At 39.0% G+C, this 72,089-nt stretch overlaps 1 long non-coding RNA gene across 1 annotated transcript; it reads right to left on the bottom strand.

Annotated features, from left to right (window-relative positions):
* Positions 1 to 26,905: 26,905 nt before the first annotated feature.
* On the bottom strand, positions 26,906 to 27,718 carry LOC137074089 (uncharacterized). Its single transcript, XR_010904900.1, has 3 exons — positions 27,575 to 27,718; positions 27,295 to 27,346; positions 26,906 to 27,064 (listed from the first exon to the last, which is right to left on the bottom strand). It is a non-coding gene; the product is annotated as an uncharacterized lncRNA (long non-coding RNA).
* Positions 27,719 to 72,089: the final 44,371 nt, after the last annotated feature.

Raw genomic sequence — 72,089 nt, 5'->3', positions numbered from 1 at the left:
GAAGAAAAAAAACAATGCACAGGACTGAAAGAATGTACAACATCTGATTGAGAAAGAGGTTAAAAAATACAGTGTTTCCAAGTAGTTGCCTGTCAGCTTTGGAGCTGAAGGATAGAACATCAAAGACAGAAAAAGAGAACTGACAAGAACAAGAACAAAGCTGGAATAGTTTAATTCCAGGGCTGCTAATATATCCAACTTTACATGATTCAACTCAGCCCTCATGAGCATAAATACAATAAAGAATGTGCCAAAATGAACTTTTAATCAATTTTACACGATATGCTGATGAATTATTCAAATCCATTTAGATTTATTACATATCAATATTTGTTCAGAATAGCCTCCAAATCAAGATGCAGGTGAATATATATATATATATATATATATATATATATATATATATATATATATATATATATATATATATATATATATATATATATATATATATATATATATATATATATATTCTCTAACTTTGTTTAATATAATTGTTATTTGTATAATGTTTTGGAAATATACTCAAATATGCATATGCATACATCTGAATTTGTCAAATAAATATAGCATAACAATCTGCTACTCATCTGATCTTATAATAGAAGACAAGTTTGTTGTTGTGCAAGATAATGAAATTTAATCAGACTGAACATTGGCCTAAATTGTTTATAAATCCATTACACAAATTATGGCATGGAATTAATTGCTCTAATTTACCTAATTTGCCTTATCATTCTGCTTGTTTTTGTAAAAGAAGCCCTGTCAATGTACAGGCAATTTTGTTGTAGACTTACCCTGAAATGAATGCTTTTTTTGTTTTCAAGTCAACAGGGATGAAACTTTAAATAACGACCTCCTTCTCAAGTGATTCACTTAATCTGCATCCCTTAAATCAACACCCTTCCTTAAATCGCTTCATTATCAACTCCAGATTTTAATTAGGGCCTTTAACTCTGCACACAGCGGTTACTTGTGGGAGTCAAATGGACAATTAATTAGTCAAATAAATCTCAGAGCATTGTGAATAATTTTCAATTGTTGGTTGCAGCAGACTTTGCCGTTATTTAGTTTTGACTTTTTTTAATTAAGATCCACATAAAACTACAGTAAATAACTGAAATTGTATTATGATTTTAAGATAAAGGGACAATTTTCCTAAAAACTAAATACAATCAGCATTATCCAGTACCCACTCTAAAGACAAAACATGTAATAAAAAAAGGGTTTACAATTATTTTTATCCCCAGAAGTTGTTGGGGAAGCTACTTTAAAACATTGAATCATATATTTTTTACTTGAATTCTTTTAACTGTTCTCCTGACCATGTACGTGTTTATATTGTGGTTTAAATAAGAATTAAAAGTGATTTATGGAAATAATAATAAAAGAAAATAATTGGGGGGGGGGGGGGGGGGGGGTTGGTCTTATTGTAACGGCGTGGCGAGGAATGCTGTATTTTAATAATAATAATAATTATATAAACAAACAAAACTACCCACAAGGGGGAAAACCAAAATAAAACTTACAAAACACAAAGAGGAGAGAAACATGAAGCATACGAGAAGCACATGATGGGTAACAGAAACAACGATACACCAAACACAATTAGACTACATAGGGCCCAAGCAAGGTAGGCAATGAGGGAGAATGGGGGGGGGGGGGATATAATCAATTGATCAAGTAACAAGGGGAGGGGTCAGACACTACTAGACATGAGAGCACATGGCACAAGGAACACGTGACAAGCCATGTGCTCACATCAAACATGACAAACACAAGCACATGGCCAGCAATGACAAATACGTGCCATGTGCTCAACACAAACACAAGACAGACATGTGACATTACTCCCCCCTTCTGATAGGCACAACATTGTGCCATAGAAAGACCAACTGGGAAGAGGGGATAGACAAAGACAAAGACAGACATGTGACAGGGGGACAATTTGGCCTTAATGTCTATGGTGGTTACTGCCTGGTTTTTGCCCTCTATCAGTACCATCGCATTAATATGGTTATTCTACTGATCATAAAGCTAAAAGATTTACGTAGATGAAAGTTTAGACAATTTAGATGGAAAGGATCTAAAGCTGAGGATGTTATTTTACTCTCTTGTTGAATTATAAAAAAATACACCTCTCTGTTGCTTTTACAACATTTTAAATCCCTCAGTTCTCACCATCCCTGAAAAGCCAAACTCATTAAGAGCTAGGACGTATTTTATTTTGTCAGCAGACTCTCATCTATTCAGCATTTTTTTTAACGAGTGTTTCCTTGGAGGTTCAAGATGTAGCATGCTGCAAGTAAACCTTTTTTGCTTGTTGTGACAGCTAACCCATGCCACTCCCACATGCATCAAAGTAAAGCTGGAGCAACTTTTCTCTATTTATGAATATGATGAGACACAAGCGGGTGAGTGACGTATATGTGCAATTTCCCATGAAAAACATCCAGTTAGGTCTGAAATATTAACACTTATATTAGGCTTACCAAAGTGAATCAGATTAAGACTGCATTAAGACTGCAAGAAATAATGCATTGTGAAGAATGATTGATCTGCCTTGTTTAATTACATGATCATGTTTGGAAAACAAATGTAAGATAATGTTGTTGCATTTTTAACCACTATTAAAAAATATACAAATGAATGTCAGAAAATAAAATGAAATAGCAATCATCAATTGTCTGATGGAAGACACACGTTGAGCATCTTACACATACTGTCAATGAATGAAAGCTCAAAACACAGGAATGTAAGTATTAAAAGCCCCCTGAAATCAAAATTTAAGTTTTTTAGCTTTAAGTATGACTATGTTAGCAAATTAAGTCACACACACACACACCAATGTCTATGGTCTAAAGATATACAAGAGCCCAGACCAAACATGTGGGACCCATTTAAATTCTGCACAGAATGCTGTATTTTTAAGTGGAATGGAGGAGATCATGATGATAAATGTAAATAAAAAGTGGCAGGAAAACAGAACAAAGGAAAACATGAACTAAAGAATGCAAATTAAAAGTCCATAAAAATGAAACTAAATGATACACATAACTGATAATCGGTTACAGGTGGAATATCATGAGTTCTTATCTGAAGCATCATGCAGTCTGCAAATAGCTGTGGAGGTCACCTCGATGAACATGTGACTCATGATTGCCGAGGGAAACACCCACATGATGCATTCAAATGTGCAAGTGTGAATTGAAGCAAAACTGCTGCAGAGATGTAAGAATGCCATTCAGTAATTCTTTTCAGTTAAGATCTCCATAAAAAGTTTGTGCTTGAGGATGTATCCAGTGTATAAGAACGCCAAATGTGTACTGTACACATAAAATGCACACATTGACAATTTAATTTACTGCTTCTTTACAGAATGTATCCGTTATGAAACATTAACATTTACTTATTTACTTTTGGTTTAAGTGTATTCAATTTGATTATGTTTTAAAAGCAAAGACTGCTTTAAAAGTAGACTTTTTAAGCTAAAAATCATCTCTTTCAGATGATTGAGCAGATCACAGAAAATGCTTCATTGTACTTCATCGGAGAGGTCAATCTATAACGCTTGAAGGATAAAAACTTTGTTCTCATTTTGATGCTGCTAGGGGTGTACAAGTGTCTGCTTTTGTATGTTGTTGGGTTTGTAATGTACAGTGACATTGTGCATCTCCTCCAGAGTTTTTCAAGTGTTTCAAAGCTGATATTTCTTATTTTTCATCGTTACTGCTGGCCTTCTTTGTTATTTCAACAAAAGCCCAATTTCGTGTTGTGTGGAGGCTTGCTATGCTCATATACTGCATTTATTACATCTTGAGAATTCATCATTTCAATTCTTTCATGTTTGGTCTCATTTTAAATGTCTCAATGTGATTGGTAAAATTGTCTAAATTTTTCAGCATTCACTTATATTATAAGAAAGATTGAAACTTCAGAAGAATTCTGTTCTCCTGTTGTGGGTGGTGTCCCTTCAGGATATCTGAATCATTGCTCCACTCCCCCAAAGGGAAGAGAACTGGCATCCCCACAGTGCTGTGTCAGTGTCTTGAGTCCTGTTCCCAGAACAGGACATGTTGTGTGTCTCTCTGCTGTCAGGTATGCATCTCTAACTCTTAGATTTATCTTTGAGCAATTGATGTTATGCATTTATCATTTCTTGATTGTCTTTTAATTGTTTAATTATGTAAATAGAATGATATTTTTTTTAAAATCTGATTAATAAAGAGTTATATCTTTATATGTTATATCTATTATATCTATATGTTTTGAGTTGCTATATGTGTTTGTATACTGCTGTCTAAATAAAGAATTGCCTTCAAGTCAGTAAATGTTATATTTGATTAATTTTGTATTCTTTTAAAATCAATATGACAAATCAGTGTGGAGTCTGGTGTTTCTGCAAATCTGTGTCAAACTGAAGGATCATGAATTAATAGTGCAGGAACATCACCTGAGACCTTTTGATTTCTGTCTATCACTGTCTTTGACTGACACCAGCAAGTTGTATGGAATTGACTAAACAAACTACACTTTTTGTAAAAGCAAGCAGTAGTCAGCCAAGTTAAGTAATAAAAGTAATAGTTAACCCTGTACCCTCTGGCTAAGATCCGGCTGGCGAGTTTGTAACCATCAGATTCACGTACCCGGCCATATAGTGTCCCAAATGAATTGAAAGTATGGGATGTCTAGAAATATCAAATATCTAAATTAAACCACAACTAATGTTATTACCAGTTTTTGCCCGTTTCTGGAACACATTTTGCAAAAAATTTCTCGTTGTGCCAAAACTCTACACACAAGTAAACATGACACAACACTGGGAAATATACCATTCACATCCGTGTCAAATTAAAACTCTACTATCAAAATCTAAACTCTGCTACCAAAACCTAACATTTCTTTGTCAAAATGTAACTCTGATGAAAAAATTATACATACTTGCATCATATGAATACACTTTCAGATCAGGGGGAACACACTGCAGTCTTTAATTTTCACTGTTTTTATTCAGGTATATCAGTTAGCATTCTGTGAAGCAATGCAGCACTTATAGTTTCTTTTTTTCCAACAAAGGTTTTCACAACAACCAAAAATGAAAGTACTGAAATGTTACAAATGACATAATACTGTACATCACAGAACTACTTCACACTACAGTACAATCTCAATGGTACAATGCTATGTACTGTACTGTATGTAACACAAAACTAAAAAAAAAATGTTACTAAAGGAGCACTAGTCAAATTGCAATACAGTAAAGTGATACAGTACAGTATGTCGATAGATACAGTCTGGAATGGAGAGTTGTTGTTGTCCAATTTGAATGTCCTTATGATGGATGCAACTGTGAACTGGCTTAGATGTGGGTGGACTCTCTGCCCAGCTTCCCCCACAGGCAGGCCATGACTTACCACATTAACCACCAAAGTTGCTCTAATATAATCTGAAATATTGTTCTGTGTATAGCTCTTTGACCATCTCTCTCTCTCTCTCTCTCTCTCTCTCTCTCTCTCTCTCTCTCTCTCTCTCTCTCTCTCTCTCTCTCTCTCTCTCTCTCTCTCTATGCTTGCAAACTTCTCAAAATGGCTCACTGAGGCCTATTTGTGGTTGGCTGATTGGTGTTCAGTTTTGCAAGTAAGTGTCTTCAGGTCTGTATTTGGGTTGAAATCACCCGATGTGTGTTGTATTTTGGATACATGTGTTTTCCAAATGGCACCCTGAAATTAAATTTTTGAATGAAGTGTCGTATGTATGAAATAGAGTGTAATATGCAGGACCAAGTATGTTGCATAAAGGCAGTAAGTGTGTTGCAGAATTGCAATTAGAGTGCAAAGCAGTGCTTTTGTTTAAAGGTCCCGTTCTTCGCGATTCCATCTTTCAAACTTTAGTTAGTGTGTAATGTTACTGTTAGAGCATAAATGATACCTGTAAAATTATAAAGCTCAAAGTTCAATGCCAAGCGAGATATTTTATTTTACAGAAGTTCCCTTTCAAAGCCTACAGCGAACGGCCGTTTTGGACTACACCCCTGCACTTCCTGCTGTATTTACATGACGTCACTAGAACCGTTTGTTGACGAACCCTCCGCCCACAAGAACACGCAAAATAGGGGGCGTGGCCTTGTTGCTCTCCCACGTGGAGAAGAGTGCGCATTCAGCGCTTGCATCTCTTCGTTATGGTGAGAGGCGGGACCTTTCCGGGCAAAGTGCGCTAAGCTACTGTCCAATCACAACATGGGAAGCGCTGGCCCAATCAGAACTCGTTACGTGTTTCTGAAGGAGGGACTTCACAGAACAAGGAAATCATCAGGCCATCTTTAGGCCAGAGGAAACAGCGCTGTACAGATAAGTAAATTGTGTGAAAAATACTGTTTTTTTACACGCGAAACATGAACTCATGTTATATTGCACACTGTTAACATAATCAAAGCTTCGAAAACACACGAAGAATGGGACCTTTAAAGGTATGGGTACAAGTGTTTGAGGTACAGTAACAAAAGCTTCAAGTTGTGTTACTTTAGACTAAGCATGGGTCTATAGTGTTCAAGCAATGGGCAAAAACTGTAATAAGAAACAGTCTAAATTTAATAATCATTTTAAACTAGAGTCAGATTAAGCACGGAGCTTGAATAAAATTGAAACTAAATTCGAATAAATTAAATGAACTTTACAGAAGTGCACATAAAAGACCTACATGCATTATGCCTTCACACACGCTTTTGGATTTAGCTGTTTGGCCAATAGATGGTCCTTACAAAACTACTGAAAAGCCTTGTTTTGTCTGTAATTCACATTTACACAGATTTTCTTTCCCTGTACATATTTTTAACAACTACTTATACTGGACTAGAGTACGACTGGCAGTGTGGAAGCAAAATGCAAGCCTGTTAAATTATGCTGCATCATCACTTACTTTCTGCTAACGTGAATTTCTTTCTTTAGTCACCATTGTTTTCCATCATTTGCATGGTTATTAGAGACATGTGATATGAAATGGAACTCGTAATGTTTTCAGATCAATAACACAGAGAAAAATATTCAAGCTTGCGGCTCTCTACAGATCGTATAAATAGGAAAAGGACATGACTAATTGTTTAGGGAGTAAAATCCATTACCTAGCCAGCAGAGAACAAAGCAATGCAGAGGAATGCAACTCATAAACAAATGACACATCATTAACTACAAGTTGAGAACTTGCTATTTTTTTGTTTTACACCGATCAGGCATATCATTATGTGACCCCTGGCTGGTGGAGTGAATAACACAGATTATCTCTTCATCACAGCACCTTTTAATGGGTGGGATATATTAGGTAGCAAGTGAAAAAAATTCAGTAGAACATTTTGTGGGCCAAATTGTGATGACTAGACAACTGTGTCAGAGCATCTCCAAAACTGCAGATCTTGTGGGGTGTTTCTGGTCTGCAGTGGTCAGTATTTATCAAAAGTGGTCCAAGGAAGGAACAGTGGTGAACCGGAAACATGGTGATGGGCTACATAGCCGCAGACCAGGGTGCCATACTGGCCCCTGTCCAGCACCAACAGTGGGCATGAACTGGACCACAGAGGAATGTAAGAAGGTGGTCTGGCCTGGTCTTACCTGAGGAACACATGGCACCAGGATGGACTATGGGACGAAGGCAAGGCGGCAGAGGCAGTGATGCTTTGGGCAATGTTTTGCTGGGAAACTTTGGGTCCTGCCGTCCATGTGAATGTGGCTTTGACACGCACCACCTAAGTATCATAGCAATAAATAACCCTTTCATGCATGAATTATGGCAGTTAGGATCCCCCCTTTTTAGGGCATGGAAAACAAGATTTGACAATATTTGTTTACACATATTTTTCAGATGTCCAGTTAAATTGATACTGTATGACACATAATAGTGTAATAATGAAGTAATGCAGTAAATGCAGAAGTATTGTGTATTTAACAAACCAATGAATACAATTGGAAATGGGAAAGAACTTAATAACATTAATAGATTTATTCAGCAAGGATGCATTAAATTGATAGACATTTATAATGTTGCAAAAGTTGTATATTTAAGATAAATTCTGTTCTTTTGAACTTTCTAATTATTAAATAATCCTGAATTTTGTTTTTACACAACTGTTTTCAACACTGATAATAATACATGTTTCTTGAGCAGCAAATCAGATTTGCAGATCATATTAGAATGGTTTCTTAAGGATCATGTAACTAAAGATAATATTTCACAATAACTGTTTTTGCTGAATTTCTGATCAAAATAAATGCAGCCATAGTTAGCAGAAGAGACTTCTTTCAAAACCATTAAAAATATTAATGATTCTCTCTCTCTCTCTCTCTCTCTCTCTCTCTCTCTCTCTCTCTCTCTCTCTCTCTCTCTCTCTCTCTCTCTCTCTCTCTATATATATATTGCTTTTTGCTGAAAAATAGTAAAGCATTACAAGTGAAACCAGATTTTTTTTTTCATTTTAATGCATATTACATTCTAATAACTTGAAATTATTCACATTTACAGAATTACTGCAGATTAAGTTTTTACAGTCACAGTAATCTTATTGTCACGTCACCTGTATCCTCAAGCACTACAACTCCCAGAATCCTCCCCTCTCACCACCTGTCCACCATCACTCGTACCTGCCAGCAACCACCCTCATTATCTCACCCTTTATTAAGCAGTCACTTTCCACCTCACATTGTCTGGTCTCTGTGTTGATTTCTGAAACGCTTGCTGAATACTTACCTGAACAATCTTTAAACATGTCTTGAGTCATCAATCTTTAGTCATCTTCACCGATCCAGTCATCCATCATCTCCATCTGAAATAGATGAGAACTTTATCCACTGCTACCATTCAGACACAGGATTCAGTTTATCCTTGCTGACCTGCTCACATTGTTTCACTGTTGAATACTGTCTAATGAACCTTGATGACAAGTATAAATTGTAGCTGAAATATAGCTAGTGATTCTTGATGTTTACTCGACAGATGATTAACCCTTAAATGCATACATACGGTCTTTGGGCCACGTCCACATGAATGCATTTTTGTTTGAAAACTCTTTTTCTCTCTGTTTTGGCCATCAGTCCACACTGAGACAGCATTTTAAGGCAACGGAAAGAAGGTAAAGACAGAGGTATTTGAAAATGATGACGCATGCAATAGATATGTATGTTTATATTGCTTTTGTGCCTGTTATGTGCTATTCACTTTAACACAGTTGTTGAAATGTGTTACTTTAATGCACACTTGAAAATGTACTTGCATTGTCTGTCCCGTGGCAAAACATGAGTGGAGTTGCGTTTTAGGACAAATAAAGTGGTGAGTAAATGCAACCTGGATGCATCAGTGAATGGTGAGATATTTTGCTAAATAAAACAATCCTGCCAGAATAATTGTGTTATAACTTTATGTTGTCTATATAATCTCAGTGAGCTTTTTTGAGGTTTACGCATGCGCAGCAATTTGAATTTAGCGTTTACTGACGTTTCAGTGTGGATGAGAAACCTTTTGAAAACGTTAGTGTGGACAGTGAGCGTTTTGAAATGAACTTAATTTTAAAATCTATCCGGATTAATATTAACACAGCCTTAGTGACCTGTGACATTTTTGTTTTTGATATTGATATTGTTGCAAGCAGAAAACAAAATAACAGGATGTATAATCAGCAAACCTTGAAATGGCTGAATGCAATCAAATATTAATGTCACTGTCACTTGATTGGTCAGGGATCAAAAGATTGCTTTTGTAGATGTTGAAAATTATATTTTTGAGAATATGTTTAAGATTGTGAATATGAGCCAGATGCTGAATGCACTGGGAAATGAGCATTGCCGAGGACAGTGATGATGGTATAAAACATCTGCTCAAACAGAATTCTTCCAAGCTCCGAATGTTGCAAAATATGCTTTATTTTGTTCTTCTGTAATTGTTACTATAATATCAGGAGAGTTTTACATTATCGCAACAGGTAGAGATCCATCCGTATTAGCTATAGATCCAGGTCGCTAAAGACCTGAATATGCAGCGATTGGTGAAACATTCATGCATGTAAGGGTTAATCACAATTGGGTTAATCGACATACAAGGGTTTGCCACTTGGTGGCAATGATGCATAGGGTCCACTGTACCTGTACAGTGGACCCTATGCATCATCATTGCCACCAAGTAATGTGCTTTTTGAATAGCTGTCCACGTAGCAACCTATGCGTGAAAGGGTTAAAAAATTGTCTCCAGACCTCCTGAATTTATTCAGTAATAAAGATGTTTATGTGTATTTTAAACCTATTTGCTATGTGTTTGTACTGTATTGTGTGTACTGAGCATTTTCTCCCAGGCCCCCAGTCTGTCATGTCATTATTGCCGTTACACACAACACTGTACTTGTTCTCTGTTAGTGCCTGAACTTTGGCTTGAGGGTGATTTATAGCCCTGTCATTTGCTGTTCTAGTAATTGCTCTAGAGTGTGACAGACAGACTGAAATTATATTATACAAACTGAAGCCACATAACAGCATCTTCACATTCCTTTATGGCAGATGAATGATGCACAAACAAAAGATCCAGATTTCCCCCAAGGGAATGTTTATAGCGCACAATCCTGGAAAATATGGTGAAGCTATGAAGGTACTGTTGTGGACTTCGTTAATCCCAAAGGGCTGGGATAAGTGTCTCAGGTGCTTGCTGGTGTGTGGCGAGGTGCAGGTATGTTGTAGAAGTGTCAGGCAAACAGGGTGGTCATGGAACCTGCCAAGTCTAGTCACTTCTTGAGAAAACGTATTCTCCTGTGGGAAGTAGCTGTTCACATGACTGGGGCAACTTCAGCCTTTTTGTCTTCCATCATCTTGAGGCTTCAGTGGCAACAGGTATAACAAATTATTTCATGTGAGATTGCAGAAAAAGGCTAAAGCACCATTAAAAGTATAAGCCTGCCTCACTGAAGGTACACATGGCATCATAGGATATCCAGATGCATCCAAACAATTATAATCTATAATTATTAAAAAAATAAATCTGGCCATATAAGCAAAATAATACACTACAAGTACTATGCTGGTGTGTGGCATCTCTTGTTCACTCCCAGAATTCTTTTTTTTTTAAATACACTACCACTTTAATTTATACCACAAAGTTTTTGAGTAACCCCCTTATACTCTGCATTTATTTGATGACAAATAGAGTAAAAGTAGCCTGACAAGCCAGACCCAAATCAAGATGTTTAGTCTGGAAACTCATCATTGACAGGGCTCAATCCGAGGGGCGGGATAAACAGTTGTCTTTCAAACTCCCTCTGCACGCGATAGGATAGCGCTACCATCAACCAGAGCAACGAAGGTGAAGCAGAGCTAGTTGATAGACTAAACGTTCGCCTTATTCGGTTGCTAAAACTAAGAACACATCTTCCCTTCTTAAGAATGATTTCTTAAAGAAAAGCTTAACAAGTCTTCTAGAGTCACAGCCAAAGCCAATCCGAAAGACCGCTGTTCTCCAATTTCTTTGTTTACAAGTAGCACGTGGAACCTCCACAACTCTGCCGTCATTATGTTAAGCCCGCCCACCGACTCTATACACAATGTGATTGGCCTCACCAGAGTTTAGTTTTTACAGCTCAGAAGTGTATTGAGAGATGCTAGCTAGACTACACTTGGGTCTGATTAGATTTGCTGCCGCTAGGGTGGGTCTAGATTTTTGGGCCAGAGTAAAAGCATTTTTTTTTAAATAACTGTTCTATTCTATTCTGTTTTGAAATGTAATTTATCCCTGTTAGAATTTTCAGCAGTCATTACTCCAGTCTTCAGTTTCATGTGATTCTTCAGAAATCATTCTAATTTGTTGATTTTGTGCTCAAAAAACATTAATTATTATTTCCAGTGGTGAAAACAGCTTCTGCTGTGAAAGCCATGCTAATTTTTTTCCAGCATTCTTTGATAAATAGAACGTACAAGAGAACATAAAATTAGATAAAGACCATGGAAAAAATCTCTTTCTCTCTAGGTTATTTTCTTGGGTGACATTCCCAAGGTAGCTATATTTTTAATAAATCTAACTACAACTTTAACCTCTATCCTCTCACATATGATCAACGGCCAGATGATGGCTCAACATTTTAGACCAATGGAGAGGGAGACGAGAACTAAAGACTTCCACTATATCAGTGCTTTGACCTCTCCTTTAAAAATATGAATTATTGTCAACTTAAGACAAACTAATGAGTCTCTAAGGACGATGGTGCCAGACATACAGTCTACCACATGTTTAAGTGGAGTTCAATGTGCTGGTGACCAGAGATGCCCGTCCGTTCATGAGGTGGCTGGACACCATTTATCAGTGCCAGGTCCAGTCTTCAGAGGGACTGAGATCATAGGTTTGTGACAGGGGCAGTAAAATTACAGGACACCTCCTACTATATCTGTGAATAGCGATGACTAGACTCTAAAGATCAAGGAATTGGCTGTGATAGTTATTCAGCAGGGAATAATTCAGTAATCCAGACCATTAAAATACCTTTCTGAGAAGACATCATGTCAATCTAGAAGATTTAGCTCAGGTTTTATCTGAAATGTATTTCATTAAAGGTCAATTTGCCCACAGAATATTTTTAGCCAGTCTTGAGCCAGCCATTTGGGACTGTAGATCAGTTAAGTAATGCCTACATCGTAAAACGCACCACTGTTAAATTAACTCACTATATGTTAAAGCTGATGGCAAAATAAAAGCAGACCTCAGGTGGCACACAAGTCATCCACCATTGCTCACTCATTCATTACACAACTACTCAGCCAAAACCCAACCTCAAATCTCAACTAAGGCATAAGCGCTTAAAATTAAATCCATGTTGCATGATACATTGCATGGTGTCAAGCATCATCGATCATGAAGATGAAAAGCAATAGAACATTTCTACTATATGCTTGCTGGAGAGCAGGAGATATATCTTTCCATGGCATGGTAATTGGCCGGCTGAGATAGGCAAAGCACAACGGGATATAAATGGCTTCTCTGGTGGCTCCTCAAATGGTAATCCAGCATCTTACTTCCTTCACCACTTGAGTTAATACTCCCCATCATTCACTTCTCAAAACACCCTGATGTATAGAATATGTTTTCCCACTGTGACGTAAATGATTCCAAACAATGCATCTGAGAACTGTTACTGAACAGACTACAACTCTACTACACATTTGTAGGAACATGAAAGTGAAACTTCAAGTTCTGCAATGGCAATGGCAATGGCAAAAGTCAATCAATGGTTCAACTGCAATGTAGACAAATGTTTAACACTTCACTTCATACTTCTTAGGAGCTATTTAGAAAATAAAACCTTATGGATCAATGACAATACTTTTTTTTCTGGGTCTATAAATAAGGAATTTGTACAGCTAATTGATGCAATGGCTAATTCATGTAAATTTGTATGACCTTAGTCCTATGAATTCATATGATTTGTCTATACTGATGGGTAGGTTTTAGGGACATGGTTAGGGATAGGTAATTCATACAAAAACAAATTGACCAACTCGTCAAATACATACGATTTAACAAATATCGTTAGAATTCCAACGAGTGAGGTTTTGTACAAATTTGTATTAATTTGCCTTCTCTTTAAATATGAACTTAAAATACATACAAATTGCCATGAGACTAAGTTGGGTAAAACAACTTTTGTTATATTATAATATATATTTTTTAATTATTATTTATATTTACACATAAAATATAAAAGATTACTTTACAATCAAAGATAAAAAAATACTGCAATTAGGCTTTTAAAACTCAGAACCAACTCCCCCGTTTAAAATATGAATTATTCTTTTCTACCCCTTCAAAAATGTCCGGATTTAAAATTTTGAGAATCGTGATGTCACAATTCCCCTAAAATGCTTCATCATCATTTGTTATCAAGTAGGTTAGTTGTAAGCAACATAAGCTTATGTCTGTCCATCAATCATAAGGCTATACTGCTGTTGGATAAAGAGGTCGAGTAAGACTGTCAAACTCTAATTTAGTGAACGTAAAGAACTTTGTAGAGCACAACAAATGCATTTTTTATGATGTGCCTGAGCAACTAATTTTTTTTTTGTTCTTTACAATTCACAATGGACTGTTTTTTATTTATTTATTTTTTTATTATTCTCAAAGAAAAATCTTTAGAGTCTTCACTCTAATTGCTAGCCTGACAAGCCAGACCCACATCAAGATGTTTGGTCTGGAAACTCACCATAGACAGGGCTCAATCCGAGGGGCGGGATAAACGGTTGTCTTTCAAACTCCCTCTGCACGCGATAGGATAGCGCAACAACCAACCAGAGCAACGAATGTGAAGCAGAGCTTGTTGATAGATTAAAAATTCGCCGTATCCGGTCAGCAAAACTCCAAACACATCTTCCCTTTTTAAGAATGACTTCAGTGCCGTTCTTTGTTCTTTTCTCAGAGAAAAGCTTAACTCCAAGTCTTCCAGAATCGCAGTCAAAGCTGATTCGAAAGACCGCCGTTCGCCACTTTCTGTGTTTACTAGAAGCACGCAAATGCAACTCGGCCGTCGTCATTATGGCCCCGTCCACCGACTCTATACACGATGTGATTGGCCCGGCAAGAGTTAGGGGAATACAGCTCAGAGAGTTGAGTTGCTAGACGACACTCGCGGGCTGATTAAATTTGCTGCCGCTAGGGTGCGTCTAGATTTCTAGGCTATATAGTTGCTAGTCCAGGTTTGGTTGAAGGCTCCAGTTTGTCCAGTCAGAACAATGATCTCTCACTTTTTTGGATTATATGGTTATAATCCAAATCGTTGTCTTTATTAAATGTGTATAGATGTGTGGTTATGTGAATACAGAATTCAAAATTCAAATATAAATATAAAAAAATACAAACACTCAACTTTTATTTAAATATATGGCAGTGCCAATAATTTTGTCCCCATAGTCCCCATGTTAGCAATAAACATCAAACCAGCACTTAACGCTATATGGCTCGTTTCCACTGAGCGGTGCGGGACAGTTCAATTAAAAGCCCAGTATGATTCAGAACTGGACGACATACAGCAGTTCTTGTTCTTGCTTCTCGGTCTGTGGCTGTTTTCACAAGAAGAAGACACAGCGGAAAAAGCAAGTGCAAATGACGATTCTCTATCAACCAATCAATGTTCTTTAGTGAGTCTAGCTCCACCCTTTAGTGCTGGACTACTGTGCTAGGTACCCCAACGGAAGGGTGCCAAAAAAGTGTTACGGTACGGTTCGGAATTAGGCTACCATTCACAACTTCTGGAAATCAATGGAAATAGCAAAAATTGTGTAACGTACTGAACTGTGCCGCTCGGTGGAAAAGTTGCTTTAATAAACATGTCTTAGAAAAAACAAAAAACATAATGATGTGCATTTTGACACAAACCAATGGAACAGACATATTTTAAGATACATCAATGCAGGTTGCTTTCAGGTTAAACCAGCTCAAACATGCATTTTATTATGGGACTAGTCCTTTTCTGTAAAACCGGGGGCAAGTGTATCATTGTTTGAGTGTTGCTAATAAAATCAGTACATTCCTGGTTGTTTCAGTTTCTTCTGTCTTGGGACCTGATTTGGGCTCAAACATCCAGCTCTATCACAGCACTTGCCATTTTGAGTATAAAAATCACACAACATGCTGTAAAGATGGGCGTGGATACAGTGCAAGGAACTTGGCTAATCACAGCAGGGGGATGTTAACTCCAGTTTCTGAAAAAAAGGTAACGCTCCATTGCATGTTATGTGAAAAGAGGATGGAAAATTATAATGTTTTCATATATTGGTCCTTTTTTTGGCACAACAAATCTTGACAAACTAACCTCAAGAACATAAAATTAAAATCTGAAACTGCATTTCATGACCACTTTAAATATTTTGTTATTGGTCCATAAACCCTGACTATCGACAGCCTTACTGTATATACCACACACACACATCTATTGAGAACCAATCGCTCATAGAAAGGTAGACTCTCTATTATATAGTCTACAGACTACTACTACAATTTCTATAGGAATTCATACCCATGTACACGCACGCACGCACGCACGCACGCATGCACACACGCCTTAATGATGCTAGTCGCTTTTTTCCTCAAGGAAACTTGTCACACTGTGCAATGCTTGAAGTTCCCATAAGGACAGTGGAGTAAATCTTGCCGATGCTATCACACGCCTCTATCATCATCCTTTAGCTCAGGGCCAGTGCTGTGTCCCCTGAGACTGTGTCACTGGAGCATATCAGTTATAATGAGGGGCCCCTGAACCCATCAAAACTCATTTAGTGAGCAGACTGACACATACTTGCACAATCTTATATTTTGACACAAGCTGTTGCAGTCGCCTGAATATCCTTAAGGTCCTGTATCCCAATTTAAGGGCCATTTTAGTGACCCCTGTGTCTGTGTGAATAAGCTTAAGTCTATAGCAATAAGTCTAATGCAGTTTCCAGTGCTCCTGGACCATTACAAAGCACCACACAATTTGTATATGTCCTGTTTTATCACACACAAAAATGTAGATTGGGATTTTGTTGTATCTACAGTTGACTGGATAATGAAAATACCAACCTTATCGGACAGGAAAACATAACCAAGTTACGAGGACATAGCGATTTCTTATGAATTTGTACAATGTGAATCATACAAAAACGTTGGTTATTAGTGATGTCCGGTTCGCGAGCGCATCGTTCTTTTTAACCGGATTCTTGGTGAGTGTGCCTTGAGGGTACGTTTACATGACAGAGGTGTACTAAATTTTGCATACAGATGACCCTTATCCTAGTTGTGTGCAATACAGGCAACAGATTGGTGGCGATGTCACTATACACGCATGCTACCAGCACGTTTCTTGCTAACCAGGCTGAGAACGGAATGTAGTCGCACTGTGCCATACCACGCTCAAGTGGTAACAGAACTGAAACCATTCCTTACCATCTAAGAACCAAACTTTTGCCTCCGTAAAACTGTATGTTCTGCACTGTCTGATGCCGATGCTGTAGCAGCCTACCTGTTGGTTTCATAAAGCTAGCTTGCAGCTGAACTATGAATACAGGGAATAAGGTTGCTTTGCTGTTTATAGTTACATATTTTCTTCGTAATAGTTTTGTGGATGTGGTGGCAGAGGGTATCTTTCCACCATCTCTGGTAGTGCTGCTTCTAAGCACTGCCCTTACGAAACAAAAATATATTGCAATATACTAGAATTTATATTGCAATACATTAGAAAATATATTTCAATGTATCAGAAACTTCCTCATATATTTGAAAATATATAGCAATATATGGATGGACAACCTATTGCTATATATTGATTCATATATTAAAATACATTGATATACAAACAAAACTGAATTATTTCATGTATGTTTATTGAAACAAAGTATTTTTTGTGAGTTAAGCAAGCTCCTGCATATGTTTACAGAGGTTGATTAACAATAGCCCAAATCAGATGGTGCATGACATTCAATATATTTTCTATATTTAGAAAATATGATGGTGCATGACATTCAATATATTTTCTATATTTAGAAAATATTTATATTAGGGCCGGGACTTTAACGTTAATTACGTGACTTTAACGCGTTAATTAATTACGCAAAAAAAAAAAAAATTTTGCACCGCGGAACGTTTTTCAATGAATGAGTTTCGACGGACCAATTATACTGGAACACCAACTAGCGCTCCGGAGTCACGACAACAACGAACCATGTGAACATCAACGAAGCTATGGAACGAAGAAGCTGATGAGACTGCTTTGCTTGCCTCCGTGGATGGGAAATTTTGTTTTTAAAAACGAAAGAATGGAAGCGTCGTCAAGAGCATGGTTGTGTGCAAGCTATACAACAAGGAATGCGCGTATCACCGCAGCACATTGAGCCTCAAATATCACAAAAATGCTTTTGCTAAACTGGCAAACATGCACTGGTCTGCTGGACTGAAATAAATAAACAATATTTTGTTGATTAAGCTTATGTATTCAGTCATTATTCAATGGTATACTAAAAATACATGTGAAAAATTACGTCTCATTGTTCTCAGGTCAAATATTTATATGCAATTAAAATGCGATTAATTAATTACAAAGCCTCTAATTAATTAGATTATTTTTTTTTAATCGAGTCGCGGCCCTACCCAGATAGCACACATACGTCGGGCCGATGTCGGCGCGATGCACAAAGTTCCATCGGAAAGACATCGATCAGAGAGCGTTTGCTAATTGGGACAAAGTCGCCGAGACATCGGCATTTGATCGCGAATGCTGTCCGGCCGACGTGTGGACGATGCAATACAGCAAATCCTGGCCACTATTCATGGGCTTTCTAGGACCTTTATTTATTTAGGTCGAACCTTTCGGGTTACACCCAGATATCACACTGGCATAGAATCAACGTTACACTCACGGCATTAAAGACCAACGTCACACACTCCATTCAAAACATCAATCTACGCAGATGATTTACTTACCTTATGCTGAATGACGTTGATGTCAGTTGAGTGAAGCATGATGTTGATTTCAGTTTGGTACAGTTAACGTTAACACATTTTTCTGTTTTAAAAATAGCAAATACTTAATACTAATAAGATACATTAGCCTGTTTATGTAATAATCACACATAACATTCAGTTAACATTGTTTTAATATTTACAGAGCAGTTACAGATAGCCTACATGTTTAGAGCAAACAATCTATATAAATATTCAATGACAATATAATAGAAAAATATATAATAGAAAAGGCATTTACATTCAAATACACAAAGAGGTAGGCTATACAGGTACATAAATTAAAAGCAATATTTACTCAAGAACAACTGATCATGTACCAGACACATTATTTTTATTGGAGCACAAAAGGATATGTCAGTCAGAACATAATGAGACTCAAATCACAGGTTCTTTTCTAATGGTGACTGAGACTATGTGACTCTTTTTGTGTTACACAAAATAAATGCATATGGGTGAGTAGATGGTTTATAAAGAAAGCTTACCCATGAAAATGTAGGGCAGAAGAATATTGCAGATGAATTGGTTCTTTTGCAACTATTGCAGCCTACTATCAGCAAGTAAACTCCTTGGTGAAAAAGGTGACAAAGATGTAACCCACATTTTCAATAGCATAGAGAAAATATTTTTAATTACTTTAAAAAATAAAATGCATATTATGAGCCAAAAAAGAGGTTTAAACCTCACTGAAAAGTCATTATTAAATACCGATGAGAAGGATGCAATACTAGAGAAACTGGAAAATTAAAGTTTGACCATTGGACGAGAAATACTGATCGAGTCTGCAAAGTCCAGCCAATCTCTTGAATAAAATATCAATTGTTTATATATTGACTACAAACAGAATTAATAGTTGTTAATGAAATAGGTTTGGCATTGGTAAATTGAGACTGGAAAAAATATAACCAGAACATCGACTCAAACTATGCATGTGCAGTATAATATCGAGTATTATTTTAGCAAAACTAAGCACTGCTGACAGTGCAGAAAATTTCAGTAAAGTCAATGAGAAAATGTATTAGGATTTGTAAACTTGTAGTTTTCTTTTCTCTCACAAACACAACAGTTATATTTGTACTAATCCTATTCTACAAATCACAAATTAATAAAATCGTGGGCTCATTTTTTCCATCAAGGGGGAAAAAAATCATACTCACGATCTCACATCATCTAACAAGTAAAATTTGTCCATGGCTTCACACTTTTGATACATGGGTGCACCAAACGCAGAATAAAGGTACGGTCACACTACACTTTACATTACATTGACGAGAAACCTTTGTATTAAAGTCAAGTAGATTTTTTTTTATATTTTGAATATACTGTTTTTAAATGTTGAATTCATGTTTATATAAAGACTCTGCAGAGCATGAAGTCATATCATGTTTTTTCATGTTTTTATCATTTGTTAATTTGTAGAATAGGTATTGTGCACCACCAGAAAATAATTTGAAAAGGTTTAACTGTTGTGTTCTTTGTAAGAGAAAGAAAAGTTTGCAACTTATTTCGTTTGCAACTTATAAGTTTGCAACTTATTTCGTAAGTTATGAAGATAATGTTGGAGTAATGACACAGCGTATATTGCCCCAGGCAGTTTTTACTTTAAATGATGTTTCTTAAAAAACTAAGTTCGGGAGAAGCACGTTCAAATGATCTACCTAATCATGATGTCATTCCAACCAGCTGTCAACAATCAGTAATCAACATGTCTACCAATCAGCTCAAGTGGAGGATCACATAAATACCCAGTCAACTCACCAACGTTCCTTGACAAAGTTTGCAGCATCCCTCCACCACCCCTTCTACCTCACACGCACCTGGTTAACTTTCCTAACCAGAAATACGGGGGGAGTACTCTGGGTTCGGGCCAAATACCGAGCTCGGAGCCCTCTCCTCGGACAGCACGCCAAATACGCATACCATTTATTCTATCTGAATTATTTGTAAGTGTGAACTCGTGAACTGCGCCTGACAGAAGATTTTTTTTTTCTGAGATGAGTATTACACTTTACGACAAATAAATAGCTATAAATAATACTGTATTAGTCCTGGTGGCCGTTAAGAGTTGCTATGGCTTCAGTTAACACACTCCAGCTGCTGGAGAAAACAGCGTTGACATTTTTGATGTGGCAGACAAACTGCATGTGACAAAATGATTGCGATTGAAAGTCATCACATGTAAACACCAGATCGGTTTAGATAACGTTCAGTAAACAGTCCACTAAATCTTTCAATCGGTACACACAAAAATTATTTCTATCCGACACTGATGGAGGAGCAGTCACGCAGTAGGTTACATCACCAGACTAATTTGCCTAATCTTCTCGGAACTTTAGATCGCGGTCGAAACGCAGACAGCTGCAGGTTTGGGGGGGAGAAAAGTTCCTGTAAAAAAGTACCTGGTACAAATTGTTCCGGGTAATTTTGGTGGAAACGGGGCTTAAGAGTGTGTCATCTTTCTCGACTGTATGGAGTTCACTTAAGGCATATACAGACTATCTGCTTGGATACTCATCAAGATGGACATGTTGACATACTTCTTGTGCGAGTTTGTCCGTTTAAACGCAAGACTTGTAAGAGAACTCAATATTTGAGACGTGCTGTGAGACGTGCGCGCTCTCGGATGATGCACAGAGACAGATCTTCTCAAAGCGCGCGTGAGTTCTCATTCGTGTCTTCTGGCTCTACACGCGGGTGATGAAGGTGAAAATGACTTTTTTCTTTTATTATCACTGTTGTTGTAGTGTATAACTGAGGATCCAGTACGTGTATCCATCGACAGCATAATTTAATAAACAAAGCATAATTTTCGAGTTATAACCCATATTATATAGTTCGGCCATATTGTTTTGGTGATGAAAGTCTTTTGGCAGAAAGCTGAAAATTTGGTGCATCCCTACTAAATAATGACTTCTATAGTGATGGGCGATTTTAAAGCACTTCTTCCTGAAGCATCCGAGCATATCGATTCATGATTCGGATTGCGTGTCAAACCGCCAAACTGCTGAAATCACGTGACTTTGATGATCCGAATCATGATTCGATAGTGATTCATAACGGTTCGAAGCTTAAGGAAGCAGTGTTTTGAAATCAGCCATCACTATACAAGTCGTTATTTTGCTTTTTTTTTGCGGACAAAAACTATTCTCATCGCTTCATAAAATTAGTGTAGAACCACTGTAGTGAGATTTTTCATTTTTGGGTGAACTAACCCATTAAATTCATATAACAAGATTATAACAGATAATTCCATTAGATTTTGAAAAATGTAATTCAATTTTGTGGAAAAGTTTTCCTTAATTTAAGTTCGTTCAATAGCTTTGTTTTTGAGTGTATTTTCCAGACTAACAATGTAACATTAAACCTATCAAAATAAATTAAAGGGATAGTTCTCCCAAAAATGAAAATGTGATGTTTATCTGCTGACCCGCAGGGCATCTGAGATGTAGGTGTGTTTGTTTTTTCAGTAGAACTCAAATGAAGATTTTTAACTCAAATGAAGATTTTTAACTCAACCGTTGCTCGTATAATGCATGTCAATAGGGTGTATTGACATGCATTATATGAGCGATATTAATCCATATTAAACCGAGATGAAAAAAAAAGATGGGGCACGGTTGGTTGGGCTCCGTGCTCCCCTTGCTTTTAACTCATAAAACTGGCAATTTTATGCATTGTGATAGACTTTCTTTTGACATTAAGAATAATAAGCAGCGAATGTGTGAAAATGTCAATAAACCAGAAGCTGTAAGTAAGAAGGATAAACAACAACAACAAATGAAACGATGCGGTGGAGCAAACAAACAGTGTCAGCGTTCAGATCTGCTGTTTACCTGTTTGGTGTGGCTTCTTCTGCTGCTAATATTTGGATCACTGGTCCTAATAATTCCACAAAACGAGCCTGACAGTCAACTGTGCCACATGCCTTATCTAAACAACGTTGGATATGGCCGATTTACCATCTACTATTCCCTCCTGAAGTTTGGAAATGCACGCGTAACAGCTTTGCGCACCAAAATGGAGTTGGGTGGCAGGAAGAAAGATAGCGGGCGCGCTATAATATATCTCTCTTTTCTGGTCCTGCTGGCTGGAGATGTCCAGCTTAATCCTGGCCCAGACGCTGAATGTGCGCCTTGGGCCCATGCTGCCGACGTGGGGCTGGGTCCCGGGGCGGATGCAGGGCGGGGAGTGGCAGGCTGGATTGGCGAGCGGGCAGAAGCCTTCGTGGCAGAGCTAGAGTGTCATCTGCGGCGGCCAGCAGACCCGGAGGTGGATGGCGGTTTTCCGGCTGGAGCCGGCTGTGGGTGCTCTGTGCGGACGAGTGTTCGGGTTCTGGATGGTGAGGAGGTGGTGGCTCCGTGTGACGGCATCAACCGGGCTGCGGCGGGGGTTGCGCCCGCGGAGGTCTCGGCGGACTACTGGAGCGACCAGGCCCCTCTTTTTGTGGATTCTTTTGTGGACGAGGCAAAGAAGGCCATAGTGGAGACGGATTTAAAATCACTATGTGAGCAAGGATCCAGAGGTGCTCCTAACCGTAAGATTGACTATATTAAGAGTAACATCAACACAACTCATAAAGTCAAGTATAAGCGAACAAACAGGGACACTAATGACAGTATAAAAACTTTGCAGTCACAAGCAATAATAAAGCAGAGACAATATTTATTCTTCCAGACAGTAAATCATGCGAAAATAATCTGGGATAATACAGTAAAACCTAAGGGTATTTTGGGAGGGCATTTAAACATTAGAAGCCTGTATCCAAAATGTGAAGAAATCAGAATTTTGCTAATTGGTTCGAATCTTGATTATTTGTGTCTAGGTGAAACATGGTTGCATCATACAATTCCTACCTCAATGATAGATGTGCCTGGATATAAGTGCTATAGAAAGGACAGGGTAACTGGTAGAGGAGGAGGAGTACTGGTTTACATTAGAGACTCCTTTAATACCAAGGAAGTACAATTAGATGAATCTATATCAACTGAAAGTCTATGTGTTAATGTGGTTTTATCTTCACGCATGATGTTTAACATTCTTGTGGTGTATAATCCACCATCTAGTTGCCTAGAAACCTTTTATCAAAATTTGGAAAAAATTCTTAAAACTTTTAAACCAAAGAGTGAGATGCTTATTTATGGCGATACTAATGTTAATTGGTTAAATAAATCCACTAGAAAACGACTTAAAGAACTTACATCAAAATATGACTTTCATCAATTTGTAAATGGACCCACTCGCTTGACAAAAACATCGCAGACAGCAATAGATTTAGCTTTCTCAAATAAGCCGGAAAGAGTATTAAAAACATATAATTTGGTGTGTGGCCTATCAGACCATAACATGATATTAATTTCTAGAAAACTCTCAAAAAAACGTTTAAATGAATATAAATATGACCGGAAAGCCACCAAGTTAATAATCCCTCGCAAGGATCTTATTAAATTTGAGAAAGAGTTAGCAAACATTAATTGGGATGAAGTCTCCAAACATAGTCAAGTAAACGAGTGTTGTGATATATTTACTTCTACATTGAGTAATACTTTGAATAAGTTCTTAAAACAATGTAAAAGGCCACAGAGAAAAGTACAGCTTCCATGGGTTAGTGATACAGTTCGACAGCTGATTAAAAAAAGAGATTTTTCTTTAAAAACCTATCTTAAAACCAGATATGACACAGATCTGATGTTATTTAAAGGCTTACGAAATCAAGTAGTAAAAGAATTGCGTAACTTAAAAGCAAATTATTATATGAATATTTTAACTGAAGCTAAAGGAAATTGTAAAGCAATGTGGAAACAAATTAACAGTCTAATTAAACCTAATGTAAATACAAATCATTTGACTGAACTAAATTGTGAAGGAAAAAACATAGCAGAACCTGTCCAAATTGCAAATGCTTTTAATAATTTTTTTATTGAATCAGTACAAGATCTTGCTTCTAATTTTTTAGACGAAGAGCTTAATTTAAACACATTGTCATCAGCAAATGAGAATACCTTTAAAATTAGAGAAGTGGATCAAGCAGTGGTACTGAAAGCTATTTCAGACCTGAATATTAATTTATCCAAAGACAATTACAACATAGATGCAACTTTTCTTAAAAAATATTCTCAAAATGTAATTTTACCTTTGACCCACATTATAAATGTCTCTATTAGAACTGGAGTATTTCCAGATGCTTGGAAAAAAGCACTGGTTAAACCCATCCTGAAGTCCGGGGATACCACAGATGTTAGTAACTATAGACCTATAAGTCTGGTTCCGGTAATGTCAAAAATAATAGAAAAAATAGTTTCAGGACAGCTAACCCAATATTTAGAAACACATCAGTATATCCACCCTCAACAGTATGGTTTCAGACAGAACCATTCCACTGAATCAGCCATCTGCGCATTGTTGGAAAATGTTGTGCGGCCGCTTGATCGAGGAAACATCGTGGGTGTAGTATTCCTGGACTTAAAGAGGGCATTCGACACCGTAAACCACAGCCATCTTATCTCAAGACTGTCCTCGTATAATATGTCACGCCAGACATTATTATGGTTTGCGTCATATTTACAGGGTCGCGAACAATGTGTGGTGATTGATCATGTAAAATCTGCCCCTTGTAAAATTAAGACCGGAATCCCTCAGGGAACCATACTGGGGCCTATCCTCTTCAGCCTGTATGTGAACGAGCTGCCAGAAGTGTGTCCTGAAGTTGGCCTTCAGATGTATGCCGACGACACAGTGGTTTATGTGTCCGGTAAAAGCCCTGTTGTTATTGGCAATACACTGACTAAAAGTCTTGAGAAAGTATCTAATTGGCTTAATAAATCATGTTTAACACTTAATCTGAGGAAAACGAAATCTATGTGTTTTTCTATAAAAAGAAAACGGATAACAAATGATCTTAACATAAAAATAAATGGTGAACTTATTGATCAGGTAGAACAAGAAAAATATTTAGGAGTAATTTTAGATTCTCAGCTAAATTTTAAAAGTCATATTAAGAAGATTTCAAGAAAAATGAAAACAAGCATGAACTGTTTCAGAATGATCAGGAGCCATTTGACATTTGAATGTGCACATGTGTTTCTGAACGCTATGATCCTGTCTCACCTGTCATACTGTACCACTGTTTGGTCCCTGACTAGCCAAACTACTCTAAAGCCTATTGAGAGGCTTTATAACCGTGCCCTAAAAATTTTAGATAACAAGCCTATTCGATTTCACCATTGTTATATTTTAAGTAAACATAAACTCTTAAATTTTGTTAATTTTGTCAATCTTAGACACATAACGTTGTTTTTTAAATGTTTGACTGGACTAGCACCTGAGCCATTGTGTAAATTTGTCAACAGATTAGAATTTTCTCGATCAACAAGAGCGGCTACATGTGGAGACTGTAAAGTTCCCTTTTGTAAAACATCTTTTGTCCAAAATGTTTTTTCTGTGAAAGGAGCTAACCTGTGGAATCGGCTTCCAACACATATAAAATTTTTAACTAAACTGTCCGTCTTTAAAAAAGTTACAAGAACTTGGTTTTTACAGCAGCAGAAGTGTAATCATGCCATATGAGGGGAATATATGAAATGTGACTTGTGTAAGTTTAAAGACATGTGCTTATCGGATACATTTATCTTTCTTGGAGCTAACTGGTTTCTGGACATTTTTTATTTATTTATTTATGTTTTTTTTTTTTGTTTTTTTTGTGTGTGTGTGGTTATTTCTTCATTGTCTTAATCTGTTAAAAAGCCTTTCTAGGGACAGGTGTTGCGAATTAGCCCTGGCTAAAAACACTGTGATACACGCAACGGATTATTCTTTATGTAATAATCTTTGTCGACTTTGTATCTGTCCCTATTCAAATAAACAATAAATAAATAAATAAACCATGTGGTTTGTGGCTACACATCGAAACGATCGGTTTCTGTGATAAACACAACTGTATTTGTTATTTTTTTTACCTCATATAAGACGAATCTCATTTAGGATGAGTAGGTCAAAATCCCAGCGCAAACGTAGATGCCTCATTCGACCGATCCATCGAGGCACTAATAAGGCATATATCTATGATCGCACCGGGTTTTGACCTTCTTAGATGGAACTAATGGCGTTGGGAATACTAGATGAGATTCGTCTGATATGAGGTAAAAAAATAACACAAATACTGTTGTGCTTCTCACAGAAAGTGATCGTTTTGTGTCTTAAGACATCAATGTGTCGCCACGAGCCGCTGTGTTTAATATGGATTCGTATGTCTGTGTGTGTTTTACTCTCATAGAAATACACCCCACTGGCATGCATTATATGAGCAACAGCTGAGTTAAAAATCTTCATTTGTGTTCTACTGAAGAAATAAACACACCTACATCTCGGAAGCCCAGCAGATAAACAGCACAGTCTAATTTTTTGAGTGAACTATACCTTTAATACAGATTGAAGCCTGTTGTTTTCAGTCTTTTGATCTGGGATACTGGCAGCTATTGGGGATCTCACCATCTTCATGTACTAATTGTAGATGTCATCAAGGCCTTGTCCTGAAGAATCTCAGCACCAAACGCTGGGCTTTATATCTGATCTGGTAATAAGAGCACAGCAATAACTGTAAGAACTCTAATGATATCTTTACCCTCTGACACTGTATTGTTATATAATTCAAACATTTTAGAGGCTAATAGTATGAGCAGTGAGTACGCTGAAAAATAACTTAAATGCCTAAAGTTGTTGACCGCCTGAACCATAGTCAGCATTTAAAGTATTTAAGTATTTAGTAAAAGTATTAAAAATTTATCAGTAAAATATACATACAAATAGTGGGGCACTGTAGTATGGTGTCTCAGAAATGTAACTCAAAACAGACCTAGAGAAAATATATTAATATTAATGACCATAACATCCTGTTATCATAATAGTTGATCATAAATACAAACTATAACAAATTACATTTGTCACCTTGTCTAATTTTGCTGATTATTTTACCCTAAAGGCGTTTCAGACGGTCTTACTGTAACAACATGGAGTTAATGTTTTTAAAATGTACAGAACCCCAACTTTTGAACAGTAGTATAATTTTTGAGGTTTTGCTTACCAGTCATCTAGTTTTTAGCCTGAGATTTTCTTCAACAGGAGTGCAGGCCATCAGCATGGAAGAATCTAGGAACATAAACAGTTTATCACAGAGCCTATATAATGTCAGGCTTATTAGAAGGAAACAAGCTAGAGCAGAGGTGAAATGCAGATAAGAGAAGTAGAATATACATAGTATACATACAATAATTTCTTAACATAATTTGTTTTAGGCTTACTTCATTTTACATTGCTCAGTGTTACTTATGTGTGGTTGTCAGAACCTTGCAAACTGTAATAAAAAATAATTTTGCAAAAGAAAATAACATGCATAGTGATGTAGGTAAAATATGTTGTATGGTAACACTTTGGTAAGGGAAATATTCACTTAACTTTTGCCTCAAATTCATAATTTACTGCTTAATAGATAGTAAGGTAGTTGTTGTAGCGTTTAAGTTTAGTTAGATACCAGGAAGAATTTAGGGATGTTGTAGTATAAGGTCATGCATTAATATGTGCTTAATAATACTAATAAACAGCAAATGTGCAAGCTAAGAATTGTTCACCTTACTAAAGTGTTACCTTTTGTAGAATTTTTTTTTTTTTTACTGAAATCACAGGGGGAAAAAATGAACGCAATTGGTATTAAATAATTAAACATTAAATGTGATTTTTTTTTTTTTTACCGTTAAAGAACATTTCATTTGATTTTGGCGTTTCCTGTAATAACATTAACAGTAACTTATAGTGAAGTTAGGTTAAATAAATTAGCTCACTTCCAATAACCCATTGACAGACTACCAGCAAACCTAAAAAAAACTATCAAAGCCTCTCTTCTGCACATAAAGACGTGATTAAAAACTCACTTTCATTAGAGCTAAAGTATATTAGCAAACTGCTAATAAAAAACGGTTGAGATGCTAACGGACTTTTTCAAAGACACTGAACAATTTTAATAAAGTAAATATTCGACAGAAGCGTGTCAGTTACAGTAAGAAACGTGTACGGAACAGTTTTATATTATTTGTGTAATGTTTAGGGACTAAACTTACCTGAAAGCAGCGAAAATAACAGGAGCGTGTCCGTTACTGTTCTGTTGCTGGCTTGCAGCATACCCCGGCCCGTTTCCCCATGGTAACTTCCACTGTTTGAATGTTCAACGCGCACGCCCGTCAAAGTCACGCAGCACCATTACATAAATAAAGACGTACATTACCAATTTAATGAACAGTCAGTTTATTTATCAAATGATGACAAATGTTCAGACAGTTTGGCAACTCAAAAAACTTTGGCACATGAGAGTATGCACCATTTCTGACTAAAAACTGTGAGGAATTCTTGGAGTGAAAACTGCGATTACAAACTGGGGCCGACGTCGGCCAGACGTATGTGTGCTATCTGGGTAATTTCTATATTATATTTTAATCTGTTATATTTTAAAATATATGACAGACAGTGTACATTAGATTATTTCATATTTACCATGTTTACAATATATATGATAATTATATACTATGTAATATAAATCAATATATTTAAGACATATGTTCCCATTTAAATCTGATTATATTATCCAGTACATTGAGGTATATTATCTCATATAATTTTATATATATTTACATATATATACAATGACTCTTCCAATATATAATTTCATATATTGTAGGATATATTTCAATATATATAGCAATATATTGAATAGTATAATGATATGTATTTAGTCAATATATGAAAACGGCAATAATTGCAGTATTGTCCCATATATTGCAATATATAACTTGCATATATAATATATTATTATATCATATATCATATGATATATTACCATGTAAATTTCACAATATATGGAGACACATGATATATATTGTCAACTAATATATTGAGAAATATATTGTCAACTAATATATTGAGAAATATATTTTTGTTGCGTAAGGGTGGGCATTGTATGTGTGTGTTTTTTTGTTGTTGTAATGTTCAATTTCTCATTTTACCTATGTGGTGCAGTGGTTATTTTTGTACTGTGGTAGTCCACCGCTTGAAGGAAGGAAACACTGCAGTATTGGCTGTCTCAATGTGTGTGTGTATATTTATGCTAGTTTCACCATATTTGCATATGGACCATGTGTAAAATTTTCTTGTTCTTGAAGTTAGGTAAAATCAATATCTTTATAAAGAAAGGAAATCCTTCTTTATAGAGAAAAGAAAAGCCAACTGTCGCACTCTTAAGCCAACCACTTTGCTGATAAAACCTTTCCAAAATCCCCCGAATTTATATTCTAAAATTTTGGCTATTAAAATAAAAGGACAAATGTGTTAATACAGTAATAGGAAAAGTAAATGTAGACTGTTCAGTTTAAATTGAGCTGTATGAGTTTAATTTATTCTTTGATGTTTATTCTGAAGCTTACATTTACTCGTTTCTGCATAATATTCACATATATGTTCTGCACCCTCTATTCCTGATTTAAAAAAAAAGCAAATAATACACAAACAGTAGTAGCAGAGGAAAGATAAGACCTACTCTCCATTTCTACACCATACATCAGTTGAGATGCAAGTAAACTATTGGTGTCAGGTGACAATTGACCATAAGCAAACAACAGATGTAAAACAGTCACAGTTTATGCCTTCAGCTACATATGTGTAAAAAAATACCATTGCTTTGATTTTATCTTTTTGACATGCAATTTAGTTGCATTTGCTAATACATAAAAATACATTCATTTGTCATACTAGTGTCACACACCATTACACATACATCATTTCAACTTCTGCCACGACAAATTATAACATTAAAGAATTGTAACTGTACATACAAATTTCAAGATGAACAGACTCGCAGTTCAAAATGATTTGTATTCTAGACATTTTATTAACATAAATCCAGTGAACCATGCACGACAGCTGTTAAAGTGACTGATTGTCTCTATGTTTATATGTTTATTTTAATGTTAATTTATTATATAAGATTAAAAAATATGTTATAAACTGCATCTGGAAACAGAATGCAGTTCAGTTTCCTTAAATACAATAAATTTCGTTTTATATGTGAATACTCTAGTAAGTATGGTGCTATTATTTGCATGCATACTTTTGTGCAAACATGCATATATATATATATATATATATATATATATATATATATATATATATATATATATATATTATATATATATATATATATATATATTGAGAGAGAGAGAGAGAGACAGAGAGAGAGAGAGAGAGAGAGAGAGAGAGAGAGAGAGAGAGAAGAGAGAGAGAGAGAGAGAGAGAGAGAGAGAGAGAGAGAGAGAGAGCAGAGGCTGCAGTACTGGCCCAGTACTGCAGCCGTACTAAATTAAACCACAACACAATGAATTTGCCACAACACAACGGAAACGAGCCACAACACAATGAAATCACCACAACACAATGGAAACGAGCCACAGCACAACGGAAACGAGCCACAGCACAACGGAAACGAGCCACAACACAACGGAAACGAGCCACAACACAACGGAAACGAGCCACAGCACAACGTAAACGAGCCACAACACAACGTAAACGAGCCACAACACAACGGAAACGAGCCACAACACAACGGAAACGAGCCACAGCACAACGGAAACGAGCCACAGCACAACGGAACGAGCCACAACACAACGGAAACGAGCCACAGCACAACGGAAACGAGCCACAGCACAATGGAAACGAGCCACAGCACAACGGAAACGGAGCCACAGCACAATGGAAACGAGCCACAGCACAACGGAAACGAGCCACAACACAACGGAAACGAGCCACAGCACAACGGAAACGAGCCACAGCACAACGGAAACGAGCCACAATACAACGAAAACGAGCCACAACACAACGGAAACGAGCCACAACACAACGGAAACGAGCCACAGCACAACGAAAACGAGCCACAGCACAACGGAAACGAGCCACAACACAACGGAAACGAGCCACAACACAACGGAACGAGCCACAGCACAACGGAAACGAGCCACAACACAACGGAAACGAGCCACAACACAACGCAAACGAGCCACAGCACAACGGAAACGAGCCACAACACAACGGAAACGAGCCACAGCACAACGGAAACGAGCCACAACAACGAAAACGAGCCACAACACAACGGAAACGAGCCACAACACAACGGAAACGAGCCACAGCACAACGCAAATGAGCCACAACACAACGAAAACGAGCCACAGCACAACGCAAACGAGCCACAACACAACGGAAACGAGCCACAGCAAAACGGAAACGAGCCACAGCACAACGGAAACGAGCCACAACACAACGGAAACGAGCCACAACAACGGAAACTAGCCACAACACAACGGAAACGAGCCACAGCACAACGGAAACGAGCCACAACACAACGGAAACGAGCCACAGCACAACGGAAACGAGCCACAACACAACGAAAACGAGCCACAACACAACGGAAACGAGCCACAACACAACGGAAACGAGCCACAACACAACGGAAACGAGCCACAGCACAACGGAAACGAGCCACAGCACAACGGAAACGAGCCACAACAACGAAAACGAGCCACAACACAACGGAAACGAGCCACAGCACAACGCAAATGAGCCACAACACAACGAAAACAAGCCACAGCACAACGCAAACGAGCCACAACACAATGGAAACGAGCCACAGCAAAACGGAAACGAGCCACAACACAACGGAAACGAGCCACAACACAACAGAAACGAGCCACAACACAACGGAAACGAGCCACAACACAACGAAAACGAGCCACAACACAACGGAAACGAGCCACAACACAACGGAAACGAGCCACAACACAACGGAAACGAGCCACAGCACAACGGAAACGAGCCACAGCACAACAGAAACGAGCCACAACACAACGGAAACGAGCCACAGCACAACGCAAAAGAGCCACAACACAATGGAAACGAGCCACAACACAACGGAAACGAGCCACAGCACAACGGAAATGAGCCACAACACAACGGAAACGAGCCACAGCACAATGGAAACGAGCCACAGCACAACGGAAACGAGCCACAACACAACGGAAATGAGCCACAGCACAACGGAAATGAGCCACAGCACAACGGAAACGAGCCACAGCACAACGAAAACGAGCCACAACAACGGAAACGAGCCACAACACAACGGAAACGAGCCACAGCACAATGGAAACGAGCCACAACACAACAGAAACGAGCCACAGCACAACGGAAACGAGCCACAACACAACGGAAACGAGCCACAACACAACGGAAACGAGCCACAACACAACGCAAATGAGCCACAACACAACGAAAACGAGCCACAACACAACGAAAACAAGGCACAACACAAGGAAATCACCACAGCACAACGGAAATGCTCCCGTCCACGAGGGGGTTCTCGGAGTGCAATAAAGTTAGTTCCCTATATCGAGGGAACTTTGCACTGCGTCGAAACGACGAAATTGGGGATGCTCCCTAAGCATCAACGCATCTGAAGTATGAATGAAATTAGTCCAATCCTGATTGGTGCCACGTCATGATGTAGATGTGATGGCATACCCGGAAGCTATAAAGGGGAGGCCGGCGCATAGTAGCGTCAGTTATCGCTCTTCAGCATAACGCTCTGTGTGACATTGTCTGTCTATTTACTGTTGTGTGTCCCATATATATATATATATATATATATATATATATATATATATATATATATATATATATATATATATATATCATGGCGACTAGAAGCACTGAGTTTAGACAATGTGTGCCTCCGTGCCCCCGTTTCATGTCGGGTGCGGACACACATTCGTTATGTGTACTGTGTTTGGGTGTTCAGCATGCCACAGCGGCTCTCGTGGGAGCCGCTTGTAAGCATTGTGAGAAGCTGACGCTTAAAGTGCTTCGCTCGCGGCTGCCGTTTTCAGTGAACCCTGTGGTTCTGGACCTGTGACCGCCAAGGCGGCTTGGCGTCGCAGATCATGGGGTTCACAGCTGGATTTGTCAGCGGAGATTGAGACTGCCGAGGCACTTTCTCAATCATCTGCTGACAGTTCAGATGATCTCCCTCCCCGTGTGGAAGCCCGCGGTGCGGCTTCTTCCCCCGGGGTGGGCGGTCCGACGCTCGTTCTGTCTGGTTCTGAGGAACTAGACGAGTTCGACGTCGAGGCGGGTGGTGAAGATATTGTGTCGCCACACCGCTTATCGCCTGAGAGCGCTTTGCTTTATCGCGATAATTGACGCTACTTTGCGCCGGCCTCCCCTTTATAGCTTCCGGGTATGCCATCACATCTACTTCATGACGTGGCACCAATCAGGATTGGACTAGTTTCATTCATACTTCAGATGAGTTGATGCTTAGGGAGCATCCCCAATTTCGTCGTTTCAACGCAGTGCTCGTTCCCTCTCAGGGAACAAGGGTTATATACATAACCCGAGACGTTTTCCTTGCCATTGGTCTATAGATTGACCAGTCTTACAAAGATATAAACACTACGATCAGTTTGTTAAGTGTGTAACCATTGTATATCGACATGAAATATCAACTCAAAATCACCTACATGCATTACAGCTGCATATTTATACTCAAAAACGTTTTTACTCGCGATCACTGTGCTTGATGCCTAAGGGAACGTCTGCCAATTCCAAAAAATTGTTTGAAACGTATAATTTTATTAATTTTGTTTAAATGTTCAAATTCTAATGTTATGCATTGAGTCAGTTTTTTTAGAATACAAAAAGCTGTGGGATTTTAACGTCTGTTTTTGAATGTTAAAAGTAATTTTAATTCATACAAATTACATGTTTCAACTGCATGGTGGAATTGGGAGACGTTCCCTTGGGCTTCAAGCACCATGGCAGCGAGAGAGAGAGAGAGAGTCATATTAAAGACTTTTGTGAGAGGTGTTTAATGAGAGTTTTGTAAAAAAAAAAAGTTTACCTTTGTAAATGGTAAATGGACAAAATACATGAAAAGCATGACGACTTTACTAATTCTTTATCAGTATTACACAGCATGGCCGACTGCTTTAATGAAGTACACACTTAAAATCTTTTCAAGTATGAAAACAGCCATTTTCAAATACTGCTTACAAAGAGATGAATACATATAAGGAAATAAAGAAATGGCTTCAAAATTTGTCTGTGAATTCCTTCACACTTCTGTTTATCTTTTCACTCAGCTAAAAACTGTGATTAAGAAACATGGCATGATAAAGTAATTGAGTATATAATACCTGGAGAGTTGAAAGCAAAATAGAACAAGATGTTAGAATTGCCATTCACTTCAGTAACAACAGCAGCTTACTGGCACAGTGGCATATCCTGATTTTGCCCTGGGTCAACATATTTTGATAACGAGTTGATAAGGGGAATTTTGATAATGAGATAACGAGTTCAAACAGATAGCATTAATACAGGTAATGAGTGGAGGACAGATGAGCCTATTAAAGAAGTAGTTACCGGTCTGGGAAAGCCAGAAATATTGCTTTTTTGTACATGACCAAATACTTATTTTCCACCATAATTTGCAACAACAACAACAAAAAATCAGAAATTGTGATTTTCTGTATTTTGTTTTCTCATTCTGTCTTCATAGTTGGAGTGTACCTATGATGAAAATTACAGGCCTCTCTCATCTTTTTAAATGGGAGAACTTGCACATTTAATGGCTGACTAAATACTTTTGTGCCCCACTGTAAATATGCACTACTTTAATTGTAAGAAAAGCCGATGTAGCTGTTGAGGAAAACGAATAAAGAATAACAGTCAAAGCAACAATCATTCTCCCATCCGCCATGTTTGAAGTTTATGGTATGCCCTCCTTGGAAACTCTTGCATCATAATTATATATAAATATGAGTTCCCTTTCGAGAGAGGTTCCTCGTATTACGTATGGGAAAAACTCCTTTTCTCGAGAATGTGAAGCAAAACTTTTAATAAAGGTATCTATGTAAAGCGCAGTGAGCTGCACGGCCATAGCCCAGCGCGAGGAGCGCTCTGATTGGCCGGGCTGCGGCAACTGCAGGAACCTATGGTGAGGCGGCTGAGAGGAACGAACCAATGGGGGGCGTTCCAGAAGCCCGCCGAAAAAGGTGCTTATATTTGCATACAGGAGGCTATATAAGACCCTAATTCGCCATAGGTGTCAGATTTTATCTCCTTCAGCGATACCTTCGCTGGTCTCCGGAAGAAGCACCGCCGTTGAAAAGGCACCAGCGGAACCTGCAGCTGAGGACGACGGACTCCCTCTCCGCCTTCTCTGCCGTTCCAGCTACGCCATCCGGCGTTATATATCCTTTAAACTGTGTCTATGTTGAGTGTTATATGTGTTTGTGTTGCCGCTGCAACGCCACTTCTAGAGCTTACAGGCTTGTTCTACTCGAGGACTCTCTCGTTCCGCCGCGTCGTTAAGCGCCGCGGAAAGACGGAGCTCTTCTCACTCTCCCTCTGCTCTCGTCCCGTCGCGCTGAATAGCGCCGCGGAAAGAGAGAATGTTAGAGGACATGAGCACACTCAAGCCGAAGCTCTCTTCACTCTGCCGCCGCCGCGGCTCTTCTTCCGCCGCTGCCACAGAGTTGTTCCCACTCTTCTCTCATTCCGTCGCGCTACAGCCGCGGACAGAGAATACTAGAGTGAATAGGCGAACTCGAGCCGAAGCTCTCGCCGTGCTAGAAGCGCCGCGGACAGAGTTTTACCTCACGCTTCCAATTCTCTCGTCCTGTCGCTCTATCGCCGCGGACAGAGAATACTAGAGTGAATAAACAAACTCGAGCCGAAGCTCTCGCCGTGCTAGAAGCGCCGCGGACAGAGTTTTACCTCACGCTTCCAATTCTCTCGTCCTGTCGCTCTATCGCCGCGGACAGAGAATAATAGAGTGAATAAACAAACTCGAGCCGAAGCTCTCGCCGTGCTAGAAGCGCCGCGGACAGAGTTTTACCTCACGCTTCCAATTCTCTCGTCCTGTCGCTCTATCGCCGCGGACAGAGAATAATAGAGTGAATAAACAAACTCGAGCCGAAGCTCTCGCCGTGCTAGAAGCGCCGCGGACAGAGTTTTACCTCACGCTTCCAATTCTCTCGTCCTGTCGCTCTATCGCCGCGGACAGAGAATACTAGAGTGAATAAACAAACTCGAGCCGAAGCTCTCGCCGTGCTAGAAGCGCCGCGGACAGAGTTTTACCTCACGCTTCCAATTCTCTCGTCCTGTCGCTCTATCGCCGCGGACAGAGAATACTAGAGTGAATAAACAAACTCGAGCCGAAGCTCTCGCCGTGCTAGAAGCGCCGCGGACAGAGTTTTACCTCACGCTTCCAATTCTCTCGTCCTGTCGCTCTATCGCCGCGGACAGAGAATACTAGAGTGAATAAACAAACTCGAGCCGAAGCTCTCGCCGTGCTAGAAGCGCCGCGGACAGAGTTTTACCTCACGCTTCCAATTCTCTCGTCCTGTCGCTCTATCGCCGCGGACAGAGAATACTAGAGTGAATAAACAAACTCGAGCTGAAGCTCTCGCCGTGCTAGAAGCGCCGCGGACAGAGTTTTACCTCACGCTTCCAATTCTCTCGTCCTGTCGCTCTATCGCCGCGGACAGAGAATAATAGAGTGAATAAACTAACTCGAGCCGAAGCTCTCGCCGTGCTAGAAGCGCCGCGGACAGAGTTTTACCTCACGCTTCCAATTCTCTCGTCCTGTCGCTCTATCGCCGCGGACAGAGAATAATAGAGTGAATAAACAAACTCGAGCTGAAGCTCTCGCCGTGCTAGAAGCGCCGCGGACAGAGTTTTACCTCACGCTTCCAATTCTCTCGTCCTGTCGCTCTATCGCCGCGGACAGAGAATACTAGAGTGAATAAACAAACTCGAGCTGAAGCTCTCGCCGTGCTAGAAGCGCCGCGGACAGAGTTTTACCTCACGCTTCCAATTCTCTCGTCCTGTCGCTCTATCGCCGCGGACAGAAAATAATAGAGTGAATAAACTAACTCGAGCCGAAGCTCTCGCCGTGCTAGAAGCGCCGCGGACAGAGTTTTTCCTCACGCTTCCAATTCTCTCGTCCTGTCGCTCTATCGCCGCGGACAGAGAATAATAGAGTGAATAAACAAACTCGAGCCGAAGCTCTCGCCGTGCTCATTCTACCGCCGCCGTGCTGAAGCGCTGCGGACAGAGAATACTAGAGTAAGTTAGACGAGCGAGCTCGGGCTGTTGGGTATGTCAAGAACAATGTCGCTGCAGCGCGCGCTTACTGCCAAGGAAGTTGTAATGGCTGCCTTGTCATGATAGCGCGCGCCCCTTCCACAGCGCGTTGCTGACTAGAGCGCGGCTTACGTCATAGCACGCGCTCACTGTCAGAGCATAAGGGCGTCGGAAAATGGCTGCCAAGCTAAGCCCTTTTTTCACTCTATCACTTCCAGTCCCCTTTATTCAGGCGGCTGGAAAGGTTTTTACACTGTAGACAAAGTGTCCACTACACAGTGTGCACCCCTACATAAGCACTGTTAATTCAGCCCCACAAAATCACAAATAAATCCCGCCGCGGCCGGATTACACCATATAAAGTCAACTAGCCTTATTGCAGTCAACTAGCCTGTGGTCAAACACGCTTGTCTGCATGCGCGCTTTCAGTCTAGACTAGAGCATAACGGCATTGTGGAATGGCTCACATACCACCCGCACTTCCTTACATTCTCCCAGTTCCCTTAAGTTAAGTGACTGGAGATGAAATATTGCAGTCAACTAGCCTGTGTTAAACACGCTCGTCTGCACACTAATGCTGTGTGCGTTTACCCCTGTGGATTTGCTCACTGGTTTGCACCGTGGGTATTCTACGTAGGTTGTGCGCCACTGCACATTGTTTACACTACACACAAAAGAGCTTTCTATGTAGGAAATGTGCCCACTTTACAGTCTGCACTCCTGCACCCAAGCACTTTTCACAAAGTTCACTCTCGCACACACAATATAAATGTGAGGCGTGCGCCCACTGCAAAGCCTGCACCGCCAAAACTAACACTATCCCCACAGTGTTACAAGCAGTGTTACAGCACAAGCAACCCGGCTAACAGGCCCCTATTACTAAGCGGCCAGCCCCCGAATCTAATTCAACCCCTGGCTTTACGAGCCCAGGCCTGGCAGGCCATTCCTGGTATATAATATTGGGTGTTGAACATATAAAATGAGGTTCTCGCTACAGTTTTGCTCGCAGACCCCGCGATTCAAGCCGTGGTCGAGCCCTCTGTAAGAAGCAGTGTCAGTCACGTGCTTCTCGCTGAGGCATTGAGACTGTTAAAGGAGAGAGCGGCGAAAACAGTACACCCGACGCTAGCGAGTCAGGTTTTTACTGTCGCTAATTCCTCATGCCGAAAATGGGTGGCGGTCTCAGGCCCATTTTCCAGGCATCTGAACAAAGCACTTATGACACGCTCGTTTCAAGGTGCTGACGGTGAAACAAATCCTCGCGCACATTCGCCCCGGGGATTGGGTTTTCTCAATAGATCTGAAAAACGCATACTTCACGTTACGATAACCCCCCACCCCCACTACAGGCCATTCTTGAGATTCGCCTTCGAGGGGCAGGCTTATCAGTACAGTCATTGTCATAGACTCAAGACTTACGGCATAAGAACCACCACGTCTTGATAATGTACATAAAATCGCTAGGGCAGCCGAGATCAGACTCTGTTCACTGCATGGCTAAGCATCTCCTTTTATGGGCAGAGCACAATCTGAGCTCCCTAAGGGCGGCTTACGTGCCAGGTATTCTGAATCAGGGTCCGGACATGTTATCCAGAGGACCCATGTCCCCAGGGGGATGGTCCCTTTACCCGCAAACAATTCAGCTTGCACAGCACACGCTGCCCAATATTTTTTCTGCAAACGCAGGGATGCCCTGGCCCATGTTGGCCCAGACTCCCTCTATATGTTCCCTCCGATCGCGATCCAGCTGCAGCCGGTGCTTTTTAATAGCCCCACTTTGGAAGAACCGCACATGGTTCTCCATACTGTTTCAGCTGTCAGACACAGCCCCATGCCTATTCTGCCAATGAAAGGGAAGGTCTGGCATCCCAATCCCGAGCTGTGGGCCCTCCACGTATGGCCCATCAACGGTATCCGGGAACCTCTCTGACAAGTTATGAACACTATTTCGGAAGCTAGAGCCCCTGCTATCTGGCAGCTCTGCTTGAAGTGGTCAGTGGTTTTCTAACCAATGTGCTACGCGAAACATCGACGCACACTCATGCGAACTGGCGGAACCGCTCGCTTTCTCCAAGAGCTAATGGATGCGGGTCGTCCCCCCTCCATACTCGGGGTGTGTGTCTCCGCCATAGCAGCTAGCCACGCTCCTATCGCGGCACATTCACTAGGGAAAAGTGATCTTATTGTGTGTTTTCTTAAAGGGGCCAGGAGATTCAGCTCGCCTTGCCCCTACCTCGGTCCCTATTTGGGACCTCGCCATGGTTTTGGAGGCCGTGAAGGGTTCCCCCTCCTAACCACTTCAGAACACGAGCTTGAAGCACATATCACTCAAAACCGTTTTTCTGCTGGCTGTGGCCTCGGTTAACCGAGTGGGTGGCTTACCTGCACTCTCGGTGAGCCCTTCCTGTCTTGAGTTTGGGTCCAGCAACTTCAAGGTTGTGCTCAAACCGAGGCATGGTTTTATGCTGAAAGTGCTATCAACCCCTTCAGTATGCAGGTCTTTGCACTGCTTAACCCGCGTCTTAGAGAGAATAAGACGCAAACATATTCTGCCCAGTCAGAGCTTTGAGATTGTATCTAGAGCGCTCCGCCCCCTTCAGGCAGTCGGATCAGCTCTTCATTGCTTCGGTGGCCGCACTAAAGTTGTGCTGTCATGAAACAGTCTCTCACACTGGATAGTGGATGCAGTCCCACTAGCATATAGGTCCAGGACCTAACCTGTCCTACAGGCATTTAAGCCCACTCCTCTAGAGGCATGGCCTCATCTTGGGCTTGGTCGTGTGACATTTCTTTGGAAGATATCTGTGCGGCGGCAGGCTGGGCCTCTCCGTCCACTTTTATCAGATTCTACAAGTTGGAGGTTCCAGCTCTACAAGCAGGGCTTCTCTCCATCTAGGCTCTATCTTGACCCTGGCAAACAGATTGCCTTACATTTTGGCCTGTACACATTAGTCCTTAAGCACTATTCATTCATCATAAGATCCGACTATGTCCGATCAGCTGTTCAAACGAACCGACTCTTCCGGTTCTTCATTCCCCTTATAAGCCGCCTCTGTCGGTGTCTCGGGGGTTTATAACATGTGCTTTGGGTATACTGGGTCAGTCAGCACACACGGCGCTTTACATTGTGTTCCCATACGTAATACGAGGAACCTCTCTCGAAAGGGAACGTACTCGGTTACTTTCGTAACCTCGGTTCCCTGAGAGAGAGGAACGAGTATTACGTTCCGTGCCGTGTTTATGCTTCTCAGGTATCGCTTCAGTCGATCTTAAAACCTGACACCTATGGCGAATTAGGGTCTTATATAGCCTCCTGTATGCAAATATAAGCACCTTTTTCGGCGGGCTTCTGGAACGCCCCCCATTGGTTCGTTCCTCTCAGCCGCCTCACCATAGGTTCCTGCAGTTGCCGCAGCCCGGCCAATCAGAGCGCTCCTCGCGCTGGGCTATGGCCGTGCAGCTCACTGCGCTTTACATAGATACCTTTATTAAAAGTTTTGCTTCACATTCTCGAGAAAAGGAGTTTTTCCCATACGTAATACTCGTTCCTCTCTCTCAGGGAACCGAGGTTACGAAAGTAACCGAGTACGTTTCCCAGTAGTAAATAGAACTTGACTTGGCATCCAAAATTTCTAATTTCTGACCAGGACATAATGTAATATATATAATGTTTTATATAATGATAAGATGTGTGGGTATATAAATCCACACGTCTTACTTTGTGTGTGTGTGTGTGTGTGTGTGTGTGTGTGTGTGTGTGTGTGTGTGTGTGTGTGTGTGTGTGTGTGTGTGTGGAATTATAAGTATTTGCTGGAAGCCTGCAGAGCTGTTTGCAGAGTAAGTGCAGATTATGTACCTACTGTGTTTATTGTCTGTCAGGCTCTCATTGTTCACCATAAAATAACGTTTCACTACAAGGTTTGACATTAAAAGCATATTTATTTCAAACTGCCTTCAGCAGGAACGCTATTAGCAACAAGAGATGGCGAGAAAGAAACGTAAACAGCACAGTTCTTTTGAGACCTTTGTTTATGAGAAACACAAATTTATTGTATGTCATGCAACTTGAAGTTCCTTCAATCAAATAAAATGTCTGTGTCAACCATAGGCTATAATATGAATACGGGTCCCATTTTGTGATAGTTCACCTGAACAAAATAACTGCCCTTTACATGATCACTTACTGTAACGTCCAGGTTTTTAAAAAAAAAAAAAGGCATTATGCATGTCACCATGTGTCACAGAACCTGAATTCCTGGAACATCTTTGTTGATCCTGGAACAACATTCCCATCAACCCAATTCCAATCAGATTTGAGGGAAAATTTTACAGTTTAATTCATGTTTAGGCTTAGGGTTAGGTGCTTCTACATCTGTGTTATTCATTCCCATCTGGTTTTAGGGATAGGTGTATGGTTAGGTTTAGGGTTTAGGCATATGGTAAGGATTACATTTTCAGACATGAATGTTGTAGATAATTGAATAAACAGAAGCATATTAGTATGTTTTACACACAGAAAAAATAGCATGTATTTAACCGAAATTGCGGAATCGTCAGCAAGCTGACTATCTAGATAGTGCAGTGAATGATTAATTGGCTATCAATGAATGGGATGGTACATTTCATCAAATTAAATATTTTCAATACATTTTGGCTTTAAAAAGATTTCCAAAATAAATAGGCAAGAATAATGATGTCTTCCATTTTTTTCAACAACAATGCACTTCATGATAAGTGTGTAATAACTTCAGAAGTAGGAAGTATTTACGGCAGCACGTGAAGGCAGCAGAATTCCATTCTGCACAAAAATAAATAAATAAAATAAAATCCCCCAAACCAGTGCAGTCAAACTAATAAATACATGGAACCCCTACCAACAGGTGATATTTTATTCTCAGAGATACTGATATATAAACCCCCAACATTGTAACTAGAAACCCTGAATAATGAAACAGACCCTTATTAGGGATTGCAGTTTCTCCTTATATGTAATAATTAGCACTTAGTGGGATGCTAACCCCAGATCGTTAGCATTTCCCACTGAGACAGCACTTCTTCATGGCGCTTGATAAATCATAGCCACTTTATCTGCATTTTTTGGAGGGTATTTTTTTAATAGCAAATTTAGCAAATATGTCTATCTTGCCCTGCCATAAAGACAAAGAAAAAAAGGGACAAAAGTGTCTGACAGCAGAGGTCAAAATCGATCTGTCTCTGTTTATGTTCGCTCTTTCAAGGTCTTTTGACAAACAGAGGTGCTCGGGGAGAAAAAAAAACACACACACACAAAAAAAAAACTCTCTTTTCTCATGAGAGGACTAAGAGGGAGAAAAAAAAAACGTAGGGAATGAGTGGTCGATTAGAGAAGAGTTGTGGGTTTGCTTTTACCCCATCTTGAGCTAAATGTAAATTCTTTATAAGATTCATGTCACCAGGGTCTTTTTTAGGCATAGGGAATAAGTGCGTATCTGGCACTAGATTTTTGTGTGTAAAGGGTGTCACGGCCACTAAAATGTTATTCCCGCCCCCACTAGTTCCCCCACACTATTGGATCAGGAAACTGTCAGTCTGACGATTCCTTTATGTTATTGGATCAGAGTACTGTCAATTACTGTCAAAAAAGTTAGTGTTTGGAGACCTCAAAAACACCATTAGATCAAAGAGCTCGGTCAATGCTTCGGCAAGGTTATGCTCTTTTTTACTGTAAAATAAAGCTAAATTCAAACTAAAGGCCAATATAAAAAATAAAATAAAAAACAGTAAAATGTGCACAAAACTGTATTTGTGGCAGTTGAGTAATCATGCCGTGAAATGGGCAGACAGCAGTGCATGTTAAAGGCAATGAAATGCTGAAGTGAGTGTGCAGTTATATTTTAATATTACATTTTTTTTCTTACTTGCAGCTCCAAAAGGTTTTTGCGCCAGTGCATTGTTAAAAGAATCAGTGTGTTTTGTTATCCAAAGGACTGCGGGTGAAAATTAGCTTTGAGCTAAATCCGGTACAATACATGAAATGGAAACATTTATGTTAAAAATTGTACATTGTCCTTTTTATGAATAAAGAAAATTAAAGTATTGTCCCATTTAAAACTTTAACAGCCAATTTAAAAATGGCTTAATAAAATGTGCTATAATTCACAACATTAATACATCCTTTGCTAAATCACTTTGTCGAATTTAACACATCTTTACAGGCTGCATCTTTCAGTTCTAAGAGTGCTTAATGCAAGCAGTGTTGTACACAAAGGCGGCATACCCAGATAGCATGTAAACATTGAATGTGTATTCAGTGTTGATGCGCCAATTCCAATTACATTGAATTAGTGTTACAAAGTGATGTTTCTTCAGCATCACTTGCACCCTAAGTTAATGTTGAAGCAATACTGATATTTTAACCACAAATCAATGGTAATGTCATGATTCAACATTACAGAATATTTTTTCAACATCACTTTTGCACCCTCGGTTAATGTTAAAGCAATGTTGAGATTTCAACAAAAAGATCAATAATAATAATAATAATAATAATAATAATAATAATAATAATAATAATAATAATAATAATATCATTGAATCGACATTATGAACTGATGTTAGTTCAATATTACATTTGAACCCACATTAAATGTTGAATCAATGGTGAAATAAAAATGATTACGGTAATGGCAATACTATTGAATCAACATTACATTATGATTGATTTTAGATAACTGATGTTAAATCAACACTGACATTATCAAAAATAACCTTTGGTAATATTGTTGAATCAACATGGATTCTACATCACTGATGTTGAATCAACACTTAAATTAACAAAACTAATCTTTGATAATATTGTTTGATCAATGTTACAATGTGATGTTGATTCTTGATCCATTTTGTTGAAACTGAAAATATAACTGAAATGCAATGATAACATAAAACAACTTTGCCCTCTGAGGTACCAAGTTAATGTTGAAACTACATTAATATTCAAACTACACGTCAATGGACCATTACAAATTTGGAAAAAAACGTTCACCTTCTCAGCTGTTGAGTCAATTTATTTTATTTAGAAGTTTACCACAATCAGTGACAAAATATATGTATATAAAAATCTTTCTTTAAAAAGGGGGGAAAGATGACAAAATAATTACATCCTTTAAAAATAAAATTAGTTTCTGAAGTCTGGTTTCATTATAGCTACAGGTGGTCCAACATTTCAGGTTTTAAAAATCTGGCTTGCATCAGACGACTGCCTCTTTTCCTTTGGGTTCTCTGAAATCTGACAAAGAAAGCATGATATTACTTCAGTTGTCAATTCAGTTGTCATGCATACAGTCACATTTAAGAATGTTAATATACTACAATATGATTCACTTAAAAAAGAAAGTTGCTCAACAGAAGATATTCAAACTATGGTTATAGTACCATTACATTCTGTATATTTATTTTAGTTTTCTAAAATCTATTAAAGGTGCAATAAATTTCTTTGTGCATCTGTAAAAATTGAGGTAAAAATATCAAAAAAATGACCTACACGCATCAAAAGAATGAGAAGAAATAAGGCCGATGATGTCATTAAACAAATGTCAAGTTATAGTGCTGCAGAGATATCAACCTTAATTAGCAGTAGCATTACTAGCCCCGGCCCGACAGGTATCGTAATACCAGTCTCGGCCATGGGAGGCGGTATGCGGGCAACATAACCACCAGCCAACCTGGCGTACTTGAACCTGATGTCAATCATGTGGAAAGTACAGCCCACTACTTCATTTCAGTTCATTTTATGATAAAAATGGCTGTTTTTACTTGACTGGAAAAAGCAGAAGTGCGGGCGCCCGGCGACTGTGTCCCGTCCCCTCATAATAAAAGTCCCAGTACTCGCAAGCCGTTTAGAATAGGCACCCTCCAGTGGACGAAAAGTTGCATAGTGCACCATTAATGTCTCAAAATTAAAAGAAAGCATGTCTGATTTGCCCACCAAGTTTTTCTTCAGCCCTAGTTAAACACACCTGAAGCAGCTGATCCCAGCCATTAGGATCAATGAAAACTTCAGGCAGGTGTATTGGAGAATAAACACATCTGAGCAAAAAAAAGAAAAAAAAAAGAAAAAAAACATCAACAAAAAATAGATAGTTCACATGAAAATTGTCATCATTTACTCACCCACCTGTATGAGTGTCTTTCCTCTGCTCAACACAAAATAATATATTTTAATGAACGTTGGTATTCAGACAGTTGATGGTAGCCATTGATTTAGGAAACAATACTATAGGTGCCAATGGTAAGCAAAGCAGATGTAGCTGTTGAGGAAAAACGAATAAAGAATAACAGTCAAAGCAACAATCATTCTCCCATCCACCATGTTTGAAGTTTATGGTACGCCCTCCTTGGAAACTTTATAACACACATATATCACATCACAATTATCTATAAATATGTGTTTCCCAGTAGTCAATAGAACTTCTTGACTTGGCATCCAAAATTTCCAATTTCTGACCAGGACATATATTTGACTAATGTAATATGTGATGTTGTATATGATGATACAATGTGTGTATCATAAACAGTCTGGTTACTAACATTTATTAAATACTTTATTTTTTGTTCAGCAGAAGACGGGGGGGTGGGGGGGGGTGGAAGTAAATGATGACCGTTTTAATTTTTCAGATTCACCATATGTGAACAGGCTACTAGAACAGGCTGCACAACTCCTGGTTCAAGCTCTTGTTCTCTCCAGACTGGATTATTGTAATGCTCTTCTTGCTGGGCTTCCAGCATGCACTATCAAACCCTTGCAGCTGATCCAGAATGCAGCGGCGAGAGTGGTCTTTAATGAGCCGAAGAGAACGCATGTTACGCCTCTCTTCATCAAACTGCACTGGTTGCCAATGGCTGCTCGCATCAAATTCAAGGCTCTAGTTCTCGCCTACAAAACAACCACTGGTTCCGCACCATTATACCTAAACTCAATTGTTCAGACTTACACACCCTCCAGAAGCTTGCGTTCTGCGAATGAGCGGCGCCTCGTGGTTCCTTCCCAAAGAGGCATGAAATCGCTCTCACGGACATTTTCCTGGACCGTTCCCACCTGGTGGAATGACCTGCCGATCTCAATTCGTGCTGCCGAGTCTGTAGCCATTTTTAAAAAACATCTTAAGACACATATTTTCCAATTGCACTTTTCCTATTGCACTTGACCAATACAGAATAGCACTTACTGATCATATCTACGTCTCTCATCCGGATTTGTGCCTTCAGGCGGGTATGTTACATAGTTATCATAGCTACCAAAACCCAGTGTTCTGTATTTTGCGTACGTGAGTTTTTGCTGTCGATGGCTATTGCTGCGCGTTTAGCTAGAATGCCATACAAAACCAACCCATTGGGCCACTGAATCCGCATTAACGACAACAGTTGGGGCATCAGCCTTAGTCCTAATGGGTTGTTATCTTAGCTATCCAAATCCAGTGTTCTGTATTTTCCGTACGTGAGTATTTGTTGTAGCTGGCTATAAAAAAAAAAAAACAGTTGTGTACTCTGCTAATTCATTGAGATTTCTTACAGCTCTTACAGGTTGTTGGCTTTGTTTGTTTCGTTGCTTCTATTGCTCTACCCTTTTTTTTTGTAAGTCGCTTTGGATAAAAGCGTCTGCTAAATGATTAAATGTAAATGTAAATATGTAGACCTTAATAATTAAATAAATCACAATATAGCCATCTCAGTCCCTTTCTCAATAAACCAAAGATTTGTTTTAGTTGGGGTTAGGGGTTAATGCACGTTTACTTTTGGCACTCATATGGGAGATAAAGGTTTAATTTCATTTCCCTGATCTCATTCATTCATTCATTCATTCATTCATTCATTCATTCATTCATTCATTCATTCATTCATTCATTCATTCATTCTCTCTAAAAGAAAGTCCTGGCATAAATCTATTGTCTCTATCAAGAACCCCCCACCCCCTATAAATAAATAAATGAATACATACATAAATAAATTAAAAAAGCTAAATAAATTGAACATAATTAATTACCAAGCCAGTCAATAAACAAAAAAATGACTCAGCATTGCACAGGACATTGATGAATAGGCTATAGTCAGCAGCACAATTGGCTTGACTCTCCAGATAAATAATAAATCCCTGTAGAGTTACCCATCATTAAACAGCCCTTGTAGTTTGTAGTTATGTCATCAGAAAATGGAGGCCTTTAGTGCCAACATCAAACGATAGTATACAGAATTTATATAACTCCCTGTGTTTGACAGAGTAATAAATATGGGCAACGTCTCATAATAGACACTGATACAGATCATGTCTGAGTTGACTAATGTTTTATGAGTATGAAGAGCGAAGAGCAGTGAGAATAATTCATAAGTGAGAACATAAGTGAATGACGGTTTTATGCTTCCTGTGTCTGATGTTTATGGCTGCCTGATGCCTTTATCTGAGCGAAGGTCATTACTTCCTGTTCCTTTTATGAAGAGTTAAACATTATCATTCAGTTTTTTTCTCAAAATGATTCCGTCTTTTTTAATTCATGGTATGTTATTTACCAAAGCTGTTGTGATTTTCAACTATGACCAGCAATTTCGTCAATAATAATGTTCTAATTCTTCATTAGTTGTCATGGTTTCTTATTACACACCTGCTCCTTTTCTCGTTAATCGTAGCCCTATGTATTTAAGCCCTGTATTCATTCAGTTCATTGTCTTGTGTTGCTGTTTGTGGTTCTTATGTATGCTTTTGCTATTTATGTCAATTAAAGTCTATCATCTTCATTCGTTTTGCATCACGCATCATCGTTGGGATTTACTGCACAACAACCCCTGACACAACATGAGAACATAAGATTCTGTTTAAATGGCAATTAACTATGGATGTCTCTGTCCACTTTCTCCTGCTGGAGCAAAGGGGAATCGGTCCCTCGAAGATCACACCAGGGAATTTCTCGATCTGACAAGCCTCACTCACTACCCCAGCCGCTCGCTTGCGTTTTCTACTACAACTGGCTTAGCAAGTGGTCGAAGGCACACCTGCCCATGGATGGTATTCTAAGAAAGTTCAGCTGAATATGTGACACGGGTGCTGGTGCAGTGCGACTCACCAATTACCATCTGCCTTGCTGACGATGACATTCCCAGCCTCTGGACCCAGTGCCCATCCAGCCATCAGCCATGATAAAAGTCAAGTCAAAGCCAATGCTACTGCTAACTTGGATCTCCAGCTCACAGCTCACCATGAAAACTGAGCCGGAGCAATTTGCATTATGCTAATTTCATCCTAGAGCCGAAGCCCAACATGGAGTCTGTCCAGCTGCGAGCTGACATCAACATCTGTTGTTGAGGGCATTTTAGTGGAGTGCGAGGGCATTAATTGGAGCCTCGTCCATTCACCAGTTGCTGAAGTTTGTACAATGAGCTGGGTTCCAGAGGAAATAATTTATTAAGAGCTGGATGAGGAGGTGTTTCTGGTATTCAGTCACCGTTCCCATCAGGTTCCAGGTCATCAATGAATTAGTCCAGTTTGGAGTGGTCTAAGTCATCATTGGATAAGCTCAGTTCCAAGTCATTACTGGATAGGCGCAGTTCCAAATCATCCAAGTCATTGCTCATGAAGCATAGCTTCAAGTCACCTTTGGCTCCCTTTCCCTCCTCCACTAGCAAAGCCATCCAGTTCCTCTGCCTCATCTCCTCTCTCTCTCTTCAGCCCCTCAGCTCCTTCAGTGATTCGGCCCTGGTGCACAGATTTGCCTGGGACTTCAGTCATCAGCTCTACCTTGGCTCATGGATCACTCAGCTCCGCCTCCAAGCCTCCTGGACTCCACATCGGCCCTCGCCTTCCCCATGGCTCAATGGTCATACCACCCTGCAGCTCCAGGTGGCCCTTGCAAAAATGTCACCAGTTCTGGGGTTTTCTGTCAATATGGGGTGCTGTGTGTACATTAATAAGAATTTTTTTTTTACCTAAATGATTTTAGCAAATGGCTGCAATATAACAAAGAGTGAAACATTTAAGGGGATCTGAATACTTTCAATAGCCACTGTAAGTGTGTTGCACCGTTCCTGTCGGATCCAATATAGAAGGCACCGTTACTGCTGTGTTCACACTGCACGATGGATTGGCCACAGGGGCATGTAAGAAGTGACAAGGAAACAAGACAAGATCACACATGCATCAGACCGGGTTCTCGCACAAGATTGGAATTGTTATTAAAAATATAAATTGCAGAAAGCTTGCAATCCAAATTGACAGTGCTCAGACTTGCAGCGAAAAGCAGAAAAATAAAATAAGACTATGGAGGAGGAAATTGTTGGGGAGACAAGGGGAAAGTTTTCTGCAAAGATATTTGGAGGTAAATAAATAATTTTGCAATGTGCTGCTGTTGCGGCTGGTCAAGTAAATGTTTGTGCTTTGTTTCTGTTCGATATAATTGTAAAATACTGATATTCTGGTCTATAACTCCTCCCCAAACCTCTCACTGCCCTGTATCTTGCTCTCTCATTGGCAGTAGGTCATCACCAGTGTAATTTTTGGTCAGAACACATTTCACACAATAGGATTATGAATCGCTGACAGGTCCATATATTTAGCATGACAAATATGTCATGGGCGTTCGATCATTGACACTGCGTGATTTTCACTCGCGTGAATGAGCACTGACTTGCCTATGATTTCGGGCATTTTTCAGTAATGTGAACTCGCCATTAGTTGCTCGATCCGGTGTTAGCTTCACGTATGTTATTTACCTACTACTACTTGTCATGCTCGAATAAGTAGGTGTCTACTGAACTTTAATTAAGTAGTTTGCGATGTCACCAACCCAGGAAGAAGCTTTTTGTAGTCCCTTAATAGCTGTATGTTGTAGTCCTTAAAAATCGATTTCCGTAATATTAAATATCTCCTTGCACTGAGCTTTGAGTGTCATAACTTTGCAGATGTTGTTTATGCTCAAACAGCAATATGACACACTAACTTTAGTTAGTGTGTTACATTGATGTTTGAGCATAAACAAGTCACACTAGATATCACTTATTGAGCATAAACAAGTCACACTAGACAAGTCACTTAGTCACACTATATGGTCGCAAGGAACGCATATGATGAAGGAGATTAGACCAGGGAACAGACTTTAATAATAAATCCTCAAACACATAGCTTCAGAATATATGCAAACAAGATCGGAAAATAATAAAATAGGGAGTATACACAGGGATAATGAGGGAACTAAACAGACACAGCTGAATGTAATGATAAGCTAATGAGTTACCAAGGAAGCAAACTGTGAACAGGATTAAGCTTGGAACATACTCTGCAAGAACAAATAAATGTGTTCGTTTTCTCGAGGTGGCAAGAACAAGAACAAAGTTCGTTCTGGCAGTATATTCCATACTTCACGAAAAAAGCAGGTGCCGATCATCTGCGTTTCTCCGCATTAACCACGCCCACATTAAATGTCTGACCAATCACACAATAGTTCTCGGACACCCGCAAGAAAAAAGTTCTGCTCAGACGATAGGCTTGTTCGACTTCCTCCAGCGATGCGCAGACCAATCGGCAGCAGACTTGAAGCAGCGCATGCCAAGTTTTGTCTGACTTGAGACAGTGCCGACTGCACGTGACTGTGACGTATGTCAACAAAGTACCGCGAGAGCGATTTGAGAGTAGCCGGCTGATGCAGCCGCTGCAGATTCTCAAGGGGGACTGCAGCAGGCTGCTCGAGCTCTAATGACGACACAGCTGATCCACGATTGGCCGGATTCACTGCATGACAGCGATCACGTGTGTTTCGTGTTTATTCTAAAACCTTATGTTACGCTAATGCTACGAGAACTTTTTTCTCTGTTCTTGCGGAGTATGTGGCAGCCTTTAAAAGGAACTAAACAGAACATGAAGAGTTTGGTTGCAAAACGTGATGAACACCATTTTTTGAAATTTTGATTTTATTATTGAAAATCACTGTTTAGATGTACCTTAATCTATGTGTGAATTGCTGCCATTAATAAGATTTAGGCCCCGTCCACACAAAGCCAGCGCTTTCCTAATCCAATCTTTTTTCCCCCTCGTTTCAAGAAATATCTGCGTCCACACGAGATTAAGAAAACGGACTAAAAACGATGTAGTTTGCATGCCAGGCCAGTGTGTGGCGCTGTAATTTTGCCACAGAAATACACTAAAAACGGAGAAGAAGAGTTGTGGCTAGAAGGGGTATAGCAGTGGTCGGAGGTGAGGCAAAATCTCACAATAAAATAACAATAAATACATTTGCTACTTAATAGATGTTTTATTAATGCCTACACCTACCCCAACCCAAAACATACCCTTACAATAATGCAGATACGTTAATTAAATGACACGATATTGATGTGCGCATGCCCAGTGCCCGTAGTTGTATCCCTAAACTCTTTCACCGTGCCGGACGTAGTGTGATGACATCACCGTTTCAGAAAATATACGGATTCGCTGTACGCACGAAGACGGAAGATGATCGTTTTCAGATTTACCCACTTTGGGACCCGGTTTCGAAAAATATCGGATGCATGCTTCTAAAACGCCGGATCCGTGTGGACGAAACGCTGATAAGGTACAAAATTTATACATATACAGCTAAACGCGTCTCCGTGTGGACGGGGCCTTAAAAATGTACATTTTACTACAGAATGTATTTTTTCACAAAACACTATATCCGCCAGCCCAGTTTCTTTACAAAGTGCGATAACGGTTAGGCTATAGAATGTTCAGGATGCTGCGCGAGCTCAGGGTGTCACGCGAGGAGAGAGTCACTGCCGGTGAAGTGCTCTGAGTTTGCTCAGTGATTTAACGATAATAGCAAAAAAAAAAAAAAAAAAAAAAACATTTTAAAAAAGAGGATTCAATAGACTAACTAAAAAACGTTTACCCTTTAGCTAATTGTTTATACTGTAGGCGAGCTGTCAGTCACGTAGGCTACGTCACTGATCAACAGCTGTCTGTCAGTCGGAGAATCAAAGCTTCAGAGTCAAGCTAACGTTATGGATTTCGATAACGGATTGGAGCCGGTCAGGAATAGCCTGACAAGCCAGACCCACATCAAGATGTTGGTCTGGAAACTCACCATAGACAGGGCTCAATCCGAGGGGTGGGATAAACGGTTGTCTTTCAAACTCCCTCTGCACGCGATAGGATAGCGCTACACCAACCAGAGCAACGAATGTGAAGCAGAGCTCATTGATAGATTAAACATTCACCGTATCCGGTCGGCTAAACCCCAAACACATCTTCCCTTTTTAAGAATGACTTCAGTGCCGTTCTTTGTTCTTTTCTCAGAGAAAAGCTGTTAGGTTTTTGCCCCTTATTCGTGTCTCATCCCAGGTTTCTGAAGTGGCAGTTGAATGAATAAAGACTCAGCGCTGAGGGAGAGTATCCAAAATCTCTCTCCACTTTATTTAGTAAAGCAGAGGTTATATACATTGAATATGAAGGGTGTAACATGATTTGAACCAATGAGAGAGAGAGTACATCATATAGCTCAGGGTATAGGAATGTGATAAACAAGTCTAAATATGGTCATCTCTTGGTCAGATATCCAGGCTTTCCTTGAGCTCCTGAAGATCTTGTAATAGAAAATAGCAGGGACCATTTTCTAACTCCCAGTCACTCCACCAGCACCTGTTCCTTATATGGAGTGGTTCCAGAAGATGTAAACCATACATTCCAATGTAAAACATTCAAACATAAAATACATCTTCCTCAGAGAGAGGGACAAGAGACCCTCTGACCACTTCTCTTCCATGCCTGAGACCAACATAAAATCTATCACTGCCCCTTTTGGCAATAAAATTGCCACACTCAAATCTCAGCATTACTTTTCTTCTACACAAATACAATTAACCATATACTCATAATATTCTTCATCAAACATTTCTTCTTTTTTTTTTTCATAATGCACTCAAGTTTCATTACCCGTAATAACAACAGCTTGTATAGAAATAAATACATTATTGAGAGCTTCAATGATAATTATGGCTGGTTCTAGATATCGAACAATTTCTTCCTTCGTCTCCTTTTCGAACGTCTTGGTTCTCCTTCCGTTGGATCTTTCCTTGGTTCACTGGCTTCCCCCTCCTCATTGATCAGCACATTTCCTTGGGATGGAGCCACCTTCAGTCGACTGGCATGGATCCACTGTGGCTGGAAGTCAGTCAGCACTCCTGTTCTCGTTACAGCAATCACCGTGGCAGGACCCAGATATTTCGGCTCTCCCAGTTTTGTGGGCTTCAGACTCTTTATCAACACCTGTTGTCCTGGAACGAAAGGATGAGTGGGCTTTTCTGCAGGAAGAGGGAGAGAAAGAGAAACATCACCATTGATGCTATTCAAAGTTTTGACTAGGGAATCCACATAATCCGTGATGATCACCTCCGTGTCACCTGTGGAAAAAAATCGCCAGCGCGACCTTTGACCCATGGGGTCGGGAAAGGTCTACCCATAAGGATTTCAAATGGAGACATCTTTGTTGTTGCTGATGGTGACATTCTAATTTCTGTCAATACAGCAGGCAGCAGATCAACCCAATTTCTGCCTGTATCAATACACGCTTTATTCAGCCTATCTTTGATAATCCTGTTCAGATTTTCAACTTGCCCACTTGATTGTGGCGAATATGGTATATGAAATTTCCAGGTAATATGAAGTTCTTTAGCTAGCAACTGTGTGACTTTGGAAGCGAACGGTGTTCCATTATCACTATCTATGACCGAAGGTATACCAAAACGCGGGATAATGTCTTTCGCTAGAGCTTTCACTACCGTCTGTGCATTTTCTCTTCCACACGGAAAAGCTTCAGGCCATTTAGAAAATCGGTCAACAATCACAAGCAAATATTTATTATTTCCGCAAGGAGGCATGTGCGTAAAATCAATTTGCAAGTGTTGGAATGGTAGCTTAGGATGTGGCAAAGAATCATATTTAGTTGCTTTGCGCTTGTTGGTTTGAGCACACACCAGACAAGAATCCAGTATTAACAGAGTATTTCTTCGAGCATTTGCTATGCAGTATGATCGATTCAACATTTGTATCACTTTCTTTTTTGACACATGTGATACACCATGATAATGTCGACACAGCATAACAATCGAAGATGCAGGTAATGCAAGTCTACCCTGTTTATCTCTTAAAATTCCAGCTTGATCTGGTTTTACTTCATTGTCTGCCCAATGAGTCAAATCAGCTTGCGTAGGGTTAGCTTGTAATATTTGAATGTCCAAATAATTAGTCAATGATGAATTCATCATAGGCACCTCTGTGCCCCTTTCGCTTACATTTGGACTTAATTTCACTTCTTTAGCAGCCCATTTCGCTATTTCATCTGCAAATCTGTTTCCTTTGGCCTCATCTGTTTCTCCGGACGCATGTCCTGCTACTTTGATAACAGCAAGTTTTGATGGTTGTTGTGCTGCATGAATGAGCTCCGCTACAATGCTAGAATGAGCAATTGGCTTTCCATCTGAGGTTTTAAAATTTCTTTCTTCCCATAATTTAGCAAAATCATGGATTATGCTATATGCATATTTGGAGTCAGTGTATATATTAACACACTGACCTTTTGCCAATTGACAAGCTTTCGTTAAAGCAATCAATTCTGCGACTTGTGCTGACTTGTATGGCAAAGAGTATGCCTCAATTACACGATTAGGTAATTCAACAATACTATAACCGCACAAGTATGTATTATCATTTGGTTTGAAACAGGATCCATCAATATACCAATTGTTCCCCTCCTCCAGGACAGATGTAGAAACATCTGGCCTGCAGGCTGTAGAAATCTGGATTCTGGACAGGCAATCGTGGTCGTCACTCTCAAATTCACCTTGCGTCAGCAACCTGTGCAAATATACAGTAGGGCCATGAATAACAGAAGTTGGTTTCAGAATCAAATTAGCAGTAGCTAATAATATAGCCTCATAGCCTGATCGGCGTTGAGCAGTCATATGTTGTGTTGAAATATTATTCATAATGACTCCTACCTGATGAGAAGTGTGCACTATCAATTTATGTGATAATACAATTCGTTCAGCATCCTGCACCATGATCGCTGTTGCAGCCACTGCACGCAAACAAGCAGGGAGTCCCCTGGCCACTGAATCAAGAGTTTTAGCCAAAAAAGCTATAGGACGAAAATTACCTCCGTGAGCTTGGGCTAGGATTGCAGCGGCTGTGCCTCCACCTTCGTGCACGTACAGGTGAAACTCTTGAGTGTAATTCGGGAGGCCGAGTGCAGGAGGTCTCATAAGAGAGGATTTCAAATGCCTGAATGCTTGGTCCATTTCAGCTGTCCATGTAATGTCCTCTGTGTCCCCCAGAGTAGCAGTTCGTAGGATTTTGTCATACATGGAACAGTTAGGCACCCAGGATCGACAGTAATTAACCAGTCCCACTAAGCTTTGCATTTGCTTCCGTGTCGATGGGTGCTTAAAGGTTGCAATAGCTTTCACTCTGTCAGCAGACAATTGCACTTTGCCCTGTGAAAGTTCATGTCCAAGGTACTGCACCCTCCTCTGTACCCATTGCAGTTTCTCTATAGATGCTTTGAAACCTGCTTCCGCCAAAATGTTGCAGACAATTTTAGAGGCAGCAGCACACATGTCCTCTGATGCACCTGTGATGAGAATGTCATCCGCATATTGAAGCAGACAGGTGTCTGGAGGAAGTTTGGCATCTTTCAGTGTTGCGTGCACTACAGCAGAGAAAACAGTCGGAGAATCTCTGAACCCTTGCGGAAGTCGTGTCCACGTCAATTGAGAATTTTCCAGGGTAAATGCAAACAGTGGCTGTGTTCGGCGATCAACAGGAATGCTGAAGAAGGCACTACAAATATCCAAAACAGTAAAATATGAATGTTCAAAAGGAATAGAATTAATTATGGTTTGCACATCAGGTACAATAGGAGATAATGGTGTTACTAACTCATTAACTTTTCTCAAATCTTGAGTTAGGCGCCAAGAACCATTTGCTTTCTTAATTGGATTAATTGGTGTATTATAAGGTGAATGAGTGTGTACCAGAATACCTTGAGCCAGTAATTTATCAATAACAGGAAGAATACCCTCCACCTTTTCTTTTGAGTTGGGGTACTGTTTCTTATAAACAGGCTTGTCTGTTATTAGTTTATCAAAATAGGGCTGGACATCAATGAATCCTGCGTCATCCTTATGGGCCGCCCAAAGCTTGGGGTTGAGGCCCTCAATTTCTTGTCTGAGCTCAGTTGCGGACTCATCTTCGAGGAGAACACTTCCTGTATCAACAGTGAGAGAGTAGGCTGCAGGAAACATAAGTTGCAGAGAGTCATCATCAAAGGAAAGTTGAATACCCAGTTTATGCATCAAATCCCTACCCAAAAGGCAGAAAGGAGAATTGTAAATTTATGCCCAATTCATCAACAGAAATTGTGGTAATGTTTGGAGTAGTTATGCGAATTAACTGTGCAGTCTCTTTGTTCATATTATTCAGGAATGTATTTAAGAACAATGGACAATTTTCTTCAATAGGAATCGCAGATTCCTCCACCCATGCATGTTTAAATCTATTAAAAAATGCAACAGGGCTTTCCCCAATTTTCTGCTTCGTATTTGCTGCATATGAGATGTCTTGTTTAGCAGAAGACACTTTCAGTAAAAAAGCAGTCAATTGTTTGAAAAATCCTTTGAGTTTACCTGAGCTGGACCATACCCAATCAGCATTGTCTTCATTATCGTCATCGGAATCAGTAAATAACAGCTCATGTGGTTTAGACAAATCAAGAGGCTTAGAATATCCAGCTTTTCGAGACACTACACGATGTGTAGGCGGTGTATCATATTTGGGGTTTAAATACTCAATTTCCCCAATCATTTAATCCTCCGTCATTTCTGCAGGCAGTGTTTTAGTCAAAATAAAACGATAATCTCACCCTGTCAGTTGACTGTAGGCTGTTAACCGTTTCAATACTGATACAAATTGATGTGGTGTTTTAGAAGGATCCTGCAGATCTTTGCAGATTGCCAATGCTTCCGTAACACTCAAGGGAGTAATTTTAAATCCATCAGGAATTTGTACAAACGGAAAAACTTCATTTGTTTTTGGCAACGACGGATATAAGCGATTAGTCAAGGGCTTCGAAACTTCAGCAGAATTAACACATTCATACGGCGGTAGGTACGCATCAGCTTTTAGCTGCAGTGGAGTTGGAGAGACAGAGCTGTCCCCTTTTTTCAACTCAGGCCCTTTTTCCCAGTATGTTTTCATCTTCATCCAAGTTTTATATGAATCTTTCATATACTCCTCAGGCCATTTTGAATCACCCCAAGACCCATAGACCATATCTTTTGCTAGACGCATATCTTCATTTTTAAAAGACCCATCACGAGGAAAAGGATCTAATTGTATTTTCCCTTCTGACCACCCCGCAAGATTAGAGAGATATGGTTCCGTGAAGAACGCTTTATTATTACGAATCATAAAATCTTTTGGAGTTTCCCCAATTAATGGTCGACTAATTGTGTCACCCATTTGAAACAGCCAACAAAGATCTCTTTACTTAATGCAAGCTTTACAATATATTATTATTATTATTATTTTTTATTTTTTTAAAGGAATTTGCCAAATAAATTTCAAATAAAAGTCTGCAGCTTTGTATTAACTTTTTTTGTATTTTTGACCCAAAATAAAGAATTATTTTAAATTCAATATTATTCATTCAACTGCCAAAAAGAACTGAGGATATCACAATGAAATAGACTACTGAGAGAGAGAAAAAATCTTCAACTCAAATTCTATTTCCTTCCCACAAATAAAAATCTGTGAGGATAACACCAAAAAATGAAAAAGATGATCAGTCCTCTTTCACTCTTCCCGTATTTATCAAAAAATACGAGGATAACCACTTTTAACAACTATGAAAAAAGTGCGGCACGAAAATGCGAGGATCAATTTCTCAACAGACAGTAAGATGCACTTAAGCATTTTATTTCTTACCTGTCTGGAGAAACCCCAGAGACGAGCCCCCAAATTGTTAGGTTTTTGCCCCTTATTCGTGTCTCATCCCAGGTTTCTGAAGTGGCAGTTGAATGAATAAAGACTCAGCGCTGAGGGAGAGTATCCAAAATCTCTCTCCACTTTATTTAGTAAAGCAGAGGTTATATACATTGAATATGAAGGGTGTAACATGATTTGAACCAATGAGAGAGAGAGTACATCATATAGCTCAGGGTATAGGAATGTGATAAACAAGTCTAAATATGGTCATCTCTTGGTCAGATATCCAGGCTTTCCTTGAGCTCCTGAAGATCTTGTAATAGAAAATAGCAGGGACCATTTTCTAACTCCCAGTCACTCCACCAGCACCTGTTCCTTATATGGAGTGGTTCCAGAAGATGTAAACCATACATTCCAATGTAAAACATTCAAACATAAAATACATCTTCCTCAGAGAGAGGGACAAGAGACCCTCTGACCACTTCTCTTCCATGCCTGAGACCAACATAAAATCTATCAAAAGCTTAACTCCAAGTCTTCCAGAGTCGCGGTCAAAGCCGATTCGAAAGACCGCCGTTCGCCAGTTTCTGTGTTTACTAGAAGCACGCAAGCACAACTCGGCCGTCGTCATTATGACCCCCCCCGACTCTATACACGATGTGATTGGCCCGTCCAGATTGTGAGGAATACAGCTCAGAAGGGTATTGAGAGTTCCTAGAAGACACTTGCGGGCAGATTAAATTTGCTGCCGCTAGGGTGCGTCTAGATTTCTAGGCTAGGTCAGGAAGGCATCTAAAGAAAATCATCAAAGGGAGAAGACCAAACGGGCAAGGCATTCAGGGGAGGGAAAACATCCAAAGATTAATTGTGGTCATCATGTGACTGCGAGTAATGTTGATCTGTGTCATACACACACACACACACACACACACACACACACACACACACACACACACACACACACACACACACAAAACTATTCGATTCACTAGCTTTTCTTAATGGTATTACAGTAGTAGAATATAGCCTAAGGTGGATATATAGCGTTTTGCAAAAAAATAAAAATAAAGAAATTTGTTGTTATTTTGTGTATGTTCTGGCCAAAACTAACTCAGAATCTTATTATTAATCAATCTTTGTATATACTATTCCATATATTTATGATTTATGTATCGTTTTTTTAACCAATTTAAGATGTTTGGCAATGTTAAGATAAATATGTTGCATTTTGGCATGGTTTTTGACTTATTTATGAACTATTTATGGACATAAAATTAAATATCCTGGATTTGAAGAATATTGTGTCCTTGGCCTTCACTAAGGTAAAAAAAATGTGAATGAACTTGACTGTTGATGTCTTAAATAATAATTTCAAATAACCAACATTTCTCAAAATGGATATACTGTATCTTGCTTTGCAACGAAACTCTTCACATGCACGTTATAGATCTTTTAACAACAGAGAATAATTATTTTTTTGTTATATTTAATGAATGATCCAGAAAATGTACTCTCCCAACACAGTTTTGTGAAACCATCCCAAAAAAAACTGCAACTAACATCCTTAGTGCAGCTAACACCGGGCCTCGGGTTACAGGACACATGGAGACTGATGATGTTTATGACCAGAAGGAATTTGCAGAGAGCTGTGACTTTTACTTAATTATTTTAGAAAAGGACAAATAAACCAACTTAAACCCATATAGCCTATATATAACCACTTGAGAAATATAAACAAATATCCATGTCATGATTTTTCTTTTATAGGGTTTGGTCTATGTATTATTGTCTATGTACTTTACATATGTATCTTTAATGATTCCTTCATCAGCAACCAATCCAGTTACATATACAGCCTGGATGCCAGCCGAACTTAGCCCCTGCCCACAACATTTTTAGGTCGGGCGGTTCGGTCTGGTGTTGCTCCATAAAGGAGTAATTATCTCCAAACAGAAACTGTTCGGACCAATGAAATCATCAGGGCGGGCTTTAGACGATGAATGACAGATGATCAACAGCAACGTAATCATGCACGTCATCAAAGGGGCTTGGATGATATTTGTTCAAATATAAAACGGAGAGCTTTTTTGTATATGCATCCACCATCACAATTTCTCTCAAAAATTATGATCATGTTGGGTAAGTACTCTGTGTATCATTAAAATCTTTTTTTTTTTTTTTTTTTACAACACCGGCAAAGATCGTTTATTCCAGCACGTGTGCAGAAAGGGTTGCTTTTCTGCAAAAGTTTTTACAACAAAACCCACTAACTACTAGCCCAATACAATAGCTTCTTGGGGGGTTCTCCAGAAAAAAAAATTGTGTTTGGGGGTAAAAGGTGTGTTATTTTGGCAAGGTTGTCTGCTAAAATTCACACTCGTGGGTCTATATAACCCGTGGACATAGAAAACAACCCGATCTAACCCAATCTAAATAAACTTACATTTTTTATATATATTAATTAAATAATTAGAGTAAAAGAGAAGGCAATGCTTATTTGGCGTGCTGTCCAGGGAAGGGCTCTGAGATCGGAACGTGGCCTGAACCCCAGAGTACTCCCACTGGCTGAGAAAGAAACTAGCCGAGAGTGAGGAGTTGGGGTGGCGGAGGGATGCAGAAAAGACTGTCCAGGAACATGGGTGAGTCGGCTATATAGGCCTCCAATCATAATGATTGGGTATCATTTGAAAGTGCTCCTCCCAAACTTAGTTAATAAAATATCATACACTGTAAAAAAATCCAGACTTATGTTTTGCATGACAAATTCAGTTTTGCAAAAGTTTATTCAACTATATACCATGAAAAAAGTTTGTACAACTATTGACCCTAAGTTGAGAAAACTCAAAAATGTTCTGCAGCTGGTTGCCTTAAAACGTTTAAGTTTTATCAACTTTTTTATATAATTTTTTTTTTAGTAGATTTATTTATTTATTATGATAGAAAGATCTTTCGAAATAAATACTCATCCAAGAAAAAGTTGACCAGGCCAATTAAACCACAGAAGCAACAAAAGTAAAATTTTCTAAAGAAATGGGTCATTTCCTCTTTGATTAAAATCAACGTGTTGGTACAAAATCATTGCAGTTTTCTTTGCAAACTGAGCAGTTAAACCAAATTAAAATATATTTTTTCTCATTAGTTAATTGAACCACCCAGACCAGTTAGTCACAATAAATGCAAAACGCCTTAATGTGCTAGACATTTTTCATCTCAAAAAATATTTTCACTGAAATGAGAGGCTGTGCTTGCAGTATAAAATATTTATACAACTCTCTGCTCTGTTAAAACATTCTGACATTATCTGTTTCATGGCTGCTTGTCAGGCTGGTCCACCAAAAGTCCATTTGTTTCATCAATACGGTGTCCCGTTAAATATTCAGGCCTATTTAAAAGGAGCTGACGGTAGTCTGACATCCCACCTAAAAAGACCTTGTCTGACGCTGTGATGATCACCATGGTTTTCTCCCTGGTAGCAGTGTTGTAGACTATTTAACCTGTTGGAGAGCGGTCAGACAAAGAAGCCTCAAGGCAAATGTTGCAACAGATCTAAATAAAGCACGCATTATAAGCATTTACAGGACTGACTACAGTGAAATATGAGCTAAAACCCATTTTTTTAAGGACAGTTAACTTAAAAATTCACTTGTCATTTACGCACCCTCTTGATGAGAAGAAAACATTTGAAGAATGTATCATGGCACTTTCAAAGCTAAATTTCTAGTAATTTTAATTTTCTCTGAAACTGTAGCAATATTGTTTTACATTGGTTGTTGTATGCATTACGGCAGTTTGGAGATGAAATGTCCGATGAGTGGCGCTTATAAAGTTAATGCATTTGAAAATAACATTCACACTAAAGTATACCCTGATACCTGAGTGTTAACATAAATAAAAACAAAGATAAGTGAGATAAAAAGCATTTCCTTTTAAATTACTTTCAGCTCTATGTGCAATATCGTGACTTGTGTTCAACACTACTCGTACCAGAGCCATATATATGGAGTTGGTTATGTGATGCAAATGTGATAATGTTTAGTTTAAAATCATGCACTGAGGTTATGACATAGTATGCATGGAACCACACAAAAATAAGTCTTTATTGAAAATGTGTGGGGAAAGGAATAAAGGTTGTTGGGAATTTTACTGCCTGGAAACTGCAGTGAATTGTATGTATAGGTAGGATACATGTTTGCAGTTTTGCTGAGATATAGGCAGATTCATGCATGTCTAATGAGCCTGGGTTGTACAATACAGACTGGAGGGCTACAGAATACTAGGACTGGTGCAATTCCTTTCCATGACTTTCACACAATGTCACCATAGAAGAACACCATGAATTTATTTCAGGGGCAAATCCCTAAAGCAACCTGATGTTAAGTGGCTTTGCTGAAGGGCACAACAGCAGATTTCTGGAATAATCGGCAGCACTATATAAATACAAATAAACAACAACTACAACCTACTGCTGTTCAGTTATTATGCTTTCAGTCAAAGACTGTTATGGTGGTGTTAAATCAACCATCATAGTTTATCATGCTCTAAAAACACCAGGCCCATTTTTAACACTGACCCCTTACGCTTGCCAGCAATTTGCCATTTCCTCAGAACAAATTATTTTTCAGGCACTTATCTCACAGGCACCTGTTATCATGAAAACACTTTGAGAGATGTAATACAGAAAGTACTAAATACAAGTTCCTGCAACCCTGGCTTCTATATCAGCAGGTGGCACAGATTAATCTCCCCCCGTGTGAATTCGGACGAGGTGCTGCCGTTTCAGACGTATTGGAGAATTGATCGGAAGAGCGAAGCAGGGATCGGTCAACTTAAGCCTAGCTCTCCACTAGGTTTTGGAAAAGGCCCTGAGAGGATGAAAAGGGATTGTGTTCTAAGGAGTTGTAAACGAATAAGGTAAAAACACACACAGATACATGAACATGTATGCACAAGTAAGTCTATACACACACACACACACACACACACACACACACACACACACACACACACACACACACACACACACACACACACACACGCTATCTGATGAACTGGAGAGAATCTAAGCTGCGAGGTCAGCAACCTCAGAAACCCTGACCTTTGACCTGGGTAAGGTAATGTCTGATTTAGAACTTAAAGAGGAATATTTGCTATGTATAAACTTCAATGTGCAAGTACAATCACCATAATTAATTTTAAATTTCATCCCAAAAAATTGGAATTTTGTCATTAATTATACTGGAGTCTGAGGAACAGATCATTATTCACTGATAATTCTGCTCAGAAATCTCATTTGCGTTTATGTTCAAGTCAAACATGACATCTATATTCCGATGTGCCATAATCAGTGCTGTGTAATCTGGATTATATAATCAGAATCCAAAAATTAATTATTCTAAAATACTCATAGAATATAAAACATATATATTTTTATTATTGAGATGATTACATATTATTTGCAAAATGGAAATTCATAATTAATTTTATCTTTTGAATTTTAATTTCTAAAAAAAGTCAACTGCTTATATTTTCATCAGGTTTGTGGAATTGCACATGCAAACCAGCCGCTAATCATATGCCCATCGCTAAAAAACTGAGACCTACAGCATTTGATCACTGGATTACAGAAATCATTTCACTTTTAAGAAGTGGTTTCCAACATTAAACCAATGCATATCTAATCAGCTCATGACGAACACAATTATTATTTGAATAATCACTCAGTAATTCATTTATGTATAAACCACTTCATTCATATTTACATGTAATGCAGGGTTTCCACAAATTTTTTTGTGTTTTTTTTTTTGTCAGCTGAACCTCTTTGACCTAATATATTATAATATACCTAATATAATATATTTACTTGAGATTTGTTAATAAGTTAATAAGTTCAACAATAAAATTAAGTCAATATATCATGGTTCGCTGATGTTGATTAAATGTGTAATCATCTACAATTTGTAAGTATTCTACCCATCATTTGCCATAACCAAATGTCAAATCCTAGTTTGAATAATGTAAAATAGATTTATAAGAGCATCATCACAGAGATCAGTAGACCTTCTAGATTGTTTTACATTACTGTTCGCTGGCCTCTTTTTCAAATTGTTTATGTCCAATACATACAAACTCACACAGACACTTAATCTTCTGCCTACAGAAAAAGACCAGTACCACACAAAGCACACAGCCATAGTCATGAATCTATCCATAATATAGATTTACAATCAGAAGTAAATGAGGTTAATGTCAATAAGGATGTTGTTCAAGCCCATATCCTCTGCCCTAATACTAAACCCTAATCCTAATCTTAAACCTAACACAAAAATCTGATTGGTTGATAGGAAAGTTTATCAACAAGGATGACAATCACATTAAACCTACCATATAAATAGATCTGTACTGCTGTGCTTCATTCAGCGGTGAGATAATGGATCGCGACTCTTTTTTTTAAGATTTTGAGTTTTAAGAAATGAGTCCTATTGCACAAAACTAGGCAAAGGATAAGGGATATCTTGGTGATCTTGGTGGGCTTAATTTAAGCGCTAATATACAGTTATCTTTCATTATCGTTATTGTTCTTGGTCTGAGTGTGCCTTCAGGGTACGTTTACACGACAGTGGTGCACAAAATTTTGCATACAGATGACAAGATCACCAAGATATCCTGGCTTAATCCCTTATCCTAGTTTTCTGCAATAGGCCCCTGGTTCGTTTTCAAGTGGAATTGAATTGGTCACAACAAAGAGGTTATTGGAATTTGACTTGGAAGGAAAAGAAATGGAATTTACCAGTTATCAGTTTTATTTTATTTATCAGCTAAATTTACAGAAAAATTGATGTCAGACATTTTAATCTATTCATTATATGTTGATGATTGGCACCTTTTGAATGAATTTGGGGAGAATTTGGGGTAAATGTCCACCATAGGTTATAAAACATAAATTCATCTATTTAATATAGCAAATTACATATGTAATATTAATTTATAAAATGATGGACCACTATATTAATTAGCATCTGGATGCTCCTTAATTTATGTAGCATGTCTTTTGTGGTAAGGCTGACGAGCGAGAGATGTGGGTGGAGCAAGTATCATGAAGGAACTTGGAGGCATTTAGGGATGATCAGCACCATGAAGGATGAGAGAGGACCAGACCTAGACTTTATGTTGTGTTTTAATTATGTTTCATTATGGGTGTGCGTGGCAGTCATCTGTGAGTGGCTGCCCACATTACTTTTAGTTTGTTTATTTAACAAAGTAACTTAGTAACATTCAACTAACTATAAGTAACTCTACTAACTATAAGTAACCCTAACACCTAACCATAACCAACCAGTCTACTGATAGTATACTAATACTCTAATAAGAGTTAGTTGACGTGTAGTTGCAAAGTTACTTATAGTTTGTAGAATGTTTAAAGTAGACAATCGAAATAAAATGTAACCCAAGTTTTTCAACCCGAGCCTCCATTGCAAGGACAACTTTAGCAGTTGGGCGCTCCTCAGTGATATGCTACTCAGTTTGAGGTACATTATGAAATGTTGCAATTTTAATTCCTCAGCATCACCATTACAAAGTGTATGTCCATCAACAAACTGATGTGTATATTTCTAATCTATTGCAGTGCACATGCCGGAACTGTATCAATAACAGTGCATAAGTTAGCTCAACTACATGTCAACTAACTGTCATTAAAGTATTAGTAGACTTATTAGTAGACTCCCATTAGTAGTAGGTTACGGTTAGGTGTTAGGGTTCGGGTTAGTAGAATAAATGGAATTGTAGGGGCCAAGTTACTTATAGTCAGTAGAATATCTGTTCGGGGACTGACAAAAAGTGTAAATATTAATCAGACAGTCTATAAATACTTTAATGACAGTTATTTGACATGTACTTGCAATGTTACTTATTGTTAGTAGAATGTCTAAAGTGGACTATCAAAATAAAGTGTTCCCAAAACTTGTTCTTGATTGATATGGTAAAGTCGATGCCATCGTTACTTCTTAACAGTGTGTACATTTGCTGAGGACTGAGGAAGCCTCCGGAGCTAAAGTTCAGTTATGGTAATGGTCGTTTACACACCCTGTACTCGGTGGACCAATCATAACAGACTGGGCCATCTGGCCAATTAGAGCATAGGTTAACGCAGGGATCTACCATCTCGGTCCTGGAGGGCCGCTATCCTGCAGAGTTTAGCTCCAACCCCAAATAAACAGACCTGAACCAGCTAATTATTGTAACAAAAAGGCCCTAGTAAGACACTGGATGCGTCCGAAAACCTAGGCAGCTGACTCGTTGCCTCGCTGCATCATCAGACAATGACTCTGCAGGCAGCGTGTTGTGCATGAAGGCACCTCACAAAACTAATTTTGGACAGATTTCTAAGGCAGTGTAACAGTTTAATGATCTACAGCAAAATAGAGAGAGCCTTGATGAGAACTAAACACACATTTCATTACTGCAGTAGTGATTTCTCGCTATAAATGACATCAGAAGTGTAATATGTTGGTAAAAAACGTACATTTACACACAAACTGACCCGCAAACACAACTTCTGGATGCCATCTTTTTTTCCCAGCTCAACTGTCACTGAATGGGAAGCACAGGATTGTGGGATATCAAAGGTAGCAAAGGATACATGTATGCTGCCTTCAAAAATGGATCAGATGAAGGTCTCTCAGGAGACAGGAAGTGAAGCAAACATTAGATTCGGACGTTGCTTGATGCCTTCCTGCCTTCAAATGTGTCCTCCGAAGACAGCGTTATCCAGGTTTCAGATGTAGCCTCCAGCGTGTTCAGGTGTGTTTAATTGGGGATGGAACAAAACTCTGCAGGACAGTGGCTTATCCAGGACCGAGATTGGAGATCGCTGGGCTAACGGAAAGGAGGGATTTAGAGAGACTGATTCATCAGTTAAGTTGCTTGGAAATCATTGAAAAATGTGGTGATATGTATATTATCAGAAAATGTAAGTTTTTTTGACCTTTGATGGAGACCTACAAAACAAAAAATATGAGCCTTCAAATTAGCATTATGGGGGCATGTTAAGTCACATTCCAGTCACATTTTGCCAGTAACTGGTATGATAGAAGCATCACAACACTCAGTATGGCAGCTCCAGGAATGGAAGTTTGTTTATTTTATGCTGATAGACATACAGAGAAAAGGGGGTGAGTGGGGGATCGAGACAAAGAAATAAACAGACAAGAGCAAGCTGATCAAGGAGGAGACATTAGCTTTGATGCTCTGCAGGCTCATTAGTTGTGTTTGGTTACCAGGATGAAGTTCTTTGAGGATGTCAGGAGAGGGTAATGAGAGGTTAAGACGCAGCACTCCACCTCTCATGCTCTGCTCTTAGTTTATCAGCACCCAACACACCAAGCTCAAAATAACATGTATCAGTTTCCAAAAAGAAATGCCTCCCCAGAAAGGCATACATTCGGAGCTTGTGTAAAATTTTAGGAAGGTAACATTAAAATGTCAGTATTTTTGAGCAATGTTTTTTAATTCATTTTTTTTGGCAATCTACCTATAGGAATACGATGCCTACCACAGCATACGTAGCTGATTATACTGAAGGAGCATCTGATTACTCTCCTCCATCCCCAGCTCCTCCACTCGTCAGTCAGGAATTGGCATCCAATTCCCCCTGAATTACACTAAATTCCCAAATTAGGTTGCACATTTTAATATTGACATTAATGCTATCAGCAATACATCATTGATTCTGTTCTGTTTACCAGTGGTTTATCACTGGTCTCTGTGCCCTTATCCATGCTAGGCTGCCAGAACATAACCATACTACCAATCAATCTAAAAATGTTATAGTCAATCAATTATTTTTGACGACAGTAGTCCTAACAGACACTTTTATTTTTGTTACTCACTTTCCGATACCTTTTACTTTCACTGTTCATTCTATTGCTCTATCACATTGTATCTTTCATTTAATAGCACAGCACATATTTAGAGGTGCTTCAGTATAGGGCTCAATGCTAAGGATGTTTTTTTTTTTCAACTGGCTTGGTTGTCACAATATTACAATGTTATTAAAACAGTCATTAAAACATTATTAAAGACAAGTAAACAATCAGTAATAAAATAAGAACAAATAAATAAATTACATAAAGCACAAACAAATATAATAGAACAAAATTAAATAAACATGCTTTCATGTTTAGTTTTTTACAGGTGATTCAGGTAGAAAAAAAAAAAAAATATATATATATATATATATATATAAATATATATATATATATATATATATATATATATATATATATATATACACTGTGAAGCTGCTTTGAAACAATCGTCATTGTAAAAAGCGCTATATAAATAAAGTTGATTGATCGATTGAAAAACTTATATCATACATGTTGATGAATTACCAACATATAAACCATGTGATGATGCTAGCTGGGGTAAAGTGAGACATGAGGCATAAGTTCAGTTTAGTCGTAAACATATTTTAATGTAATATTACATTACATATTTTTTTTATTTTTAATGTCATAAACATTGTAGAAAAGCCATCATGCCAAGGCAATACACCAGAAAGACAACCTGGGGCACATGTTCCTATAAGTAATGTGTTGAAGAAGCTGCCTCAACCTAAAAGACCAGGAGGAACTACATGGAGAGAGCAACTGTCATCTTTCTCTGTAACCTTCAGGGCTGGAATGTAGAGTAGGCCTAGTTTTAGAGCATGGCAGCTGATGTTCTAATTCAGGTGGTTCTAGTCCTGTGTTCTGCATCCCCATGATTCTGATACTAGTCCAACATTACTTCTGGAATGTGGGGTTGTCAAGCTATCTGTCAGGATTATAATTGTTACAATATGTGTTGTTATGGTTGTTTCAGAGTAGAAAAAGTAAGTGGTTCATTTTACCCCCTTGATTTTTCTGGTCTGTCTCAGTTTACCCCTAAACTAAGCTAAAGTGAGACACAAGACAACTTTAAAAAACAAAAAAACAATCATATTTTCACCGACCTTCGGCCTGAATAAGTTCTGATAATTTCCATTGCTAGGAAACATCCTGAATTATTTGGAGATGTGTCAATTTTTTACTGATCATTTTAGCTTCTTATGCCGAGTTCACACTGCCCGATTTTAGCCCTGATTTTGACTCGCCGACAGGTTTTGCGAAATCTCCGACAATCGGTGCTCATGCACGTGAATCGCAGACGAGTCGCCGACGCCTGCAAAATGTTTGGCATGCCGGTCTGCCAATCAAACTCCTGCTTTGTGAAATGTGTTCTGACTTAAAATTACATTGGCAAAGACCAACAGTCAATGAAAGAGTGAGATACAGGGCAGCGGGAAGTTCAGGGAGGAGTTATAGACAGAATATCCGTATTTTAATAGATATATTTACAATTATATCAAACAGAAACAAAGCCCAAACATTTGCACGTCCAGCCGCAGCAGCACAATACAAAATAATTTATTTACCTCAATCTCTCTTTGCAGAACACAATCCTTGCTTCCTCTGTCTCTCCAACAATTCCATCTGCCATAATCTTTTTTTATTCCTTTTTCTCCACAAATCAGCACAGACAATTTAGAGCAAACTTTCTGCAGTTTATCATTGTTAATAACAATTCTAAGTCTCGCGTGAGAACTCCAGTCTGACACACGTTTGATCTTGCATTGTTTACTTGTCACATCGCACGTGTGTTTAGTTGGGAAACGTAGTTCGATGACATCAGTCATGCAGTTTGAAACTCTCTGTCGCCGATCCATCAGTCAGTGTGATGTGTCAATGTAGACCACTGAATTCAGTTATTTGGAGGGGTGTCCTAGCCTGGATGCCAGCTGAACTTAGCCCCGCCCACAAAATGTTTAGGTCGGGCAGTTCGGTCTGGCCTCGCTCCATAGAGGAGTAATTATCCCCGAACAGAAACTGTTCGGACCAATGAAATCATCAGAGCGGGCTTTAGATAATGACGGACAGATGATCAACAGTAACGTAATCATGCACATCATCAAAGGGGCTTGGATTATATTGGTTCAAAAATTAAACGGAGAGCTTTTTGTATATGCATTCACCTTCACAATTTCTCTCAGAAATGATGATCATGTTGGGTAAGTACTCTGTGTATCATTAAATTATTTTATTTTTTTACAACACCGGCAAAGATCGTGTATTCCAGTCTGATTCCAGCTCGCGTGCAGACAGGGTTGCCAAGTTTTTACAACAAAACCCGCCAACTACTAGCCCTAAACAATAGCTTTTCGGGGGGTTCTCCGGGAAAAATGGCGTTTGGGGAGTAAAATGTGTTATGTTGGCAAGGTTGCCTGCTAAAATTCACACTCATGGGTCTATATATCACATAATAGCCGCTACAACCCGCGGGGAAAAAAAAAACGCGGACTTGGCAACACAGAGCAGTTGAACTATGTTGACATTTGACAATGCGTCGCTTCGTTGCTCTGATTGGTTGTAGGTCTATCAAATTGAGGTCTTTCCTGGTTCGGTTGAAACACACCCCATAATTACAGCCCAATGAAGCAGTATCAGACTCTTATTCTGACTAGAATTGAGTATGACCACGTCAGGCTAGCGGTGTCCCAGTACTTTTGGCAATATTGTATATCTATTCTGTTTTCTCTGTTGTTGGTGTATCTTTGGTCACAAACAATATACCCTGCATGGTATCAGTTGTTGTTATCAGAGCATTTTAATGAGTAATGATTAGTCTACACAAGCGCAGTATAGGCAGTAGAAAACAGCAGTAGTCCTGCATCCAACAATAAAACCAATCAGAAAACAGCAGTAGTCTTGCAACCAACATTTTAACAACTTAGATCTTTTAAATACACAACAGAGAAACATCAATATTTCTTAATACATGTCCAGGTTTTTCCAAACAGGTCCTTTTGTTTATTGTTTTGCCAAAAAAGGCAAAATAAGCCCAAAAATAAAATAAAATTAATAAATATTAAAAACCTGCAAAACTGTAGGCTACTGCATAGGACTGATCCATGTAACAGATTTGTGTGAGGAACAGACCAATGTTTAATGCTTAACGCAATATTAACAGCTCTCCTTGCACATTCCCCATCTTGGAGTGCTCATACCACACAAGCGATCTCTATTAAACCCAATTCTTCTCCAACATGACCTTCAAAAATCTATTTTAGCAAAAGCAAAAATATCAGCAACGTTTTTTTGCACAAATGTTTAAATTCTTTCATTATGAGCTTGCCATTATTATAACTGTTCTAAGTCCATAAGTTGTTTGTTCATCTTAAAATGTATGGTTCAGCTTTTGTTTACCATATTTAATTCAAGTGCAATATTCAAGCCTTTCAAATGAGGACAGAAATCTCTCAGGTTTCATTAAATATATCTGTTTTAAAAATGAATGAACTTCATATGGTTTT

Source organism: Pseudorasbora parva, chromosome 4, assembly GCF_024679245.1.
Source record: "Pseudorasbora parva isolate DD20220531a chromosome 4, ASM2467924v1, whole genome shotgun sequence".
NCBI classification, from domain to species: domain Eukaryota; kingdom Metazoa; phylum Chordata; class Actinopteri; order Cypriniformes; family Gobionidae; genus Pseudorasbora; species Pseudorasbora parva.
This window is presented reverse-complemented; position numbering and strand designations above follow the sequence as displayed.